The 72,089-nt window shown below is 46.1% G+C and overlaps 1 protein-coding gene across 1 annotated transcript; it reads right to left on the bottom strand.

The window, feature by feature from the left end:
* Nucleotides 1–38,588: 38,588 nt before the first annotated feature.
* Nucleotides 38,589–57,250, bottom strand: LOC135881226 (cytochrome P450 2H2-like). Its single transcript, XM_065407796.1, has 9 exons — nucleotides 57,071–57,250; nucleotides 55,290–55,452; nucleotides 50,204–50,353; nucleotides 44,491–44,663; nucleotides 43,431–43,607; nucleotides 42,917–43,058; nucleotides 41,530–41,717; nucleotides 39,394–39,535; nucleotides 38,589–38,767 (listed from the first exon to the last, which is right to left on the bottom strand). Exons 1-9 carry the CDS (start codon nucleotides 57,248–57,250, stop codon nucleotides 38,589–38,591), a joined length of 1,494 nt encoding a protein of 497 aa, XP_065263868.1.
* Nucleotides 57,251–72,089: the final 14,839 nt, after the last annotated feature.

Below are 72,089 nucleotides of genomic sequence, written 5' to 3'. Positions count from 1 at the left end.
GGAGAACAAACACCGGAGGGGGGGTAGGGAAGGGGGAAGCAGGTCAACCACTCCTCCCCGCTTGGCTGCAGGCAGGGGAGGAGGGTGCCAAAAAAGGGTGTGGGCTGGATGGGGGCGCTATCAAGGGCTAGGGGTCAGTCACTGATTCGGAGAGGGTTTCCGGCTCCTCTAGTCGCACCAAGGAAGGGGGGATATAACAGCATAGGGGGGTGCAGTGAAACAGGGTCAAACTAAAATGGGGAGGGGCACAAGCGCATGGGAGGGGACATGGGCACACGAGGGGAGGGGCTAATCAGGGCAAGGGGACGCAGGGAGAAGGGAACAACCAGGTTGGGAATGGGACAGGGGAACCACGGGGCTAGCTTCAGAGGCTGGGGCGGGTCAAACAAAGAAAGGCTGCAGAGGGAAAGGGCGGGGCAGGCAAACAAACTGGAGCTAGTGAGGGGCTGGGGCAAGGTAGAGGGGCAAAAGGCTGCAAGGGGAAAATGGGTAGGTAGCAGGGGTAAAGCTGGGGGCTTGCTACAGGGAGGAGAGGGTCAGTCCAAAGGAGGGGGGGCACGTGCACCCACGTGCGCTTGTAACAAAAAGGAAAGGCAGGTTAGGCTGGCTGCTGTATCAGGCCCAATGGTGGCAACAGGGCATGGCAAGCCTAGGTGAGCAGCTGAGTCCCAGAGGCAGGAGCTCGAGGCAGATGGTGAGTAGCCGGTGGGGGTGGTGGAGGGGGCAACGATGATGGTGGTGGTGGGGATCGGGGGGGGGGGGGACACAGATGGACCAGGGGGCAGGCTCCACGCCACACCCCCTGTGTTCCCACAAACACAGTCTAGATCTCCACCACAAGAGCACAGTTCAAAAGTTACTCAGTCCGGGAGGGCCCCCTCCACGGTGGTCTGTAGAATTCCTACGCGCTCCCCCACTGGCAGATGGTCCTCTTCTTCTCCTCAGGGCTCCAGCAGCTCCCCAGCAGCAAACGCAGCAGCTCCAGGTGGCAGTCTGGTGGCCAGCAGGAAGGACCCTTCTCAGGTGGAGGTGGTGGTGGCATCCCCAGCAGCAGGAGCAATGGCTGGGGTCTCTCCCTCCCCTCCTCTGGGGAGGGAGAGACCCCAAGGGGCTGTAGCTGGAGCAACCCCAAGGGGCTGTAGCTGGAGCAGCAGCAACCAAGGGTGTGGGTGGGTCTAGCAGCCAGCCAGCAAGCAGGTAGCAGAGAAAGAGGAGGAGCAGCCCCCTACCTCCCTCTCTCCCTCCAGGCCAGAGGGCTACAGGAGAGTGATCTATTAGTCCCAGGTCAGACAGGGTTTCTGTTCCCTGAGTGACCAGAGCAGGGGCTGCACTAGAGTAATCAAGAACCTGCTAGAACCAGTTAAGGCAGGCAGGCAAATTAGGACACCTGGAGCCAATTAAGAAGAAGCTTCTGGAATCAATTAAGGCAGGCTAATCAGGGCACCTGGGTTTTAAAAAGGAGCTCACTTCAGTTTGTGGTGCGAGTGTGAGGAGCTGGGAGCAAGAGGTGCAAGGAGCTGAGAGTGAGAGGGTGTGCTGCTGGAGGACTGAGGAGCACAAGCGTTATCAGATACCAGGAGAAAGGTCCTGTGGTGAGAATAAGGAAGGTGTTTGGAGGAGGCCATGGGGAAGTAGCCCAGGGAGTTGTAGCTGTCATGTAGCTGTTACAGGAGGCACTATAGACAGCTGCAGTCCACAGGGCCCTGGGCTGGAACCCGGAGTAGAGGGCGGGCCCAGGTTCCCCCCAAACCTCCCAATTGACCTGGACTGTGGGTTCTCCCAGAGGGGAAGGTCTCTGGGCTGTTCCCCAACCCACATGGTGAATCTCTGAGGCAAGAAAATCCGCCAATAAGCGCAGGACCCACCAAGATAGAGGAGGAACTTTGTCACAGTATGTAAAACAGCTAAATCAGTTAATCTTTGTGCTGTGCCAAGATGCTAGTGTGATGGATGCTTGTCCTGGACCCACAGGGTCTGTGCTCTGCCCTGGCTTTTAAACAGTCCTTGGGAGATATCACTTCAGTGTATCAGACCCCTAAGGGGTCTCACTCTTCCACAAGGGTAGGCAACCTGGCCTCAATGCCTCCAAGACTGAGGTGCCTCCTGTCACCCCCCCCCCCATTGTCTTCCTCCCGAGTTCACGTGTGCTCCATCCAGCCAACCTGGGAGCCTCCCATTGACAAGTGGCTATTGTTCAAACATTGGGGTTTCCATTGTCTCTGGACAGCAACAAGACCTTGCTTAATCACTAAATCTGAGATCTTTACAGATTAGGGGTTCTTGGTGTTGGTTGTTCACTGTTAGCTCTCTTCATTTAGGTCAAGTTTGCAAAATGCAATCTCTGAATCTAAAATCCTACCTCTCAGTGCAGTTTTTATCTAATGCTCTGGAACAAACCATTAATGTTCAGCTCATGGTATCGATGGGTCCAAACCAAACTCCCAATTCTGAATAGCCACTGATCCAGATTCAGCTCTGAACCTTGCAGCTCATACCCATCAATCATGGACTGATTCATGTATTCCACAGCCAAAAGGGACCATTGTGTAAGCAGAGTCTGAATGAGCTCTCCCATGACATGTGGAAAAAAGACTTCAGGAGCTGATCTCGTTTGCATGGACACACCCACCCCGCCTAGATGCTCAGCATGATGGGATTGCTTGCCCAAATGATCGCTTGTGGCTGGTGTTGGATCCCCAGTCTCCTTGTTATTGTGGCAGGAGTAATAAAGGGTTGTTATCCTTGTTGTGTGAACCGAGGGCAGCAGAACTGTAGCAGGTATACCACCCTCAAAAGAACAGCACTTGCTAGGCAGGGGACATGGGTTCAAAGCCCAATATGTTGAGAGAGGGTGGGGGAGAGATATTTGTATTGGGGGGGGTACCTTGTTTAAGGGTGCTAGAGACTGAGATTTTCTTCTCTCTCTGTTTTTCTGGTATAATAAAAGAGCTGCTTTGAACTCAATTGAGAGTCTTGTTACATGGTGTAGAGAAATCACTGAGATCTAAGTATTAGACCTTCTTTGGGACAGTGTCTCTATTGCAAGAGGCTGCTCAGTATGCACCAGCAGTGAGGTTCCCCCACTAACAGCTGAAATCATTGAGAGCTGTGTTAAGTGGGGGCTCTGAAGACATCTTGGCAAGGGGGCAGCTGGTGGAGAGGCACAGCAAGTGGCCAGCAGGGTGGCTGGTGGGAAGGTGCGGCTGGCAGAGAAGGCCAGAGCAGAGCCCTGCAGAGAGGTGCCGCAATCAGCCCTTGGGGCGACGAGCGAGTGCCTGAGAAGGAGAGTGTGTAAGGTACCTCCTTACCCCCTCTTCCACACAGGCTGGGAGGTGAACTCTGTGGATGAACCTCTGAACTCTGGGGCTGCACTAGCCAAGAACAGCAACTGTGAGTGGGGTGCAGAGAAGGAACAGGCACATGAAAGGGACTTTTGCGTTGCTGAACTTAAGAACTGGAAGGGGAAAGGACACTGCCCAACTTACTTGGGGTGGGTCTTTTGCTCATGGTTTATGTTTATGAACTCTAGTTATGGTGTTTTCCCAAGTTAATGCCGGGTTACTTCCCTTCTTTTATTAAAAGTTTTTGCTACACTCAGACTCTGTGCTTGCGAGAGGGGAAGTATTGCCTCTTAGAGGTGCCCAGGTGTGGTGTGCAATTGTCCCAGGTCACTGAGTGGGGGCTCGAGCTGGTTTTCTGTGGTATTGTTGAAAAGGAACCCCTAGATATGAACCTGGCCCTTGTTGCTGCTGGCTCCACCTGGCAGAAGGGTTACAATTGTGATAATCTAGTCTGACCTCCTATTGAGCACAGGCCAGAGAACTTTCCCCAGAATAATTCCTGTTTGAACTAGAGCAAATCTTGAGGAAAAACTTCCAATCTTGAGAGGGTTTTTATTTACCTAGATCTCTCTTGGTCCTGGGGGTGATAGAGTGAAACTTCTAGATACAGCCCACTCCGCACTGATAACCACCCATGGCTCCAGTAGCACATGTGAGAGAGCACTGGACATTACCAGTACAAAACCACCGAGCCATTCTGTTTTGCAGTGATTTCTTTTATGGGCGGCTGGTGAACCAGCTGTTGTGGGAGGCTAGCTCCCGTCCCCTCCCCTTCTGACCGAAACCCTGCCCCTCCCTCTTACCTTCTGTCCCCCCTGCCCCACAGGAGCCCAGAGCACCCCCCCACACTGTGGCCACCAGCCCCCCCACCCCAGCCCTGGGCTGCCCGAGCTCTCCCGGCCCAGGAGTGTCAGGCAGCCGGGCAGCACGGTCGCAGAGCCCCCAGCCCTGGGCAGCGCAGTCCCAGCCCCCCCCGCCCCGGAGCACCAGGTGGGTGATGAGGCCCCAGCCCCAGTCCCAGTCTGGGCCACAGAAGAGCAGGAACTGCAGGAGGAGGTCTAGGGGTGGAGTGGGGGCGGTGCCATGCCAGGCTATTTGGGGAGGCTGAGCCTTCCCTGGCCTATGATACCCACTGCCCATAATTTCCTTTCCCTGGCCTGGTGCAGCATCATTCCTTGAAGGAGTGAGTCCTCCCCCCTGCCCCCCAACTCTCACCAGTAACAGAGATTATAAAGTCTACAAGATTAAACAAACTGCCCCTAGTGTTTCCTGCAGTTCAAAACACTCTGCACAAGAAGGTGCATTCCTTTCTCAGCCATGGAACAAACTACCACAGGGAGCTGTGGAAGAGCCATTCCTGGGATTGGGTCAGGCTAGTCAAAAGCTGTGTCTACACTTACAGCAATGTGTAGAGCACAGGCACTACACATGCACGTAGCTACACACTGCAGTGCAAAGCAGGCCGTGACCACACTTGTCACTGTGGCGTGTAGCTACATGCAGAAGTTAGAGAATCTGGTAGGGGGGAAGCAGTGGGACACTAGACTGCTTAAAATATTAGTGTACATGTGAGAGGTACTGCTTGGGTGTGTAGAGAGCAGTGCTAAAAACCATGGATGGAGGGTTTGGGGGATCTGGAGATGGTTTACCCCAGATATGTGGGAAGTGTTCTTCCTTGCACATTTCACCCAACATGTGTTAAGATTGGATGATCAAAACAGAACATGCTCTGGAAACCACTTTAGTAAATCTCTGCATCTTTAACTGAAAACTAGGATAAGGTGCCATGCACAGAGACTATCCCCAAAAAATGCAGCTTCTTTCTTGCTAACAACATGCTCTGATTGCACCTGGTGCAAAAAATGCTATACAAGCTGCTTCTGATGATACTTTTTTCTGCTTTACATTATCTTAAATCATTACTTCCTCAGTTGTCATTGCACACAGTACTTGAACGGGAAAATATCTTCCTCTTCCTGAGCCCAGTTCTGGTCTCATTGACATCAGTCAGAAATCTGCCACTGACTTCAATGGGACCAGGAATTAGCCTCGCTATGTTCACAGTGGTCAGTGTTAGTTTTTGAGCGACACACATGGAAATACAGTGTGTCCTGCTGGCCGTCAGACCCACCTGTAATGACTCTTCCTTCCCCCTCCCCCCCCCATTCATATATGTGGAGAAAGGTGTTGGTAAGTTTGTCCAGAGGCAGCAGCAGTAATGGGATTTGCTTGTCTGTCTGTCTTTGCTCCAAAGTGTGCATGGAATGTTGGAACAGTGACTTGTCTACAGCAGAACACCCACTTAGGGACCATTACAGACTGCCCTATAATAGATATTCTAGAGATCTTGGAGTGGGCTCTTTGGTGGGCATAGGTTCATATTACAGTGGGCCACAGCAACATGCATAGTACCCATTGATGGGATATAGACTGGTTGCCATAAAAAGACAACATTTAACACAGTGGCATCAGAGAGACCCACTTATTTCCAGTTCCATGTATAGAGAAATAGAGTGCTGTTACCATAGCCACTCTACAGAAACAGTTGCTAAATGTTGACTTATTTATGGAAACCACTCTCGGGTGTGTGTGTGTGTGTGTGTGTTCCAAAAATGTACATACATCTGTAATTCAGTATATCCCCTTAACCAAAGCATATCAACACAGTTTCTTTCAGAACCACAGAAACAGGGCAATAATAAATGGACATATCTGCATGTCCGCTATCTTTCTCCATAGGGATGAAGAATGCACCTCTTCCTTCTGTTTCAAACACAGATGTGTCTGAATCAGTGTACTTCAGCAGCAAAACACAAGAGATGGATGCACACAGCCATATTTACAACAGTCTTAGAGCCCAATCCTGACCCAACTAAAGTCAATGGCAGTTCTCCAATTTATGACCACATATGCAGAATTAAACCTTTAGAAAGGAACAACTAATTTCATTTCTCCAAGAAAGAAGAGGGGAGAGGTAATTTATGAATTTGAGACAGGAAGAGGAATAGGTAAGAGCCCAGCCTCTTGTTAGAACCCCAAGGAAGCCAACATATAAATTGATACTAGTGTAAGCAGAGTCAGAACGAGCTCTACCCTGACATCTGCTGGTGAGCTGTGGAAAAGGACTTCAGGGGCTTATCTCGTTTGCCTGGGCAAATCCACCCTGCCTAGCATGATGGGACTGCTTGCCCAAATGGTCACTTTGGCTGCTGTGGGATCCCCAGTCTCTTCGTTATTGGGGCAGGAGTAATAAAGGGTTGTTATCCTGGGTATGTGAATCAAGGATAGTAGAACTGTACTTGGCATTTTATGACGGAGGGACCCTTCTGCCCGTCAGAGTTGGCAGCAACAAGGGCTGGGTTCAGAGCTCAAATCACTGATACCTAGGTCTAAGCATTAGACCTACTTTGGGCTAGTGGCTCTGAGTGCACCAGCACTAAGGCTCCCCTACTAACAGTTGAAATCACTGAGAGCTGTGTTAAGTGGGGGGGGAAGGGGCTGAAGACATATTGGTGAGCGGCCAGCAGGGCGGCTGGTGGAGAGGCGCGGCCAGCAGGACAGCTGGCAGAGAGGCACGGCTGGTGGTGAAGACTGCAGCAGAACCGCACGGAGAGGCTTGGCAATCGGCCATCAACCCGAGCAGCAGAACATGTAAGGTGCTCCCCCCTTCCACCCAGGCTGGGAGGTGGACTCTGCAGATGAACTTCTAAACTTTGGGGGGCTGTGCTGACCAAGTACAAAAACCGTGGAAGGGGAGACTGTTGGGTTGCTGGGCTCAAGAACCACTCTGGGGCTGTACTGACCAAGGACAGAAACGGTGGGTGGGGTGACTGTTGGGTTGCTGGACTTAAGACCCTGAGGGGAAAAGGACACTGCCAAACTTACTTGGGGGTGGGTCTTTTGTTCATGGACTGTGTTATGAATCTTGTTTGTGGTGTTTCCCCAACATAATGCCGCATTGTTTCCCTCCTTTATTAAAAGGACACTCAGACTCTGTGCTTGCGAGAGGGGAAGTATTGCCTCTTAAAGGCGCCCAGGAGGGTGGTATATAATTGTCCCAGGTCACTGGGTGGGGGCTTGAGGCGGTGTTGTATTGTGTTATTGAAAAGGAACCCCTAGATACTGAACCCAGCTCTTGTTGCTGCCAACTCTGACGGGCAGAAGGGTTACACTAGTCTTAACTGGCATAAAAAAAGAGGAAGAGTAGAATGCAGGGCCGGCTCCAGGCACCAGCGAAGGAAGCAGGTGCCTGGGGCGGCAGTCTGTCTGTTGTTGGGGATGCACGTCCGGGTCGGTGGCGGCAATTCGGCGGCAGGTCCTCCACTCCCTCTCTTCCTCTTCGGCGGCACTTTGGCGGCAGCTCAACCGTGTTTGTTTGTTTTTTTCCCCTTCCTTCGCCACTTGGGGCGGCAAAAAAGCTGGAGCCGGCCTTGGTAGGATGTTATAATTCTATACTGCGTTGTTGGCTTCTGGTTGCAAGAAGTCCTAGCACTGGCAGGACTAGGCAGCAGGGGGCATCGTGTTTAATATGTTTGTGGCTTATGAACGTTCACTAGCCAGACCAAGCAATAGAGGGCACCATCTATCCAGAACATTTTTAAATACACTTGTGTCCCAGCAAACCTTATTCACTAGCAGGGAATAGCATCAGAGGGTGCCAACCACCCATAACATTTAGTATACTAGTCTCCCATCAAATAATAGTCACTAGCTGGACCAAGCATCACCCTCTCATAATTTAATATAGCCGGGTGTCAAACTTTGTTCATGTATGAGCCTCTAAATCTCCAAGGTCTCAAATTCCTTTCATTTGACCTTGTCCACTAAGCTGTTGGAAGGGACAGTATGCCATAAAATGAAAACAAGCCAAAGAAGTTTTTAAAAGACACCTTCTTTAGACCTTTCAAAGGATTGTTTAACACCAGCATTATTTTAAAACCTGTAAGAGGCTGGGAATTCATCGGTTGTGTACAATAACCCAGAAATCTCCAAAACACATCATTGGCCGGGAGTAATGTAGGGATGCTCCTCCATTGGCCTATTGTAAATGAATCAACCAAAGACCTCTACTGCTGAATGTTAAGGGTTTATTTATGACACACCATTTATGATTAGAGCTGGGTGACATTTTTAAACTGAAGTTATTATGGGTAAAATGGCCTTTCAAAATCCAGTTTGGGGATAAAACCAGAGACAAAAACTAACATTTTTGGTTTCTTATTTTTCCTCCCCCATATCCATGGCAAAATAGAAAGTGGGTGAAAAGACGAGGAAAGGAAACAAGATTAAAATTTTTTAAAATTAAAAAAAATTGATAAAAATGTTTGCAAAACATTTCATATACAAGAAAACATGTTCTCTTGGAAACCTCTGAAATGAGCATGACTCTGAAATTTAAAAAATTGTTCAGGATGTTTCTTCATTTATTTTCCAGCTCTACTAAAGATTAAATAAACAAGGCAAAGTTTCAAACGTGGGTGCCTCAAGCTGAGCACCTAAATAAAAGTGAGACAATTTTCTCCCCAGAGTTACTAGGCACTGACAAGTCTGGTCTGGCTGATGTCAGCGAAAACTGGCTGTTCAGTCCCTCTGAAGCATCTGGCAGTGGGCACTATCAGAGACAGGCTACTGAGCTAGCTGGACCACTGGATTTGACCCAGTATGGCCGTTCTTATGACGTTTGCTGCACTAGAGGACCATTGTCAGCATAGATTAAGACCAAAATCTAGAAGCCTAAGAGCAGACACGGCTGAGGGGGAGAGCTGCAAAGGAGCCATTATTTTTCCTTTGATGATGGGGCCAGCTGGGGCTGATTTCCATCCTGGTGTACTTTACAGCAGCCTCAAGGCTTCATTAAGCTACGCCTGGTTGGCTACGATCAACAAGAGACCATCCAGTAGCTGGGGGTTGCTGGAACATGGTGAGCTCCATCCAGACTTCTGGATGACCCCTGAAGAGGAGGCAATGAAATGATTGATCTTTTAAAAGCAGTGGTGCAAGTAGGGCGGTCCGGTCCGGTAAGCCATACCAGTAAGCTATTTATAGCCGGTACAGCATAACAGTTAGCTATTTATAGCTGGTATGGCGTAACAGTAAGCTATTTATAGCCAGTATGCCATACTGGAAAGACACAGGAGGAGCAGAACATAGGGCCACTGGGTGGCCCCTCGCCAGCAGCTCCTCCTGCACGGCTGTACCACTCCCAGCCTTTCCATGCAGTTGCGTGCCTACGTCTCCTGTCCGGGGTCTGTACAGCAGCCCTACCAGAGGACAGGGCTGGGGGCGATACAGCCACGCCGGAGGAGCAGCCAGTGCCCCCATGTTCTGCTCCTTTCGCTAATATGGTTCCCGGGAGAGCCCTGAACCGCAGGGCTCTCCCGGGAACCGCAGCGGCGAAAGGAGCAGAACATGCAGCTCCTCCGGCGTGGCTGTACTGCCCCCAGCCCTTCCACGCAGCTGCATGTCTGTGTCCCCTGTCCGGGATCTGTACAGCAGCGCCTCCGGAGGACAGGGCTGGGGTGGGGCTGCCACGCCGGAGGAGATGCTGGTGTGAAGCTGCCTGGCGGTCCCATGTTCTGCTCCTTTTGCTGCTGCGATCCCCAGGAGAGCCCAGCAGTTCAGGGCTCTCCTGGGAACCACAACACAAAAGGAGCAGAACCCCACACCGGCAGCTCCTCTGGCGCGGCTGTACCGCCCCTATCCTCGGCCCCCCCCAGCCCTGTCCTCTGGCGGGGCTGTTGTACAGACCGTGGACAGGACGCAGGAGATGCAGCTGCGTGGAAGGGCTGGGGCAGTACAGCAGCGCCAGAGGAGCTGCCGGCGTGGGGCTTGGCTGCCAGCGTGTCTGAAAAAAATATTCTCTGCTGTCAGAGGGAGCTGGCTTGAAGCTCTTCTGCTGGCAATTCCCAAACAGGTGTGAATGTGAACTGACCATTGTTCCAGAGAGCAAGCCCCCCTCTTCTCTTAGCAGCCCACACAGAAGCTGTGCCGTGTCTACCCACCGGGAGTGCTCTCCCACCCCAGGTAACGTGGGAGGGATCATGGAGAGGGGAGGGGGAGAGTGCGGGGTCCCGGGGTGGGGGCAGGGTCATGTGGGGGGGTCCTGTGCCCCCCTTTAGCTTGTGCAGCGTACCGGTAAGAAATGAATTCTACTTGCACCACTGTTTAAAAAATAAACAAATACTCCAAGTGGGAGGAATGAGACCTGGAAGGGGAGATTTTCAGTGGAGAGAATCAACAAGGGGTGGAAGAGTGGAGGAGAAACAGAAGGGCAGAAACATTAATTAGAAGAGAAACAAGCACAGACATACAGAGATAGAAGAGAAGAAAAAACGTGGACAACTAATAAAGTGCAGAATTAAAGACAGTACATTACAATTTATAACATATAAAAACTATGTTTAAAACATTATATAGGTTGCAGAGTCAAGCACACACAAACTGATTACATAGAAGACAGCTACATTAAATGAACATTATCTGGAAATGCCAGATTTAGTTGCCTGTGCAACCTTAATTCAGCCCCCTAGTGCATATGCATTATGATAGTCTTTATTTACATGATCACGTACTATTTCTTCCACCAGACGCTTGGCTCCATCAGCACAAAGGATGGACTCACAAGGAGGCCAAATTAAATTGCATGGGCAGCTGTAAATTAGCATTTCCTAACTGTAGAGGCTTGACTTTCCCCAACCTAAATGGTCTTTTAGTGAAGCTTTTTTGTATGGAACCATTTGTGTGTCACTCCTTTGAGCTCATGTTACACATGGTGCCCCATGGCTGGACATTGGCAGACTGAGGGTATGTCTACACAACAGCTAGAAACCCGCAGCTGGCCTGTGCCAGCCGACTCAGGCGATCGGGGCTCGGGCTGCAGGGCTGTTTCATTGCTGTTTAGACTTTCGGACTCGGGCTGGAGCCCAGGCTCTTGGACCCTCCCACCTCACAGTGTCCTAGAGCCAGGGCTCCAGCCCAAGCCTAGACATCTACCCAGCAATGAAACAGCCCCGCAGCCCGCGCACTGGCCAGCCATGGGTTTTTCTTTGTTGTGCAGACATAACCTGAGAGGTAAGTGTGAGTATGCGCAGTGCCCTGAGGTTCCGGTGCACTTAGCAATTTAATGGAACAAAATTTGGCCCAGTGGCAAGTAGTTCAGATACAGACACACACTGGGGTGGTATATTTGACTTATATATTTTTTCAAAAGTCTTAATTTTCTAAAATGCAGGAAATTTGAAGTATCTTTTCCAAAATTTCCCAAAAGAAGTCCCTTAAAGCCAAACACTTTTTATATTTTTGGCCTCCCCACAGTTTCCTCCAGCCTCCCCTGGTTTAGCTGTCTGACTGTGGGCTGGGAAGATATACTACTAAGCAGCTACGGTGGCTGACAAGGAAACACAAGGCAAGAGGGCAGGGGTGAAAGTAACTTAAAGGACTTACCGGTACGCCGGAGTCCTGAGCAGGGGCGTGGCCTCAAGTGGAAGAGGCTTGGCCTCAAGTGGAAGAGGCGGGGCCTTTAAATCAAGATTTAAAGGCCCCGGGGCTCTGGCTGCGGCTGGGAGCCCCGGGGCCTTTAAATCACCCCTGGAGCTACCAGCTGCAGAGGTAGCTGGGAGCCCCGGGGCTCAGGGGTGATTTAAAGGGCCCAGGGCTCTGGCCGCCACTACCGCAGCAGAGCTCCGGGCCCTTTAAATTGCTGACAGAGCCCTGTCACTGCTACCCTGGGGCTCCGGCGGTGATTTAAAGGACCAAGGGCTCCGGCCACTACGGGGGGGCCCTGGGGCCTTTAAAGCGCCACCCGAGTCCCACTGCCAGAGCCCCGGGGTAGTGGTGGCAGGGCTCTGGTGGTGATTTAAAGGGCCTGGGGCTCCCCTCAGCGGCTGGAGCCCCGGACCCTTTAAATCACTGCCGGAGCCCTGCTGCCGCTACCCCAGGGCTCCGGCAGCGGGGCTCGGGAGGCGATTTAAAGGGCCCTGGGCTCCGGCTGCTGCAAGGAGCCCTGGGCCCTTTAAATTGCCAGCCTGGGGTAGCCGGTCCAGTCCGGTACACTGTACCGTACCGTACCGGCTTACTTTCACCTCTGCAAGAGGGTGGCTGGCAAGCTGTGGGAGGTAACAGTGGGCCCTCCTAGGGCAGCTAGAGCTGGGGAGACCACAGGTGAGGATGACCAGGATCTGCACTAGAAGGCTTGAATCATATTCAGTTCCATGCAAGAGAAGAGGCAAAGAACTGTGATGGGCACTGATTTTCAGTTCAGGGGCCAGATTCCCCATTTCTCCGGAGCCGTGTTTGTTGCAGAAAAGGCGGGGGGGTGAAGGGTGGCCCTAGGCCAACTCTCACAGCTACCAGGCCCATGGGGTACGGGACATAAGCAAGCGCACTGCACTCTGGCCATTCTCAGCTAGTGGCTAGTCCATAGGGGGCTGTTGCAGCTGAGTGTAAGTTAGAGCAACCCTGAGGCTGCTCTCCCTTATACCAGAGGTGGTGTAGAGCTGTGTTGCTGCTCTACATTCCTGCCCCCCACCCCAGGAAACACACTTATGCAGGAAGAGTTCCTGGGAGGCCATTTCTGCTGGGGGTAGAGCACTTTTAGGTGGCTGCAGCTGTGTAAAGGTGCCTCGATGGATCAGAGACTCTGGCCAGAGTGGGGCAGAATGAGTGCAGCCAAAGCCCTCTGGGGATAACCATCGGTGTAGCAGGGGGAAAAGCCAGCAGCTGAGCCTGGTATAAAATCTTCATAAGACAGGAAGATTTAACACAAAGAGCTGAGAGCATGAAGGCATTTGTTAACCTCTGTATATTACTGGCAGTGGCTGACTGTCACATCTGCCCTGTAAACTCTGTGTTAATCGGCCTGAGTCCAAGTCCACATAAGATTCATGATTAGTGATTAGTAATTCATGATTTCCTCATCACTGAGAGCAAGTAGATGATACCTGGGGGAAAGAACCCTCCTGGGGCCTACATTTCATACTGCCAATAAAGCTTTGACCTGGTCATTGTCCATTGCTGGGTCATTGTCCACTATTGCGGCCAGAAACTTTGTGCGGTTCACTTCCCTCATTCCACCCCAGCAGTTGCCTCTTTAATCATTAAACTCAAACACTTCGGGCAAAGTCGTGGGTGTGACGGGTTGGATCACAGAAAACCTCTTGGGAGCTGCCACCCGATGTGCCCAGACTACGTCTACCCCTGCTTTCCCTGCCAGCTCAGGACTCCAGCACCCTGTCTTGCTGAGCCAGACACACCCGTCTGCTCCAACAAAGACCCAGGGTCTGAATTACTTGCCCCAAAGCTACAGGTTTACCTGAAAGCAGCAAACAGAAATGTGCTTGTCTTTAACGCTCAGATGCCCAACTCCCAATGGGGTCTTAACCCAAATAAATCCGTTTTACCCTGTATAAAGCGTATACAGGGTAAACTCATAAATTGTTCGCCCTCTATAACACTGATAGAGAGATATGCACAGTTGTTTGCTCCCCCAGGTATTAATACATACTCTGAGTTAATTAATAAATAAAAAGTGATTTTATTCAATACAGAAAGTAGGATTTAAGTGGTTCCAAGTAGTAACAGACAGAACAAAGTAAGTCACCAAGCAAAATAAAATAAAATGCGCAAATCTATGTCTAATCAAATTGAATACAGATAAGATCCTCACCAGTTCCAGAATGCTCCCTTTTACAGACTAATCTCCTTTTAGCTTGGGTCCAGCAATCACTCACACCTCTTGCATACTGTCCTTTGTTCCAGTTTCTTTCAAGTGTCCTGGGGGGTAGAGAGGCTCTCTCTTTAGCCAGCTGAAGACAAAATGGAGGGGTCTCCCAGGGGTTTAAATAGACTTTCTCTTGTGGGTGGAGACCCCCTCCTCATTCCTATGCAAAGTCCAGCTCCAAGATGGAGTTTTGGAGTCACCTGGGCAAGTCACATGTCCATGCATGACTCACAGTTTTTACAGGTAGCATCCATTGTTTATATGCTACCTTAAAGTCCTCAAGTAGACTTCTTATGTGGATTGGAGCATTCCAAGATCCATTGTCCTTTAAGTGTTTCTTGATTAGGTACTTGATTTCAACATTCCTTTCTCCAGGAACTGACCAAATGCTCTACTAAGGTTATTTAGAAATCAAGCCAGTACACAGCCAACATTCATAACATTCATAACTTCGAATACAAAAATGATACATGCATACAAATAGGATTAATACATTCAGTAGATCATAACCTTTACGGAGATATGTTACATGGCATATGTAGCATAAAACACATTCTAAGCATATTTCCATAAAGCCTTATGGGAGGTACCGTCACAGCGGGTTAGTATCTGAATTGGGTTTTGTTTTTTAAACTTTTTGTTCTTAGTCACAGTCGTGCACACAGAGGAATCTAAGCCACAGGAAATAAAGATAAAGAAAACGTTTGGAAAGAAGCATTGCTGTTATCCCTCTCAAGTGACAGAAAATAAAATGGAATCCTTCCAAGCCTAATTATAACCTAACTTGGGTGCTTGAAATGTTTTAAAAATGGATCCCTGTCCCCTAAGGCTAGTTTAAAGGTCATTGTCCGCCAAGATGCTTACAAAACACTTGACAGTCGTTAGGCAACGAGTGCGCCGAATCTGCTGCCTATCACGCTGACCAGTGTTGCCTCATTGTTGCCTTGTGCTCACTTGTGCTCACTTGGTTGTCTTCTGTCTTATACTGAGACTGTAACCTCTTTGGGGCAGGGACTGTCTTTTTGTTCTGTGTTTGTACAATGCCTAGGGTAATGGAGTTCTGGTCCATGACTGGGGCTCCTAAGTGCTACCATAATACAAAGTAATAGATAATTTAAGCTTTCTGGTCCAAGGGGCCTATATTGCCTGTTTGCTTTGGGAGCCATCACGGCAGAGGTGTCAGAGCCATTGATCCATCCTTCCTCCATTAAACCTCTTGTGTTTGTGTCCTGCGCAAGTGGCCTGGGTCCTGGGACAAAGGATGAAAGACCTCAGCCACCTGGCAGTCCTTGGGAAGGGGAAAGAATATTTGAGACAGAAGAAAACATGGTAGCTTCGGTGTCACGGTGTCTGGAGTGGCTCACAACTGAGCGTGCCAATCTCAGGTCAGACTATCAGAAAACAGGGCACACACCCCAGACTGGTGGTATGTTCTAGTGTTATATTTCACCAAGCCAGTAACAAATGTGTGCTTCTGGACTACTATATTAGTCTCACTATGGATCCACAGACAGTCACCTTAGACACCCCAGCCAAGCTCACCACCCAGACAAACTGGACTTAATGATATTGGTCACAGAAATCAAATATCACATTGTACCAGCCAGTCACTTATCCCAGGTCAAGGTATATTTCAGATCTCACCAAAAACAACGCTTCAGTCAATCCTTTAGTAAACTAAACTAAAGATTTATTAGATAAGAAAAGAAATGAGAGTTATTGAAGCACGTAAAATACATTACAGATGAATCAGAGTTTGTAAATCCAATATAATGGCAAAGATGTAGTAATCTATTAGTTTTCCATAAGTCTCTCAGGGCTTCCCAAAATGGCTCTGGGGACCTCTGTCTTGTGTTTGGTACGCCCCCTGACCACATCCAGATAGATCAGAGATGCAGAACTTCTTCCAAGGTTCCTTCTTATAGTTGAAAATAGTCTGGCAAGTGTTTTTGGCACAGCAAGGCTCCGTAGACTTCGCAATGTTGATCACTCGATGACCTTTGCTTTGAAGTTAACATTCTACTTCCTATTCATACACAAGAAATTCAGTTACAGTGATTTACATAATGCAATTGCCGGCCATTCAGACGATTGTATATATTAAACAAATTCTCATCCAAATGCTAGCACAGCTTTTGATCTAGGGTTATCTAATCACAGGGCTTCTCCTACAGCCTCTTACCAGTTTTCTTCTCCCATTTCTTACCTGCCATGGCAGGTCTGCTTCAGATGAGGGGAGACAGTGGGACTCCTATCTCCCCCCGGCACTGGGGATGCGGAAGGTCTGTTGTCCCCATCTGCTGATTCCAGGGTGCTGATAGCCAGACACGCTCTTTGCCCTCTTCTGACAGCTATTCCACTCTGGGGACAATGCCTGCAGGTGACTGGGCACCTAGCCAAAGCCTCTTCTGCAAGAGCCCCCTGCTCTGCTTCCTTCATACGTAACAGGCAACTGCTCCTCTGGACTGAGGACACCACCATGAACTCCTTGCTCCCCATTCATGCCACCACTTTGTCTTGTACAAACCTGATCCTACGTGAGCAGTGGGGCCCAGAAATTTGGCAGCATTGGTACCTGTGGCAAGTGCCCCCAATCCTTGTCCTAGAGGTGGTTGAAATATGGGGTGTGGGCTTTGGGCAGGAGCGGGAATTTCATGCAAACTGTTGATTTTTTTCTCATTTTTGAGAGAAAGTTTGAAATTTTGATAAATTTTCATTAAAAAAAAAAAAAGAATCAAGATTTGAAAAATGTCATCCAGTTCTACCTTGGGTGCAGAGACTCTGCCACCTAAAGCCTCACGGGTATTCAGCACCGTCCTTCAGGAGGGACCCTACTCACTCACATATAGGAAGACAACAATGAACAAACCCTTTCCCCAGCTTCCAGCAGTGCTCAGGTACAAGGTAATGCAGTTCAATAGAAGTTTCAGCATTCAATACTTCAGATAACGCTATCGTCAGCAAGAAACAGAGAGGCTTAGTGACAGGAGACTAATACAAACACATTGCAAGGCCAACAGATTGGCAAGATAGAAACTCCATTTGCCAGTGCCAGTGACTTGGTGGAATTTAATTAAATGGATACAGATGACCCAGAAAACAACTTGGATGACCCAGAATAGGGGCTGCAAAAAAACAAACAAAAAAACCCACGCAACCTTTACTCATCGTGCATTAGCAAGATCTATAAATCGTGAACTTCCATGACCTCCAAATGGGGGAGTGGAGCAGTAAATACCAGGATCCCCGTATATGAAGTACATTGGGAATCTATGGAATAAAAAGCATTATAATTGTAAGATAATCATTTGTACTGCAGTAGGCCCTAAAGGCCCCAATTGAGACATGCTAGGCACTGTACATACACATAGTAAGAGACTAAGCTCTTTGGGGCAGGCACGCTCTAACAAACAAGACAGACAAGGAAATATGTTTCACAGAATGGGAACAGAGGCACAGAGAGATTAAGTGGCATTCCAAGACATGCAGGTTGCTTTGTGGCAGAACCAATAATTGTACGCAGATCTTCCAAGGCCCAGGCCAATGATTCACCACAGCTAATGATAAATGGATAATTTTATTTTGCTTTTTATTGCTACTGTCAAACAAGTTGGACAGACCTTCACCAAAAACCATGGTGGCCATTTAAAAAAATTAATCCAACGAACATGAATTGTATGTTCCTTGTCAGGTTTTATGACTTCAATGAATCATAGGTAGCGTGCCCCTGGAGAGAGAACAGGTTAAGAGCTTTAGGCAGGATTTAGACAGCTCTAAGCAATATAGCATGTGACATCAGTCTCCTGATTCCTGCCAGGAACATGGGAAGCTCTTGGGATGTGACCCAGGCTTGCCTGGGTCAGCTGATTTGGGCTTGCGAGGCTCAGACTACATGGCTATCAAACTGCAGTGTAAACGTTCAGGCCCAAGCCCAAGCCCGGGCCCATGGTGTTTTATTGCAGTGTAGACATAACTTTATACTGCACACTAACACTATGGAAACAATTTGGAGCCATTTAATTTCTCTGAACAGTAATCTAAATTTATTGTCAATAAGAAAAAAACCCTATCAAGAAATATAAAAAAGAAAGGGGAGAAATAAATAAATGTCTAATTCTAAAGCAGTTTATATGGGCCCTATTACTGAGCATCTCCCAGCCTTTAACATATGTGTTCTCACACCACCCCTGTGATATAGGGATTATCCTCATTTTACAGAAGGAAAACTGAGGCACAGAGCGAGCCCAAGTGATTTCCTGATGGTCACAGAAGTCTGTGGCAGAACAGAACTGAACCTAAGCTAGACTAGTACCCCAACCACTGGCCCAGCTTTCCTGGAAAGTCACAAGAATCCCAGTATCTCAGGTCAGTACAAGTTGTCTTCAAGCTCTGAAGTATTGTCTTCAGTCTTTGGGGAGGGCGTGGGTTGTGACCCAAAAACCTTTTAACCGCATAAGTTTTCTCCCACTCACCCCCAAGGCAGTAAGTGGGCAGTTATATACCTATCACATTTCCCAAATCTAGATGGTTACTTTGTATTCAATTAAAATATATATTTACATGATCTAAGACACAGATAAAACTGTAAAAAGCAGCAACATTTGGAAGGAAGAGGAAGCTGCAGAAAGGTAACAGTGAGCCCCAAGATAGAGCAAGAGGTTTGTGTGGGCAGTGTAGTATGGGGTGACGGGGCAGAGATGCCTATAAGTGGCCTTTCTGTTTAGGAAAAGGAGATTTTGCAATGATTAATGAGGCGTGTCTGAGGCCTATTCAGCAGCTATGAGAGTAATGTAACTATTAGCCAGAGCCATCTGAACTGCTAAACAGCTTTCAGTGCCTGAACTAGCTTGACCTGTGGCGAACCAGCATGAACTGATAAACACCAGAAGGGAGACATCAACTAAAGGTTTGCAGGAAACAAATACAGACTGATTAAAAAGAGATAATGACTGAAAATAGAGAACAGACTTTAGTGAACTAAACACAATGGTCACATGATTAATAAGCAGCAAAGAGTCCTGTGGCACCTTATAGACTAACAGACGTATTGGAGCATGAGCTTTCGTGGGTGAAAGCTCGTGGGCGTGCATGCATCCAACGAAGTGGGTATTCACCCACAAAAGCTCATGCTCCAATACGTCTGTTAGTCTATAAGGTGCCACAGGACTCTTTGCTGCTTTTACAGATCCAGACTAACACGGCTACCCCTTTGATACATGATTAATAAGAGCTGTCTGAATACGTCACCTAATTATAAAGTTATACAAATTAAGCTGAGTGGACTGAGACAGTTTTCTGTTTTATACCTATAGTGATTTATAAAGGCAGTCAGTCGCTCTGCAGGGGCCCATCCTCCACTCTGGATGCTCTTACATCTGTTGTCCCAATCTAATATAAATGTAAATAAATAAATAGCTTATCACCCCATGATGTTCCCAATAGAACTCTGAAAAAATTATACAAATTACTCTTTTCCACCATCCCCAAACCGTCTTCTCCTCAAATTCCTGTTAGAAAAACTGGGCCTTGCAGCATGTCTTGAAATTTAAAGAAAGGCTCGGGGCGGGGGGAGGAGGGGGGGGGCAAATCACAGGGCTAATGGGGCCTCAGAGATGCCAGCCACACTGTCCCATTTATACCATAGAATCACAGAAATGCAGGGCTGGAAGGGCCGTGGATGGGTCATCAAGTCCAGCCCCGTGCACTGTGGCAGGCCAGGTGACCTGTCAGGGATGGTGTAGGTGTTTGTCTAACCCATTCTTAAAATACTCCAATGATGGGGATTCCACAACCTCCCTCAGAAGCCAATTCCAGAGCTTAACTATCCTTATAGTTAGAAAGATTTTCCTAATACCTAAGCTAAATCTCCCTTGCTGCATATTTAGCCCATTACTTGCCCTACCTTCAGTGCACGTAGAGAACAATTGGTGCCTGTCCTCTTTATAACAGCCCTTAACATATTTGAAGACAGTTGTCAGATCCCCAGTTAGTCTCCAAAGCTATATATGCCCAGTTTTCCTAACCTTTCCTCACAGGTCAGGTTTCAAAACCATTTTTGCAGCTCTTCTCTGGACTCTCTCATTCGTGCAGAGTACTGGGTCCAGTGCTGGGTGTCACAATTTAAGAAGGATGTGGACAAATCAGAAAGTTTTTCAGCTTAAGAGCCTCCATTGATCTCAACTGGGAAGCATGGCTCCCAGATAACTAGGCCTCAAATCATCCAGGGCTTTGACAAGCAAAACCAGCACCTTGATTTCCATTTAGCCCATATTCTGAAGCACTGATGTAATACCCTTTTGATATACATGTGTGGGGCCGGTTTGGAAAGGGAATACATAAAGGAATAAAGACAGGAAAGGCAAACACAGTAAATATACAAATAAAGGTTCATAGAAGTTCATTCCTAGCTTGATAATGTCAGGTAACCTTTGCTACTCAGGAGTTAATCTTGTTTATCTCGATGAACTGAGAACTGCTATTTGCCAATTGCCTGTACCCCTTATTTGCACTGTATTCTGGATTCTGAAATACAAAATAAATTCTGTGCTAGAACCCAGAATATAACCTCTGGGAACAACAACTGTTTTCCTGGTGGTTTGTCTCTCTGCCTTCTTTTCAGCATGGAGAAAGATGTTTGGAAATGGGAAGCTGCCACCAGGCCCTGTCACTCTTCCCATCCTAGGGAACCTGCTGCACCTGACTACTAAGAACTTGCCCCCAAAGTATAGAGAAGATAAGCAGCAAGAGTCCTTCTTAGTTATTTTGTTGTAGGTGGACATAAAATTGAGTCTGATGCAAGTAGAACTGAGACATATCCAGTGTTCACACAGTGGCAATCCCAGATAGTTCAACTCATCATATTTCAGGCTTTTTAAAAAAATGGTTTTCACAAACATCCTTCATCTTGAATAAATAAACTGTTAATGGTAATATAATATTTGTGGCACCTTAAAGACTAACAGATTTATTTGGGCATAAGCTTTCATGGGTAAAAAACCCACTTCTTTAGATGCATGGAGTGAAAATTACAGATACAGGCATAAATATACCGGCACATGAAGAGAAGGGAGTTATTAACATGGCTACTCCTCTGATATTTGTATTACAGTGGATTTTATTCACAGTTAACCCAGAATACACCCTCTCAGCTTTGCTCCAGAGTCTAAGACCTTATCTACACACAAAGTTGCACTGATTTAACTAGAAGTGGGCTTTTATTTTGAAACTGATTTAAGCTGGTGCAAAACCTGGAAGCTAGAGCGCTATGGAGGGCCTGGGCCCAATTTCCAGTTGCATTCAAGCTGCTTTACACCCCTGGGGTAGCATCAAGGGGCCATAAAGGCAGCATGAACCCTTTGCATTGCCACAAGGCTGTGAAGCACCCTTAGTAGTGAGTCAGGCACCTAATGTCTGTGTGCACCCAGCAGCCCTCAGTAAAGGATCCCTTTTGTGTTTATTAGCCATCAACAAGTTTAGGCTTGAAATTAGAAGAAAGTTTCTAGCCATCAGAGGAGTGAAGTTCTGGAACAGCCTCCCAAGGGGAGCAGTGGGGGCAAAAAAAACCCTAACTTGCTTCAAGACTGAGCTTGATAAGTTTATGGAGGGGATGGTATGATTGGACTGCTACAATGGCATGTAGCCAATCTGTGACTGCTACCAGCAAATATCTCCAATGGGGAGGGCTCTGAGTTATTACAGAGAATTCTTTCCCAGGCGACCGGCTGGTGGGTCTTGCCTACATGCTTAGGGTTTAACTGATCATCATATCTGGGGTCAGGAAGGAATTTCCCCCCTGGTGAGATGGCAGAGACCATGGGGGTTTTTCGCCTCCGTCTGCAGTGTGGGGCACGGGTCACTTGCAGGTTTAAACTAGTGTAAATGGTGGATTCTCTGTAACTTGAAGTTTTTAAACCATGATTTGAGGCCTTCAGTAACTCAGCCAGAGGCTAGGGGTCTATTACAGCAGTGGGTGGGTGAGGTTCTGTGGTCTGCGATGTGCAGGAGGTCAAACTAGATGATCATGATGGTCCCTTCTGGCCTTAAAGTCTATGAGTCTTATTACACTTGAGCCTTGTCTTTTCTTCACAGCAAGGAACACTGCACTTCCTAGCTCCTACATCAATAACAATAGTAACGATTCTGCCATCCCTATTAGGTCCTCAGCAACACCTGTGCGAATTCCTTCTTCTTCTAGTTGTGCCTTGTGCAACCCCAGTGCTGTCCATGGATAAGCACAAGTTACTCCGTGTAGCTCAGTAGACAAATCTTGCTCATAATGTTATTTGGAACAGACTGTCACTTAGGGTACATCTACACTACAGGCTCTACAACTGCAGCTAAGTCGCTGTAGCAGAGACCCTGGGTATGTCTAAATTGCTTTGTAAAGCTGGGTCTGTGGGACCCAGGCATGTGGACCTGGTGTTTCTACACCTGCATTTGAGCGTCCACATTGAATGTAAACCTGGGCTTCCACCAGTAGACTCAGGTCTCTCAGCCATGCTAACGTGTCCATACTGCGCTCCGCAGACCTTCCAACTCAGGACTTATGGCTTGACCTGTGTCAGCAACTCCAGTCAGCGTAACTGAGAGCCTTCTGGTGTTCAGTCCTTTTGCAAATCAGGTCTCTTATTTATGTGCCTGAATAGGGCTTTAGGAACTTAACTTTCCTTTTGTTACTGGCTGGATTAAACCTTGTTGAAACTGGGGAGCATAATCACTGCCCTTCATTTAGGATCATTGTAAGAAGCCAATAAACTCCTTTATGGAACTACATAGTTGAAATAATAGGGGCTCCCAGACAAAGGGACACATGAGGCCACTCAGGAATTTGAACTCTGTGGGCAGACGGGCTTGGCTGGGCATTGTTTTAGTTGGGGGGGAAGGGGAAGACAGGCAGCAAGAAAACACCACAGAACAGAGACAGAAAAGGAGCTGAAAGCTAAGGATACAACCTGAACAAGCACATTGAGAGCATGGCCTTGAGAAAAGCCTAGAGAACTTTTGGGGCGGATTGCTGTCTGAAAGAGGCTTGGAACTGTGAGCAAAGAAGCTCTCCTGTTTGATTCCTCCTGCATTCAGGAAAAAAGGACTTCATACATGCTTAGTAAATAAATAGGGTTGCTCCAAAGCTACCTGGCTCCATCATCAATTTCTCCTTTTCACATAAACAACCCACGGGACCCTAAAGTTTGGCTAACCACTTGGGACCCACTGTCCTTGAAAATCTTAGTCTCTGGAAATACAAAGTCCCAACAAGGATGCCATCCATTCCTTAACTAGGCCAATGGCTCACGACGCATGGCTCTTAACGTCTCACTGTAAGAGTTGCTAAGCCAGTGTAAGATCCAGGATAGCAGGGCTGGAGAGACAAAGAAGGCCAGAGCAGTGACCATTGATAACTAGGGGCAAATGGAGATAAGCCCCACCTATTAAATCCCCTCCTCCGTTCCTTTAAAGAAACAAAAAGTCTTTGTAGCAGCTGATTGCTTTTTCTCTCTTGCCTCCAGCTGCACAAAGCAGAGACCAGCCTGGAGCAGAAGAGCTGCCGACTTCCAGACCATTCAACGCACTTCCAGAGTGCAGTCTGGACAGGGGAGGGCTGCCAGCACCTATCACCTTCAGCCCAGCAGCACTCTAGACTGCAAACTACGGAGGGAGAGGCTGCCAGCTTCAAGCCCCCTAAGGGAGCTCTTCTCTCCATTGCATGGACAGAGAGAGGAGCTTTTCTGGGGTGCAGAACCACTTCAAACTGGCTGGTTGGTTGATTTTGTTTGGGAGATCTGAAATGGTTTTGGGTGCACGTCAGAAATATTTTTTGGAGGGCCACTGGAGATATGTTTCTGGATTCTGTATATATCTAATTGCCAGCCCCAGCCCCACCACTTATTCTAAGTATATGCTGCCGAAAATACCCACATTTCCCTCTCATGGTCCTCACTAGACTAAGGAGAACCCACAATGAACAAAGGGTTATTTTTAATATTATTTCTCTTGAGGCCCTCAGGTTCTTAAATGGGGGAAAGCCGACTGCTGCAGAGGAGCATGTGGATCGGACAGAGACTTCTCTTAGGGGAGAGTCTAATGATAGAGAATCTCCAGGTTCTAGTCAGGAGCAGAGGATGGAGGAGGATAATGTAAGGGCCAGACCAGATGATAAACATTCACATAAAAAAGAATCTAACACATCAGAAAAGGGCAGACAAATAAACAGTGACAAGTTTTTAAAGTGCTTGTACACAAATGCTAGAAGTCTAAATAATAAGATGGGTGAACTAGAGTGCCTTGTGATAAAGGAGGATATTGATATAATAGGCATCACAGAAACCTGGTGGACTGAGAGCAATCAATAGGACACAATCATTCTGGGGTACAAAATATATCGGAAGGACAGAACAGGTCGTGCGAGGGCGGGGGGAGTGGCACTATATGTGAAAGAAAATGTAGAATCAAATGTAGTAAAAATCTTAAGTGAATCCACATGTTCCATAGAATCTCTATGGATAGTAATTCCATGCTCTAATAAGAATATAACATTAGGGATCTATTACAGACCACCTGACCAGGACAGTGACAGTGATGATGAAATGCTAAGGGAAATTAGAGAGGCTATCAAAATTAAGAACACAATAATAGTGGGGGATTTCAATTATCCCCATATTGACTGGGAACATTTCACTTCAGGACGAAATGCAGAGATAAAATTTCTCGATACTTTAAATGACTGCTTCATGGAGCAGCTGGTACGGGAACCCACAAGGGGAGAGGCAACTCTAGATTTAGTCCTGAGTGGAGCACAGGAGCTGGTCCAAGAGGTAACTATAACAGGACCGCTTGGAAATAGTGACCATAATACAATAGCATTCAACATCCCTGTGGTGGGAAGAACATCTCAATAGCCCAACACTGTGGCATTTAATTTCAAAAGGGGGAACTATGCAAAAATAAGGGGGTTAGTTAAACAGAAGTTAAAAAGTACAGTGACTAAAGTGAAATCCCTGCAAGCTGCATGGGGGCTTTTTAAAGACACCATAATAGAGGCCCAACTTCAATGTATACCCCAAATTAAGAAACACAGTAAAAGAACTAAAAAAGAGCCACCATGGCTTAACAACCATGTAAAAGAAGCATTGAGAGATAAAAAGACTTCCTTTAAAAAGTGGAAGTCAAATCCTAGTGAGGCAAATAGAAAGGAGCATAAATGCTGCCAAATTAAGTGCAAGAATGTAATAAGAAAAGCCAAAGAGGAGTTTGAAGAACGGCTAGCCAAAAACTCCAAAGGTAATAACAAAATGTTTTTTAAGTACATCAGAAGCAGGAAGCCTGCTAAACAACCAGTGGGGCCCCTTGATGATCAAGATACAAAAGGAGCGCTTAAAGACGATAAAGTCATTGCGGAGAAACTAAATGGATTCTTTGCTTCAGTCTTCACGGCTGAGGATGTTAGGGAGATTCCCAAACCTGAGCCGGCTTTTGTAGGTGACAAATCTGAGGAACTGTCACAGATTGAAGTGTCACTAGAGGAGGTTTTGGAATTAATTGATAAACTTAACATTAACAAGTCACCGGGACCAGATGGCATTCACCCAAGAGTTCTGAAAGAACTCAAATGTGAGTTGCGGAACTATTAACTAAGGTTTGTAACCTCTCCTTTAAATCGGCTTCTGTACCCAATGACTGGAAGTTAGCTAATGTAACGCCAATATTTAAAAAGGGCTCTAGAGGTGATCCCGGCAATTATAGACCGGTAAGTCTAACGTCGGTACCGGGCAAATTAGTCGAAACAATAGTTAAGAATAAAATTGTCAGACACATAGAAAAACATAAACTGTTGAGCAATAGTCAACATGGTTTCTGTAAAGGGAAATCGTGTCTTACTAATCTATTAGAGTTCTTTAAGGGGGTCAACAAACATGTGGACAAGGGGGATCCAGTGGACATAGTGTACTTAGATTTCCAGAAAGCCTTTGACAAGGTCCCTCACCAAAGGCTCTTACGTAAATTAAGCTGTCATGGGATAAAAGGGAAGGTCCTTTCATGGATTGAGAACTGGTTAAAAGACAGGGAACAAAGGGTAGGAATTAATGGTAAATTCTCAGAATGGAGAGGGGTAACTAGTGGTGTTCCACAAGGGTCAGTCCTCGGACCAATCCTATTCAACTTATTTATAAATGATCTGGAGAAAGGGGTAAACAGTGAGGTGGCAAAGTTTGCAGATGATACTAAACTGCTCAAGATAGTTAAGACCAAAGCAGACTGTGACGAACTTCAAAAAGATCTCACAGAACTAAGTGATTGGGCAACAAAATGGCAAATGAAATTTAATGTGGATAAATGTAAAGTAATGCACATTGGAAAAAATAACCCCAACTATACATATAATATGATGGGGACTAATTTAGCTACAACAAGTCAGGAAAAAGATCTTGGAGTCATCGTAGATAGTTCTCGGAAGATGTCCACGCAGTGTGCAGAGGTGGTCAAAAAAGCAAACAGGATGTTAGGGATGATTAAAAAGGGGATAGAGAATAAGACTGAGAATATATTATTGCCCTTATATAAATCGATGGTACGCCCACATCTCGAATACTGTGTACAGATGTGGTCTCCTCATCTCAAAAAAGATATACTGGCACTAGAAAAGGTTCAGAAAAGGGCAACTAAAATGATTAGGGGTTTGGAACGGGTCCCATATGAGGAGAGATTAAAGAGGCTAGGACTCTTCAGCTTGGAAAAGAGGAGACTAAGGGTGGATATGATAGAGGTATATAAAATCATGTGTGGTGTGGAGAAAGTGGATAAGGAAAAGTTATTTACTTATTCCCATAATACAAGAACTAGGGGTCACCAAATGAAATTAATAGGCAGCAGGTTTAAAACAAATACAAGGAAGTTCTTCTTCACGCAGCGCACAGTCAACTTGTGGAACTCCTTACCTGAGGAGGTTGTGAAGGCTAGGACTATAACAGCGTTTAAAAGAGAACTGGATAAATTCATGGTGGTTAAGTCCATTAATGGCTATTAGCCAGGATGGGTAAGGAATGGTGTCCCTAGCCTCTGTTTGTCAGAGGATGGAGAAGGATGGCAGGAGAGAGATCACTTGATCATTGCCTGTTGGTCCACACCCTCTGGGGCACCTGGCATTGGCCACTGTCTCTAGACAGGATACTGGGCTAGATGGACCTTTGGTCTGACCCGGTACGGCTGTTCTTATGTTCTTATGTTATGTTCTTATGTACAAACACCTTGGGAATGGAGGTTGTTTGTAACTCTGAAACGTTCATAACTCTGAACAGAACTTTATGGTTGTTCTTTCAAAAGTTTACAACTGAACATTGGCTTAATACAGCTTTGAAACTTTACTATACAAAAGAAAAATGCTGCTTTCCCTTTTATTTGGCAGTTTACATTTAACACAGTACTGTACTGTAGTTGCTTCGTCTTTTTTCTTTTTTGGTCTCTGCTGCTGCCTGATTACATACTTCCGGTTCCAAATGAGGTGTGTGGTCAGTTCATAACACTGGTGTTCGAAACTCTGAGGTTCTACTCTATGGGAACATGATGTCCTTTTCATAGAGTCATTTATCTGACCAAGGTGTTTCCCCGCCGACTGTTTATAAAAATAAAATACTCAGATCATCTTAAATGCAAAACTCAAATGCAATAGGTCCCAGCAGGAGACTGACCACTGTACCTTCCACAGTTTGCCACCAGATGGCATTGCTATCATCTACTTTAATGAGATCATGTCCCAGGCAGGAGCCAGCAGATACCTTCCCACATCTTAATCCTTCTCAGTAACTTGACATCATCCCACACTATCTGTGTTAGCAGTGTTGTTGTCGCTGTGTTGGTCCCAGGATATTAGACACACAAGGTGGGTGAGGTAAATAAATAGAAGTAAAAGATAATGAGACAATAAATGATATTACCTCGCCTATCTTGTCTCTACTTTTTTGTGTGTCACAGGTTGGGCTCTGTAACTAATAGAACAAAACTGAAGTTATTTTTTTCATGTATGATTTATACATTTTTTTCAGGATGATTTATACTGCTCCACAAAACACTTAGCTCGGAGTTAGTTTAATCAGAGGCATTCTTTATCAATGCAACTGGTAAAAATCAAGGAATTCATCAGTTGCAACATTAACATCCACACCCAGAGAAATTCAAATGCTTTAACTGCCAAGAAACAGAACAACAGAATAGGATCACGCAACAGGATGCAGTATTGTATATAAAACCAAAAGGAAGACACTGTTTTCACCCCAAGGAATTTACAATATAATGGCCAGGCCCCTTGGCCTCATTCGTGTGAACAGTGACAGTAAAGTCAATGGCTCTACTCCAGTGAATAAGCTGCACAGACCATAGCTCTAAAAGGACAGACCAAACAAACAGGCATCAAAAATTGCGGCCTGTGCCCACACCCACAGGTCGAACAATGACCAGCTTCTTAAAGGGAAGCCCAGCCTGCTAATTCCCTGCAATATTTTGAAGCAACAACTTCAGCAAAATATGTAAACTAACCTGGTTACAGTCATGCTCCAATTCTCGCCTGTTTAAAAAAAAAAAAAAAAAAGATGGCGACACTGAGCAGTGCTCCAAAGCCCTGCAAAAATGCTCGTGTAACCGCCAGATTTAAGTGGGTTTGAACAAGTTGCCATGTCATGGCACCCCTGAGTGAACACAGGGCAGCCCTGCAACCCAGTTCCATTTCCCCCTTCAAGAGGCTCCTGAGATAAACTCCACACAGGCTTTTCCCCGCTGTTAATGCCCATCTCCCAGGGTCTAATTTACTGGCAGAAAACAAAAAACTCAGTTGCAGGGCTTCTCATCTCCCCCCAGTCTGCTCTCTGCAGGAATTCCCTGCAGTCTCAGCCCCAGGACCCTCTGCTGGAGCCTACTCACTATTAGTAGCCTCTGATCTCCCTCAACAACCACCCACCCCTTCCTGCTGCTCTTTGTAGGGGACTCAGGGGACCCCTGTTCAGGTGTGCTTCCTTAATAATCAGGGTTGGCTGACCCCAGGCCTCTAGCCCGCAAAGGGCAAGCCACCCCGTCACAGAGGGCTACATATTGCTGAGAAAATAAGACTTTTTTTTTGCTCATGGGGCTAAATTCCTGTAGGTTTAAACAGGGCCGGCTCTAGGCACCAGCGGCCCAAGCATGTGCTTGGGGTGGCACAGCATTCCGGCCCTTTGGGGCGGCACCTTTGCTTCCGTGGCGGCGGCACTCCATTTTTTTTTTTTTTTTGCTTGGGGCGGCAAAAAACCAAGTGCCGGCCTTGGGTTTAAAGCCAACAAGCACAAGGCTGTCCCATGGATTTCCACAGAACAACCAGCTGGTGTTTCATGTCGATGACGTGGTGAGAAGCACATTAGGCTTACTTCTCATGGGAACGGGGACAACCAGCCCCACCCTGAAATATGGACTCCTGATCCTCCTGAAATACCCAGGGACTGAAGGTTAACACACACACGCACTCTGGCACACACACCTAATTGTAAGTGTTGTGGAGATGCGGGTATTGCATGGCACAAGGGATCATCTCCAGAGCAGTGTTCAGGGGGAAGGGATGTGTGTGTTTGTGCAAGAGAAGCCTGCACTGGCACTACCTGAGCTGTTCCTGTTCTGTAGATAACAGGTACCTTCACATTGTAGGGCTGGCAGACGGGCACCTTCACCTCAAATAAAGGCAAAGTCCTTTCATCTTTGGATTTAATCAGCTTTTAGGTGTCAGGATCATGAAAGGGTCTGAATCAAAGCTCTGCCGATGCTGGAGGCTATTCAAATTGCAGCAAATTCCCACCTCATGGGCTTCCTTCACGCTCACATTGATGTTTGGCTTTGAGAAAGGTGCTTTACGACTGTCTTGCTTTACAGTTTATGTGCACGGGCAATGACATCACATTGTGCTCTATTCTGTAATATAACCAGGCATGAGTCATATCACTGCCCCATAATTGCATTGTTGGCACTTTGTTCTAGGTATCATAGATAGTAGCTTCTAGAACATAAAATTAGCCAGGTTTGTACTATTGCCTGTCTGCATCTGCCTAAGCAGATATTTTGCAGACAAAGTGGCAAAAATTTGGGCAATTTGCTTGGAAGCACGTTCTTTACAAATTGTCTTAAATGTCATTCATTTAATGACAAAGAAAATTCATTAAGAGGTTGACCGTGTGATTGGCCAAACGCAAATTCCTTGCATAGCAAATCAAAGCCACATACACTGCATGGACACCATGGTACATGAGATTGAGGTTCATCTCTGTCGTCCCCCTGAACGTTCCACGTGCTGCAGTGAGAAACACCCAATTCAGACAATACATTATCCCCAAGGTCAGTTCTTCTTATTCTGGTAGTAGCTAGGCACCTGTCATGGGTCAGGGCCCCATTGTGCTAGGTGCTGCACAATCATATAACAAAGAGAAGCACCTGGCTGAGAAGAATTTACAATCTGAATGTCTACACTACAGAGCCAATGTGGGCATAGCTATACTAGCAGAGTTCCTGATGAAGCCACAGCGTATACTGACCGAAGGAATTCTTCTGGCACCAGAATTGTATCTACACTGCACGAGATTAGATAAACCAGCATAGTTGCATCTGCACTGGAAGTTTTGCCGGCATCACTGTGCCAACTAGGGCATGTGATTTTTTTCACATGTCTGGCCAACATAGCTATGCCAGCAAAATTAATTTTGTAGTGTAGACAAGTCTCAATCTCACTGGGCAGCAAGGGGACACCCCCCTCCCCACAGCAGCCCAGCCATGGCAGGCAGCGTGGGAGGGCAGGGGGACCCCCCCTCAGCAGCCCAGCCATGGTGGGTGGCAGGAGCCCCCCACCAACAGCCCAGCCATGGCAGGTGGTGGGGGAGGGCAGGGGGATCCCCCCCGCAGTAACCCAGCCACAGCTAGTGACCCCGCCCAGCAGCCCAGCTATGGCAGGCGGCAGGGGGACCCCCTGCAGCAGCCCTGTCACAGTGGGTGGAGGGGGAGGGCAGGGGGACCCCACAGCAGCCTAGCCGCTGTGGGTGCTGGACCCTCCTCCCTCCCCGTTTTGTCAAGGATATTTTTAGTAAAAATCATGGACTTCTGTGAATTTTTGTTTATTGCCCATGACCTGTCCATGATTTTTATTAAAAATATCCGTGACAAAATCTGAGCCTTAGTTATCAGTGGTTCACATTCAAGCTGGAAGGGCATATCCAGTGTGGTCCTGCAGGGATCAGTTCAGGGTCCAGTTCTGTTCAATATCTTCATCAGTGATTTAGATAATGGCATAGAGAGTACACTTAAAAAGTTTGCGGGCACCACATTTCAGGAAAGTAGTGGACAAATTGAAGAAAGTCCAGAGATGGTCCAGAGAAGAGTGTTGCCAGCCCAGAGGGCCCGAGGGGGCAACAGGGGGTTCATTGCCCAGTGTGCGTCGCACCAATAGACACACCAGGGTGGAGAAGCAAACCAAGTTTATTCGAGATCTCGAAAAGGCACTCAGGAGACCAGCATGTCTCAAATCAGAAGCGCAACAAATACAAGCAAGTTTCTCATTTTATATTCCAAGCTGTTTGTGTAAGCCTTTTGTTTTGTTTCCCCTCCACCCCTCCCTTCCCGACAGCAGTTACAGTAGGCACTACATTGTGGCGTGTTAGAAAAGTTCTCGTCCGCATATTTATCTTTGGCCTTGCAGGCTTAGAGACATGGAGACTTCCCCCTCCCTCTCTCCCCCTTCCTTATCACTACTGCTTTTGCTAGTTTGAGCGAAACTGCAGCTGTCTGCTAAAAAAGTTGACTGTTACATATTCTGCTTCTAGGCTGTTAGCATTTAGGCTGGTTAAAGTTCACAAGATGGGGTTGCTTTGGCTCACTTAGACCCAGAGCAGGGGGGTTTCATCGACACTTATGGCCTTCCACCCTCCCGAGTTACCTGGTAGCTATGTCTAGTGACACCAACAAGAGCAACAAAAATTATTAAAGGTCTAGAAAACATGACTTATGAGGGAAGACTGAAAAAATTGGGTTTGTTTAGTCTGGAGAAGAGAAGACTAAGGGGGGGACATGATAATAGTTTTCAAGTACATAAAAGGTTGTTACAAGGAGGAAGGAGAAAAATTGTTCTCTTTAACCTCTGAGGATAGGACAAGAAGCAATGGGGTCCCCGCAAAGGTAAGTTGCTCAGGTTTTGGCTTCAGCCCCAGATGGCAGGACTTCAGATTTCTGCCCTGGGCCCCAGCGAGTCTAACACTGGCCCTGCTTTGCGGCCCCCTGAAACCTGGTCATGGTCCCCTAGAGGGCCACGGACCTCTGTTTGAGAACCACTAACCTATCAGATAAAAGCCTGTGCATACACAGATAGATAGAGAGATGTTTTTTATTTAGAGGGTTATATTTAGTTAAGTATAGTTAGTAGTAAGTTATAGTGTGTGTGTTCGAATCTTTTTTTTTTTTTTTTTAGTATATATATTCTTCATATATTTAATGTGTAAGCAGGGTCTGAATGAATTCTTCCCTGACAGCGAGCTGGAAGGGGGAGAGACTTCAAGAACAAACTGTATTTACATGAACACATCTACTCTGCTTACATATCCAGTAGATAAAGCGGTGTTGCTCAAAGTAATCAACTTTGGCTGGCGTTGGGTTACAAATTACTTTGGTACTGAATGCAAAGGTAGTGAAATGCTGTTACAAATGTTGTTGTCATTATTGTATGAATAAAGGGGAGCAGAATTGTGCTTAACCTGTCCCAAATGAGTGGGTCACCCTCAGCTGAAAGGACCTCGTTAAGCCAGGGGCTCAAGTAAACGGGGTGGGGATAGGTGCCCCAGCCAGGGAATGTGGACTCTCCCCAAGGGTCCTTAGTCTGGATTAATCTTTTCCTCCCCACTGTTCAAAGAGAGAGCTAAATAGGCTTCATTAGGAGCCTCTTTGTTATTTTAAATGCTCAATCAGAGCTGAAATCAGTTGTGGTGGGACTATGTTTCTGCCCAGTCTACTAAGAGCTAAAAATCATGAACAGACTTTTTAGTATATATATATATAAAAAGAAGAAAAAAAAGGAGTTGGCAGATGTGATTGCAGAGCCATTGGCCATTATCTTTGAAAACTCATAGCGATTGGGGGAGATCCCGGATGACTGGAAAAAGGCTAATGTAGTCCCCATCTTTAAAAAAGGGAAGAAGGAGGATCCGGGGAACTACAGGCCAGTCAGCCTCACCTCAGGCCCTGGAAAAATCATGGAGCAGGTCCTCAAGAAATCAATTCTGAAGCACTTAGAGGAGAGGAAAGTTATCAGGAACAGTCAGCATGGATTCACGAAGGGCAAGTCATGTCTGACTAACCTAATTGCCTTCTATGAGGAGATAACTGGGTCTGTAGATGACGGGAACGCAGTGGATGTGTTATTCCTTGACTGTAGCAAAACTTTTGATACCGTCTCCCACAGTATTCTTGCCAGCAAGTTAAAGAAGTATGGGCTGGATGAATGGACTATAAGGTGGATAGAAAGCTGACTAGATCGTTGGGCTCAACGGGTAGTGATCAATGGCTCCATGTCTAGTTGGCAGCCGGTATCAAGCGGAATGCCCCAAGGCTCGGTCCTGGGGCCGGTTTTGTTCAATATCTTCATTAATGATCTGGAGGATGGCGTGGACTGCACTCTCAGCAAGTTTTCAGATGACACTAAACTGGGAGGAGTGGTAGATACACTGGAGGGTAGGGATAGGATACAGAGGGACCTAGACAAATTAGAGGATTGGGCCAAAAGAAACCTGATGAGGTTCAACAAGGACAAGTGCAGAGTCCTGCACTTAGGACGGAAGAATCCCATTCACTGTTACAGACAAGGGACCAAATGGCTAGGCAGCAGTTCTGCAGAAAAGGACCTAGGGGTTACAGTGGACGAGAAGCTGGATATGAGTCAACAGTGTGCCCTTGTTGCAAAGAAGGCTAATGGCATTTTGGGCTGTATAAGTAGGGGCATTGCTAGCAGATTGAGGGACGTGATCGTTACCCTCTATTCGACATTGGTGAGGCCTCATCTGGAGTACTGTGTCCAGTTTTGGGCCCCACACTACAAGAAGGATGTGGAAAAATTGGAAAGAGTCCAACGGAAGGCAACAAAAATGATTAGGGGGCTGGAGCACATGACTTATGAGAAGAGGCTGAGGAAACTGGGATTGTTTAGTCTGCAGAAGAGAAGAATGAGGGGGGATTTGATAGCTGCTTTCAACTACCTGAAAGGGGGTTCCAAAGAGGATGGATCTAGACTGTTCTCAGTGGTACCAGATGACAGAACAAGGAGTAATGGTCTCAAGTTGCAGTGGGGGAGGTTTAGGTTGGATATTAGGAAAAACATTTTCACTAGGAGGGTGGTGAAGCACTGGAATGGGTGACCTAGGGCGGTGGTGGAATCTCCTTCCTTAGAGGTTTTTAAGGTCAGGCTTGACAAAGCCCTGGCTGGGATGATTTAGTTGGGAATTGGTCCTGCTTTGAGCAGGGAGGTGGACTAGATGACCTCCTGAGGTCCCTTCCAACCTGATATTCTATGATTCTATGACTGACCTGCAAAGGTCACAGCAGAGAAGAAGGTGACTGACAGGTCAGTGGGAGCAGCAGGCGGCCATCAGGAGCAGCCAGTGGAAGCAGTGAGCCGGCAGCAGCGGCCGGTGGGACCCTGGCCGGTGTAGCGACGAGCCGGCAGCCGGCATGAGCGGCCAGCCGGGGCAAACACGCAGATGGTGGAGCAAGCAAGGTGCCTTCTTCCCTGGGTGGGAGGTGAACTCACAGAGATGTACCTCTGAACCCTGGGTCCTCACTGACCAAGGACAACCCACTGAGAGTGGGGTCTGGTGAGGGAGCAGAAATGGTTACAGTAAAGGAACTTTTGGTTGTAGGATTCAAGAACATGAGGCGGAAGGCACTGCCCCACACACTCTGGGGTGAGTGTCCTGCTCACAGTTTTATGTTTATGAATCCTGCTTGTGGCACTTTCCCTAATTAATGTTGGGTGATTTCTCTCCTTTCATTAAAAGTTTCTTTTCTACACTCAGACTCTGTGCTTACGCGTGGGGATGTATTGCCTCTCAGAGGCACTCAGGGGTGGCGTGTAATTTTCCCAAGTTACTGGGCGGGGGCTCGAACCAGTTCTCTGTTGTATTGTTGAAAAGGAACCTCTAGATATTGAACTTGGCCCTGGTTGCTGCTGGCTCCACCTGGCAGAAGGGTTAAAATGTTATTCTAGGTAGGTGGAATCCAGGTCTCTTTGTACCAGTTTAAATAGAATCCCTGTTATATTATTCTTTTTTACAGCCAGTTCTGCTATCTTGCCTACCATTAAACAACCTTTTATCACAGTGTAACTCCCGCCCCTCCCAGTTCTCACCTGCTGAGTAAATTATACCACCGCTGTGATGGACCATTGCTAAATCCTGGTCAGTGGTTTGGGGATAGGGTGCCCTTTGGATGTATTTCAAACTATAACAAGAAACCTACTCAGAGGTCAGTTTACACAAGGCGGGGGTGTCGGTGTCAGCGCCCCCTGTACTGGGAGGAGCAGGCACAAGCTAAGGGGGATGAGCTGTTGAGTGGGGGCAGCAGGGGCTCTTGGGGAGAGAATGAGGGGCTAATGGGGGCAGCAGGAGCTCTTGGGAAAGCAGAAGTTGAAATGTTGGGTTAGGCTTGGGCCAGGGACTGAACTTGGAGGGTTGAGGTGCTGGAGGGGGCAGGCCCAGGCTATAGGGGTTGATTGGGGGTGGCTAATGGGAAGCAGAACAATGAGGGAGACTCCACCAAACCCCACTCACCTCCAGGCTTCCCTGGGCCAGTTTTAGGGCAGGTGAACAAAGTGGTTGCTCTGGGCACCAATTTCTGGGGGTGGCGGCACCATACCTCTGTGCTGCTAAGCTGTTGTTTTTTTCCCCTCACCACAGCTGCTCTGAGTAGGGTGACCAGACATCCTGATTTCATCGGGACTGTCCCGATATTAGGGGCTTTGTCTTCTATAGGACCCTATTACGTCCCACACCTATGCTATCTGGTCACCCCAGCTCCGAGGGGAGCGCTGAAAACCTTTTCTGCCTTGATTGGCAAAACACCCAGTCCCAGTCCCGAGCAACCTCCCAGCATTCCTCTGAGCCCATAGCCATGCCCACCCCAAACACCACAGGGGTCCAATAATCCTCAGGCCCCCTCCTGCCCAGACACCACATCTGCAGTTACATCTCGCTCCCCACAAGACTCCCCTCCCCCACCCACACCCTTCTGAGGGAAACAAGGAGTCAGGTCCTGCCTCCCACTGTTTGAAGGGATCCTGTGAGAGAAATATGTGCCACGCATGGAGCTGCATAAATCCTGGCAGCTGTGCAAGGGTGGGGGATGACTGATGAGGAAAAGCAAAGAGAAGGGATTCCTCAAAGGAAGGGGCAACAATAAGAGATTGGAAGGGGGAGAGAGAGGGCACTTGATGAACAAAGGTGCAGGGAATGTTCCTCCAGGGACAAAGTAGAAGGCATGAAGCCGACAGTTGTGGAAGGAGGAGTGATGGGAGAGGCCAGAGAAGCTAGTAGGAAGGGAGGTTCTAACCTATCTCCTAAGGGTGATGTATGTACGAGGCCCCATGGTGTAAGAGTCTTTAAACACAGGGTAACGCATCACGCTCATCATCCACCTTTCCATCTTCCCATACCCTCTGTGTGTAATGTAAGTGAGGTTTTTTCCTTGCATTAATCCTGTCAGAAGGGGTCCACTTTATGAGTCATCTCCCTCCAAAGTGCTCTGTTCAGTGCCATATCCTCTGTCACACCACATGCTAACATGCCTTCCTTTAGGACATCCCATGACTTCTTGGGTCAGCTTCCTCTCTTTTCCCTTCAATCTTGATCTCTTGGACTCTCTTACCCATGTAGTTGTCGGACCGACCCATCTGAGCCTGAACTCCCTCATTTTTTCATTCATGGATGTTACTTTGAGCATGTCTCTAACATACACATTCCTCGGGTGGTCTTTCTCACTTAGACCACTCATCCAGCTCAACATTTACATTTCTGGGGAATGGATCATTTGCTCATGTTTCTTCTTTGTTGCCCAGCACTCACTGCCGTACAGTAAACGTCGATGAACCAGTTTTATAGACCTTCTCTTTTAATCTTACTGGTATCTTCCAATTGCTTACTATGCTACTTATCTCTCTCCATTTGAGCGCCATTTGAGTTCTAAATGTCGTAAAACTGGGTTAAATAAGGACACTAAATAAATACTAGCAGTTGAAAGCCTGTGCTGTCGCACAGGAATAATTCCTAATGTCTAAGCCAAAAATGTCTGAGAACTTAAAAACTGCACTGTAACAGGCAGCACATCCAAATGATGACTGAAAGTAGAGATACTCTAAACATCAAGAGCTCTCAGCCATGCTTGTAGCTGTTTCCTTCACTTCACACTGACTCTATAGACATCCTCGGCTTGGATGTGATGTTTGGGGTTATTGTGTATGCTGGTTGTGTTGCTGTGTTGATTTGTGTGTGGTTGTGTTGTGCTGGGAGAGCTATGTGGATTTGCACAGGGGGCATCTGGGCCTATGGGTGTGTCAGCTAGTCCAAGTAATCCACCCTCTATGCAGTCTTCCTCATACAACCAATGAATTTGTTGCATGCAAGTTAGCTGTAGAATAAAGGTGGTGACTGGTTGAGTTTCCCTGGATATCACAATGGTCTAGGACTCTAGGACTCTTGGCAGGGCCTAAATACATGCCTTACTGAACTCATGGGAGTAATTCATAAATTCAAAATGGCTGAGAACTTAAAAACTGGATGGTAACAAACCACAAAACCTGATTATTCCACCAGGTGATATTCTGAACAAAAGGAGCTCAACCATGCTTGTTGTCACTTCCCTCCCTTCCCACTGACTCAGCAGACATTTTAGGTTTCAGAGTGACACACAGAATGACATTCTTGGAATCTTATTTTATAGATTTAAGACTCCAGAGGTGAGTTACAAAAATTATAGAAAGAATCTTTATGAAGAGTAAAAGATTAATCCTACTGAATTTATCTGAACCTGCCTGGGTAAAGTGGGGAATGTGAATGCTAGTTCAGTCCCCTGCCACAGAATCTCTCCCCACCGAAGCAGAACGTCATCGTCATAATTCACTAGCATTGGCTGAACAGACCCAAAATGCTGGACATTGTTACTAGCTCCTTGTGAACAGAGCAGCCTTTACAGCTGTCAAAGAAGCTTTCATGGTTGTCAACTACACCACAAATGAACTAAAAACAGCTTATGTTGAGAATAGATTCACACCTGAGCCCATTTGAGAACACTGCAGGATTATTGTACATGCCATTAGAGTCAATTATGTAGTTATTTTATGGTATAACGCTTAATTTTGTTAAATCCTAGTTACTTAAAAAGTTGACTAATTTGTCTGTGCATTTCATGGCAATTAGTTAATTTCTGTCACTGTATTAAGGAGTTCAAGATCACAGACAATCAAATTAATCACCTCAGGAAATGGAGGTGACTTTTCAAGTTATTTACCGAGGAATAACAATGAGCTGGTAGGACATTGGGGCATTTGAGGTTAATGTCATTGGAGTTATATCAATATCTTTGGGGTCAATGAGAGGCTTCAAGGTAAAGTTCTGCAAAATCGTTGTCAGTAGCAAAAATAGCTGCATCCGAGCCAGAGCCTCTCCCACGCAACTCCGTTTCCCTGCAATGAAAAAAGAATATTGAAGAGATGCTGGAGATCTTTCTTTGCAGCATTTTACATGCTGTTTCTATGGATGGAGGATAATGGAAGTCACTCCAAGTTCAGGATGGTAGGAAAGCATTTGGGGCTTAAGAAGCCATTCAAAGATTGTTTTAAGGTTTGAGTTCCATATATAAAGTGGTCTTTTTAAATCCAGTTTGGGGAGAGGGTTGGGAAGATGTGGGATTTGAGGAATAGCTTATGCACTTCCCAAGTTGGCTAATAAGTGTTAAGGGGGAAGTAATGTGGTGGTTATTGAGTAACAAGTAAGGAGGTGCGGGCAGGATCATGAGTAGGTGGATGAAGGAATAATTGATCATGGATTCATTTACACCAGACAGACACCAGAAAAGCATGAAGTTGCCAAGCAGAGCAAAGAGAGGAGTATGTGTAGTGCTTCCGAAAAGTCACTTCAGACAGCTAGCAGGAAGTAACACGGCTTAAAGACAGATAGATGTTTTACTAGTGTGAGAGACTCTGCTTCATGGACCACCTGAAAACCCTCTGCAGACAGTGTGAGCCAGTAGAGTCATCAAGGCAAAGCTAGAAGACAGTCTGGGATCTGAAATAAACATGGATAACTTTACCTATAGAAAAAGGCATGAAGAAGTCACTGTTCTTGAAGGCACCATTTTCATCCAAGAAATGCCCTGGGTTAAATTGCTCTGGCTTTGGAAATTCCTTGCTGTCATATAGGACTGACTGCAGTACAGGGAATATAGTGGTGCCCTAAATTAGTAAACATATAAACAGAGTTAAAGTGGATACTATCCAAACAGAGAAACCTTCAAAATTCAGAGCTGGACAGTGGGACCCATCTTGATTTTTCTTTATTTCCTTGCAGCTCCTGAACTTCATGTTTTCAACCAGAAGTGAAATATTAAAATTCCATGAGAAGAGCTAATCCCACTGAAGTCCCATCCACAGGCAAATCCTTAAATCTCTTCAGAGAGATTGTTCCTATCTGATCACTATCCTGAATTCAACATCAAAAAGTTTGGGGAGAGTTTGGCTAAGATCCAGAAGTTTCACTTGGACCTCTGAGCTGATGCTCTAAAGCATTTGAGGTTTCCTGGTCAAGATACCGTATTCATCACACCAACAGTTTCCCCATAATTCATAAGCTAAAAGCCCCATGCAATTTTACAGTGAAACTCAGTCAGCAACCCCGCCCCTGAGTATGGTGAGTTCTGGTGCATTTTAACACCTCAACTGGTGCAGAGTTTGGTGGAGATTAGAACTGGGTAAAATTTATCCACCAGAAATGCAGTTTCAGATGATCCAAAACTATTTTCAAATTTGACCCAATTAGTTTTATCTGGGAAAAAGTTATTCGCTTCAGAAAACACATATGAGTCGGGGTGTGTGTCTCCCTATAACTTTTAGGCCAGAGGCTAAGGTACTTGGGATGTGAGAGATGCAAGTTTGAATCCCCAATTTGGAGCAGCAATTTGAACTCAGATCTTCCCCCCATCCAAAATGAGGATTTTAACCTCCAAGCTCTCAGATATTCCAGGATAGGCTCCTTTCAATCTGTCCTTATGAAGCTGTTCCACTTTTTATTAACATTTAAATATCCACTGAGCCAGCGAGAATGACTCTATAGCCTGGTGAGAAAGGCACTCCCCTGGGAGGCAGGATATGTGGATTCAAATCCCTCCTCTGAATGAAGCAGAGGGAAGATTTCAATCCATATTTCTTACCTCCCAGGTTTTTGGCCTAATGGGGCGGGGGAGAGGGGGAAGACCTGCGCTTCAGTATCTGGTAGGGGGAAGACCTGCGCTTGAGTCCCTGCTTCACTGAATATTTAAGTATTGATACAAAACAGAATAGCTTCAGCAAGAGAGATTGAGGACTCACCCCAGCATAGTCTATAGCCTGGTGTTTAGGATACTCACTGGGGAAATCTGAGTTCAAGTCCCGGCTCCAGAGTGGAGGTACAAATCTAGGTCTCCCACATCCCAGGAAAGTGCCCTATCCACTGGGCTAAAGCGTTAAAGAAGGGGGATAAAACCCACACCAAGATTTCTGAAGTAGACCAGATTTTTCCAACTTGCTGACAAATTGCAAAGATTTTCAGAAGTTAAATGAATATTTTTTCTGATTTTTTTTGGTTTGCTGGCTGACCTGAGTTCAGTAATTGGCATCATCTGACTAACAGTAAGAGCCCGACTCAATTTTACAGAAACCTCAGCCTTGAAGCGTGGTTTGTTTTGTGGTGTGTATTTATCTGTACTGGTTTGCATTCAATTCCAGAAATGGGCAATGGTGTGGGGAGCTCTGATACTTTTTAAACTTATTCATTCATTACTCATTTGCATGTGCTATTTTGTTTTGATTTGACCGAACAGTGTCAAGAAGTTTCCCCAGAAACACCCCCCTTTGGCCTCAAAAAAAGGGCAATGATTGCACGCATTGGTGTGATACCGAAATCTTAGCTGCACATCATTGCTAAAATTATTCTCTATTCCATATCTTACTGCTTCGCAACTAGGCTCTCAAACCCTCTTCTGGATGGAAACCCTAACCTGCAGACTATGAAAGTCTGTTCAGCTGCATACAGGGGCTTGGAAAGTTTCAATATAATTGGTACATTCCTGGTAATTATTTAAAACTCCCATCACACAAAAACTGGCCAAACTATTTCTATTGTGAACAACTCAAAATTAAAAAGAGAAAAAGGCAGAAGAACTGGCCCTTTCACAGAAACACAGAGAACTGACCTTGGGGATAATGTATTGTCTGAAATGAGTGTCTCTAGTCACAGCACGTGGGATACCAAGAGGGGCAAGAGAGATGAATCTCTGGGTCTCATGGACCACAGCATCTGTGTAGGGCATCTGGCTTCGGTCCGCCATGCAGGGGCTTCGGCTTCGGCCGATCACACGGTCAATCTCTTCGTGAACCTTCTCTGTCATCAAATTAATGAGGTTTAACACGAAGACTAAACAACAGGATTCCCATAGATTTGCCCAACAGTCTGTCTCTCTGCCCGCAAAACACAAGTCTCAACAAATGGACATTGGGAATATAACAAAACAGGTGAAATTTTGTGTTACAGAAACTACTGTACTTCGCAGCTATGACAAAGGGCCAACAATGTAATTACAGGGCAGTGATATTGTTCATACCTGGTTCTGTTACTAACTAGAGCACAATGTAAAATGATCACCAGTGCATCTAAATATCTACTAAGCAAGAGAGTCCCAAAGCATCTTCCCCAACCCCCGCCCCCGGCCATTTGCTAATATGAAGTTGGAATTAGCACTGGATACAGCTGTTTTTTTTAGCACTGGCAGAGCTTTGATTTAAGCCCTTACATGATCCTGTCCTCTCCAAGCCCATTAAATCCAAAGGCAAAACAACTTTGCCTTCATTCAAGGGGAAGGGGCCCGTTTGACAGCCCTGGAATGTGAAAGCATCTGTTACCCACAGAACAGACACAGCCTGGTCAGTGGCAGTGCAGGCTTCTCTTTTACAAACACTGCAATTAAACACCCGTGGCTGGCCATGTCAGCTGACTCAGGCTCGCAGGACTCAGGCTACGGGGCTGTTTAGACGTTAGGGCTCAGGCTGGAGCCAAGGCTCAGGGACCCCAGGAAGAGGGAGGATCCCCAAGCCAAAACATCTACACCGCAGTTAAACAGCCCCGTAGCCCAAGCCCTGTGAGCCAGACCCAGCTGACCCAGGCCAGCCACAGATGTTTAATTGTAGTGTAGACATACACATACACTTCCCTTATCAGAGAACCTGAACGCTGATCTGGATTTGAGAGAGGAATTCAGTCACAACAGCCCATTCAGCCTTTGGATCCTCTCCTCAGATGGCCAATATAGGGACAAGTAATGCCCATTGTACTGGTGCTTTTTGGATGAGAACTTCTGCCTGCAGGGGACTGGGGTAAGAAAGTCCCCCAACACATCTTCAACTCACTTCACATGAACCAAAGAACATCCACCACATGGCAGTCACGCAGGTCACTGCCAACCCAGGCCAGATGGTATCTGGTGATTTAATGGGGGAGGCTCTGCCTACATTTACTGATCTATAGAGCCAGGCACTCCTCACATCTCCCCAAGACTTAACATTTTGTGTGTGTGTCACTGTTACCTTCTATTTCTGGGTATTTCATAAGAAGCTTGAGTCCATGTTTCAGGGTGTCACTGGTTGTCCCTGTTCCAGCAAAGAATAAGTCTAATGTTCTTCTTAACAAGGTCTCAGTGGTAAATTCCGACTGGCTGTTCTGTTGCTCCTGCAGAAAGATTTGGTAGAGATGGTTGATAATTGCTTGTAAAAGCATCGGATCTATTGTCATAAGCCAAAGAAGTCTCATTTTCTACCCAAAATGTGACCCACCTGGCATCGTTATACAAATCCTACAGAAATGGGCCATAGTACTGGAGATTACAGCAGCATTATTGCAGTGCTTTGGGCCATTTCTGTTCACTAAGGTGGTTTTACATGAATGAGGTGAATAGGGCTTCCCCCTTTATATTATAATTTCCTTGTCTCCCTTTAGGGGCTTCTGAAAAGCCACGTACTCTGTTGTTCCTTAACAAATAAATAGCACTGATATGTATAACCCACTCCCCAGTAAAGGGGAAGGGCTGCGGCTATCACCTACCTGTTTTATTTTGATGAGGAAAGCATCGGTGAAGTCTCGAGGGCAGCTGGGCTCCAGGGACTCTCTGTGCATCTCCACTCTCTCCAAAACAAACTTTCTCAACTCCTCAAAGTGTTTAAAGATTCTCTGGTGAGGCCCAGGGATGTAATGCATGAGAGTCGGGAAAAAATTGTACAGCTGTAAAGATTGAAAGAAAAACACATCTTGGTTTTCCTGGGCAGAGAAGCTTCCTTCATAGTATTTACTCAAATGACTTAACTACAGCTGCAGACTCTTCTAAATGGATTCTAAAGAACTTTGAAAACTTTACCAACTCACATTACCCAATGCATATATATTCCACACACAAAGTTCAGTGACATTCAGTTACATTAGCTAAAAGACTCTCCATTATTTTCAAAATAAAACCATCTTCAATAGACACATCTTGTTCTTGAAAAATCACACTGAAGTGCACTATCTTAACTCTGAACACAAATTTTCTTAGCAAGTAGTAGCACATTATAGATTTTCAAAGGGAAATTTACTTTAGTCGTGCTGAGGTCGAATTTAAGAGACCCACATTCTCTGCCAATGTAACTCCATTGATTTCGAATGAGTTATGCCAGCAGACAGTTTGGCCCTTCATTTGGTACATTTAGTGAGGTTTTCAGGAAGGGGGCATGGAGGTAAGTGGCTGTGAGCTGGAAGTGAAAAGGAGTTTATTTTGGAGGTGAGAAATGTGATCACATTCACTATCATGTTGCTTATGTGATAAGGCATGTGACATGTGATTGGTGTGGATGTTAACATTTTAACTGGCAACTTCCTTGATTTTTACCGATAATGTTGATAGTGAATATCCTTAAGCAAATTTAATTCTGAGCTAATGATGTGTTTTGTGTGGGAATTTAAACATTACTTAGAAACAAGTTTGAAGCTGGGTTTGGTAGTAGCTGCAGCCTAACGAGAAGGAAACCATTATGGGAATCTGAAATAACACTTGTTTATGGAAAATTAATAGTTAAAGAAATAAATTTCTGTCCCCTTCCCCAATACAAAGGAGAAGAATAGAATAAACCCCTGAACATACCTCTGTCCAGGGAGAGCGCTGGATCTTTCTACTTTCCATTAAGAGATTTATTAAAGTCACAAATTTCTTATCTTCATAGTCAAACCGGTCCCCAAAGACGATGGAGCAGATGACATTGGAGACGGCGTGGGTGAGGAAGAGGGTGGGGTCAAAGGGCTGCCCTGGAGTAAAACAAAACTAGTAAGAGTCAGTTTTAATTCAGTGTCTTGACCCTCAGCCTCAGAGTCATGGGCAGCACGGGGACGTTGTGGATCTCCAACCACAGGGCAAGACTCAAGGTGGGGCTGACAGCAATATTCCCTGGGGAGGGTGGGTTAGGGCTGCCCCAACCCCCACTCTTACCTCTCACACGCTAAATTAAACACTTGCAACTTTTTTTCTTGGCAATCAGTTTAACTCTGTCTGCTCTGCTGCTCTCTGCCTGACACACTCTGGTCTGACCAGGGGCCATCAGTGCCTCTCTGAGTGACACCTGCCTGTCTGACTTGGGGCCCATTTCACAGAAAGGATCCCAACCCTTTCACAACAGGATCCTGCTCAGAGGGCTCTGCCTGAGCCATTTCATGTGTTGTTATAGTATCATCACTAACTCCCAGAGCGCAGCAATCTCCCCTTGGCACTGACAGCCCCGGCCGTGCATCGTAAATACACTGTTGTTATGCTAGGGAAGGAATAAAGGTTCCCAGCACAACAGCAGGGGGGATGGGTCTGCTTTCCGCCTTCAGAGTGCGCTAAGCAGGCCCCACCGCTCAGCTAACGCAGCTGGAGAGGCTGAATTTCCCACTGGCTCACCAGTGCCATCTTAGCTTCCGTTTCAGGTTCTCCCTTCCTCATAAGCACAAGGAACACATGGGGCTGGTCACTAAGAGCTAACCTGGGGCTGCAGTGTCAGAGGGACCAGCACAACATTCCTGGAAATTATCGGCAAGAGTTCACCCCTCTGACCTGAGTCCACAGTGCTCATGGGGAACATCCAGAAGCAGCATTTTCTTCATGCACCAGACCCCTGCCTGTGTCCCTCACCCGTCGATTCTCTTTGACTCATTCCGAACAGCAATAGCTGCCCCTTGGCTCAGAGTGCACAAGTAGCAGCAGCAGCAGCACTAATGTAGTACCAATGGTGGGGAAGGGTCTCCGTGCATTCTCCTCTCCCACTCACAATTCACCAGATGGGCAGAGCCAACTTCAGTTTAGCCCTTAGTGTTGCATTAAATATTGCGAGAGGCAGGATGGTCTGTACGAGCCCCTGTACTTTTGCTGCAACTTAGCACTCAAACTCCTTTTCCTTCTGTGGACCCAAACCAGTTCACCCTCCTGGTATAGCTGGGAAGTCCCCCTTAAATCTTAGGGCTCCTTCTCTCTCTAGGTGGCCCTGGTGAGGCTTTATTGCTTGGACAGCAGTGCTGAGGATGCCTGTCAAGTGCTAGGTACTCTGTGGGATTAGTAACTCATCTGTCATGGCTACCCCATCCAGCAATTCTGCTAGGAGGGTGGTCACATGCCCAAACATTACATTATATGGTGTGTACCCCTGGGACGACTGCACATTAGTCCTGTAGGCCATCATGACCTAGGGAAGAAAACTGTCCCACTTCTGTTGACTGGCATCTACAACATAGCTGTGAATGTACAGTTCAGACGCTCCACCTGGCAGAGACCTGGGTGTGGCTGGTCATGCCTACTGCTCAGAGCAGGAGTTGGTAGCCAGGATTAGGAGAGTAGGAGCCCAGGGTCAGACCCAGAGGTCAGGTGCCAGAGCCAAAGTCAAAAGTCAAGAATTGGAGCCAAAGATCAGAGCCAGGTTACTTGGAATGAGGCAAGGCAGGAGCAGGAGCTATCACAACCATGGGCAAATGCTTTGATCAGCCGCCAAACTGTTGCTGCAGCTGGGCTTAAGAGCGGGTCTGCTGTCTCTTCCCACCAGTCAGGTGGTGTAGCTAATCAGGTAGCCTATCACAGGCCAGCTGCCCTCGTTAGGTTGCCCAGAGACCGACTGTGCTGCAGCCCCTGATTCCTGACACCAACAGCCCGTCTGACCGTCAGGGCCGGCTCTAGGCCCCAAGCAAAAAAAATTTTGGCGGCCCCCCATCCCAGCCCTGGGCTCCTCGCCGCACACCCCTGCTGTCTCAGCCCTGGGCTCTCCCCCCCGAACACGCCCCCTGCCACCCCAGCCCTGGGCTCTCTCCCACCCCCACCTGCACCCTCCTTCCACTGCAGCCCTGGGTCACTGGTAACTCGCTCCCACGGCAAGTCATTCAGCAGGAATTTTAGATGTGCACAGAACACAGACAGGATTGGTTCCCGCATGGTTACAGAACTGCAGTAAAGTGGTACAATTTTCAGCTTGTGTGATTGGAGGATATCTGGATGCATATTATAAGACTGTCCTACATAAATGAGGAAAAGTTGAGGTGCTTTTATTATTCTTTTATTCCACTCTTTCTTTCTATGGGGAATTGGCCAATGCAATATCACTGTCTTCCTTTTAAACAAACAAACAAACAAACAAAAAAGGCAATGGCTGTTAAAAATAGCAATTCCACTCCTAATAACCACTGGGAAGCATTTCTTGCTCAATTTTATCCTACTTTTTCTACAGCAAGTTACAGTGGATCAGTATATTTGATTTGGGAGAAATGAAGTAACAACTGCCCAAACTGAGCTTGAGCACTCCTGAATTTTGAGGTGTTCAAATCTGGAAGGCAGGTGCTGGGGGGGACTGTGGCTCCGCGGGGGAGCACGGCAGCATGTATGCAGCAGTGTGTCTGGCACTGCGCGGAGCCAGACACGCTGGTCTGAGTGGCATGGTAAGGGGGCTGGGGGGTTGGATGGGGCGGAGGTTCGGGGGGGCAGTCGGGCAGGCAGGGGCAGGGAGAAGGGGGGGTTAGATGGGTCAGGGGTTGTGGGGGCAGTCAGGGGACAGGCAGTGGTTGGCTAGGCATGGGAGTCCCGGGGGTTTGTCAGGGGACAGGTAGGGGGTGGGGTCCTAGGGCAGAAGTTGGGGGGGTCTCAGGAGGAGGCAGTTGGGGACAAGGAGAAGGGAGGCTTAGATAGGGGGTGGGGTCCCGGGAGGGGGCAATCAGGGGACAAGGAGCAGCGGTGCTTAGATAGGGGGTTGGGTCCTGGGGGGGCCGTTATGGGCAGGGGTGATCAGGGGACAGGAAGCTGGGTGGGTTGGATGGGTTGGGGTTTCTGTGGGGGGGCAGTCGGAGGGAGTGGATGGGGGCAGGGTGGGGCTACCCTCCCTCCCCGTGAAGTGTCCTATTTTTTGAATGTTAAAATATGGTATCCCTACTCACAGCGCAGCTCTCCATTCACAGCAGGCTGCAGCGTGAGGTCTCAGCTACCTCACTCCCTCCCTCTCTTTCCTGTTGGTAGTGGCCAAGGGAATGCTGGGAAATGTAGTTCTTTCCCTGCTTCAGGGCTGGCTCTATAGGCACGGAGCTAACCAAGGAACTACAGCTCCCAGGGCCCCCTGTTGGTTCTCAGCTCCCATGCTGGATCCTGCCGCCCCTGCAAATGGGCTGCCCCAAGCACGTGCTTGCTTTGCTGGTGCCTAGAGCCGCCCCTGCTGACCGTGGTGGTAAGGTGTAGTACAGGTCTTATTTATCTGAAGGACGTCACACACCCCTTAGAATAAGCATGATTCAAAATTTTCGCCATTGATCAGTATGCAAGGAGTGAGGTTAGCAACCATTTGTGCTTCTCGATCAGGCCGTGGATGAGCCTCTGCCCACTCAGAGAAGTAGCCTGCTCTCACAAGGGTGTACTGACTGACTCTCCCAGAATAACCATAGCTACCATTTCCAGAGGGTGGCTTGTCTGGGTGGTAACCATGGGTGCTCTGGGTGTAGGATGATCTGTCTTATGGGCCCCACAGGTATAACAAGACGTCCATGGTCCCTAAGCGACCTGCACCATCCAGGCCAGTAGCATCAACTTCAAACCCTTTGGCTAAGCTTCTCCATCCCCAAATGTCCCTGTAACGGGGTCAGCACCCACCTCTCACGAGTGCCCCCTTTTCTCTGGCCAATATGCCTGTGATCACAATCTTTTTTCGGGGCAGCACCTTCCTCTTGCAGGCGGCCCCCTTTGGTTGGTTGGTTGGTTTGTTGAGTGTGAGCTTGCTTTTGGCTTTTGTTCTTATCTCAAGCTGGCACCTGCCTCTCACAACCGCCCTCCTTGCAAGCACTGTCCAGGCTCAGTCTCCTGGACAGAGCATCAACATTCGTGTACTGTTACCCTGGATGGTGTCTTATCTGGTACTGGAACTGAGCCAGCTGTTCCAGCCACCAGTGCAATTGTCCTTGGGCATCATGGAAATTATGAAGCTCCCTGAGGGAACCATGATCTGTTCTTCACAGGAATCCTTTCCACAGCAGGAAGTGGCAAACATATTTTGTGAAGGTCACCACTGCCAGCAACTCTGCATTAGCCACGGAGTAGGTCTGCTCTGCTTTGTTCAGCATCCTGCTGACATATGCAATTACTCTTTCCTTGTCTCCATATGGTTGAGTCAAGACAGCACCAATACCAGCTTCACTGGCATCTGTATCTAGAATGGATGGTGCTGGGGATCTCAGTAGGCCCGTATTGTTACAGACATGAGCCTCCACTTTAGTTCCAGAAAGGCTTCTTGGCAGGGCTAGTCCACTCAAACATCCACCTCGTCTCTGCCAGCTTGAGCAGTGGCTGTGCAATTGTGGCAAAACAAATAATGACTCTCCAGTAGTATGAAACCAGACCAATGAAACGCTGCTCCTCAGTGACAGCCCTCGGCACTGACCAGGACTGGATGGCTTCACCATCAACATCCCTTGAGATCATATGCCCCAGCTAATTTACTTTGTCACAGAAAAAAATTGCATTTTGCTGAATTCACTTTTAAGTTGGCTTGGCGTAGCATCTCCAGCACAGCTCCCAACTTCTGCGGGTGCTTCTCAAATGACCTCCCAGTGATGATGCCATCAAAATACACCAGGCAAGATGTTTCCTGCATGTCTGCCAGGATGGCATCCATATAGTCCCCTGCTTAGCAGATCCATCACACTTCCTTCCTCCACTTTTTATTTTTCATGTCTATTTCAAATGTATGCTGCTTGCAGTACAGAATAGTCCTTCCTATCTGTTTGTATAGCATACACACAATAAAGCCCCAATCTTGGGATCTGTGTTCACTACTGGAGTATAAATAGTAATAATTAGTGGGTCACTTATAAAGCACTGTCCATTTACACAGTGGTTTCCAATCATTCCTGTGGGAGCCCATCATTATAGAATGTAGGTGCCAAATTTGTATCAGATGTGTAGCAGAGATGAAAATGAGAATAAGCAACTCTAGGCCTGGGTGTCTCATTAACGCAGCAGACTGAAGATAAATGGATCCACTCTTACCTGGTTCACTGTTTTAGCTTCTGCCAACTCTAGACAAACATTTTCCATTTGCTCACTGGCCATAGATCAGTGGGTAGAAAACATGGGGAACAATGTCCAGAAAAGGTCATCTTTAGACCTTTGCCCACATACTTTTGTATTATATTAACACAGTTAGTTATATGTGCAGCTAAAGGCTTTAGTTAGAAGATGTTTGAACCAATATCAATATCCGAATCATTGCTCAATATTTAATATCATGAAAAGCAGAAAGACTTTAACTGACTCTTCAATTCTAATTTCCAACAGACATAAAGTTGATCCTCACCGTGAGTGTTTTTGAGCCTTTCCACCAGGAAATGGGCTTCCTCCAGGATTCGCTCTTCAGAGCTCTTCTTCCCCATCCCCAAATTCCTCAAAGTGGTGAGGGTAAATCGGCGTAGCTCCTTCCATGGCCCCATACTGTTCATAGGAATACCTGAAAAAGGAAGAGAATGGGAAAGAAAGGAGGGAAGGGCCAGACTTTCAAACCCACCCAAACACTGTTTATTCAAAGTTTCATAGGAACATAAGATTGGAAGGGACCTTCCGGGTCACTGAGTCCAGTCCCCCGCTATAGCAGTCAACCCTGTCATATAATCCTGTTCATAAACTTTTGAGTTTATGACCTTGAACTCAAATTTTATTTATATCTGTGTTCTGCTTGGGAGACTGTGTTACACGGTCATCACACCCGTACTTTATCTGTTTGATATGTTTATTTACCACAATATCCTACACATTAAACTCATTGCAGTTTCAGAGCAATTATGAGGAAGAAAAATAATTCAGTTCATTACTGTAACAAGGTGCAGCTGGGCCCCTCTACAGGAGCGCTGTCAGCTTTTCTGCCGCCCTAGGCGGTGGAAGGTCCCGCCATCGAAATACCGCTGCGGTCGCCACCCCCCAAATTGTAGCGCCCTAGGCGACCCCCTAGGTCGCCTAATGGGTTACGCCGGCCCTGCCCCTCTAGCTTCTGCTCCTGTTGCACCCACAAACCAGCCAGAGACCTCTGCGTAATCACGGGTGCTCTTTATTTACAGTTTACTTTCCCACCACCTTGTAGCTACAAACAGCTTCAGTCTTGCAGCCAGCAGCGATGAGTTCCCACTCCCTCTATTCTCTGGCTCCTCCCTTTCCTTCTCCCCTTTGCTTCCTTCCTGCCAGCCTTTATGTCGCCCCTAGCGAACGAGGCCGGCAGCTGTTCCCCGTTTGCCACTCAGGCCTGGGCTTACTCAGCCCGTTCCAATTCCCCTTTCTTGATTGGAGCAGGTACGACAGAGGCCTGGCTCAGAGTTTCTTAGCCAGCACCCTGTCACAATTAACATGTCCAATACCTGTAGTTTGTTCTCTAACAGAGCGTGGCCCATCACAGTAATGAGAATTCTTCCAGTCACAGTAATTAGAGCAAAGTATATGTACTGCTGGCACAAACTAAAAATTAGAAGTAAACTGGGAAACACATTAGTTTGCCAAATTTTAACCATTTGGGCTAAAAATTTTCTGTCTGTGTGCCTCAGGTTGAACGTTTTTTGAATATTTCAGCCAAAGTGTTCAGTCATTTCCATGAACAAGGTTAGGGGAAAATATATTGTTCTACCCATGTTAAAAAATGCTGGGACCTTTTCTTTGAGAAACTCTAGCACTCCCATTTGGGAGCTGGAATTTGAAATTTGGCTAGGGGCTGACCTTTGTGTCAATGTGTGACTTTGCCATTCCCATGAAAATCTACCCAAATGTCACTAAATTATAAGCCCTTGAAAAATTGCATTTCACACATTGTCAGTAGAGACTTAAGGTATGTCTACACTAGGAAATTAGGTCGAATTTATAGAAGACAATTTTTAGGAAGCGATTTTATACAGTTGATTGTGTGTGTCCCCACTTAAGACAATTAAGACCATTAAGTTGGCGGAGTGCGTCCACAGTACCGTGGCTAGCGTCGACTTTTGGAGTTGTGCACTGTGGGTAGCTATCCCACAGTTCCCGCAGTCCCCGCTGCCCATTGGAATTCTGGGTTGAGCTCCCAGTGCCTGATGGGGCCAAAAATTTGTTGTGGGTGGTTTTGGGTAAATGTCGTCAGTCAACCCTCCCTCCCTCTGTGAAAACAATGGCAGCCAATCCTTTCGCAGCTTTTTTCCTGGGTTAACCGCGCAGACGCCATAGCACTGCAAGCGGGAGCCCGCTCAGCTCTCCGTCATCACTGCTGTTGCAGGCAAGTCTAAAGGGTAGTGACTCTGGGACATGTGCGGGCCTGTTTAGATTTTAGGCGCATCATATTCCTCTCTTTTGTCGCTGGAGAAAAAGTCTTGCAGCCGTTCTCATCAGTAGGACTTGTAGCCATTGGAACAGCAATGGTGTTTTGCTCGCTCCGCCACTTCCGCTGCAACTCTGCCATCCCGAGCTCCTGCAATCCAGCAGCAGATTGTGCAGTATGACTGAAAGCCATTGTCATATGTATGACTTTTAGCGGTCCTCGGAGCAGCAATGCAATGTTGTTTTGCTCGCTCTGCCACTTCCGCTGCAACTCTACCATCCTGATCTCCAGCGACCTGGCTGCTCTCCCAGCCAGCAGCACTGCGCGGTCGCACCTACCCCAGCCTACCCTGTGCTCCCATAGCTCATGAACCCTGGACAGTAGTAAGGAGCAGTTGAACTATAGTCTTAGCAAGTGCAGAATGGTGGTGCAATGTGCCTTAGTACGTTTACAAGCTCGCTGCTGCCGTTGATCAGATCTCAGCGCAACTAGCATTTGCATTGTTATTGCTGCTTGCTGTGCGCTACATAATATCTGTGAGAGTAACGGGGAGACGTTTATGGCGAGGTGGGAGGTTGATGCAAATCGCCTGGTGTCCGATTTTGAGCGGATAGACACCAGGGTGATTAGAAGAGCACAGCAAGGCACACTGTGCATCACAGAGACCTTGAAAACCAGTTTCTCCTTGATGCAAACCCACCCCCTTTGTTGATTTTAATTCCCTGTAAGCCAACCATCCTCCCCCCTTCGAAATAAAGCAACTATTGTTTTGAAACCATGCATTCTTTCTTTATTAATTAAAAATAAATGAGATAACGGAAAAGGTAGCCGCGGGTAGTTTGGGGTACATGTCGTCAGTCGCCTCCCTTTTCCCCCCCTCCCGCCATGAAAGCAACGGCAGACAATCCTTTCGCGCCCTTTTTCCTGGATTGCCCATGCATACGCCATAGTTCTGCAAGCGGGAGTCTGCTCAGATCACCGCTGCAGTTGTGAGCATTGTAAATAAACACCTCACATTTGCCCTTGGAGATTTTAGCATATATATTGGCATTGCGTCTTTTGGAACAGAGTTCTGATAGCAATGATTCATCTCCCCATACAGCGATCAGATGAGCTCGCCACACTGGTCAAACAGGAAATGAAATTAAAAAGTTCCCGGGGCTTTTCCTGTGTACCAGACTAGTGCATCTGAGTTGAAAGTGCTGTCTTGAGCGGTCACAATGGTGCACTCTGGGATAGCTCCCGGAGGCCAATACTGTCGAATTGCATCCACACTACCCTGAATTCGACACGGCGATGTCGATTTCAGCATTAATCCCCTCGTCGGGGAGGAGTACAGAAATTGATTTTAAGAGCCCTTTAAGTCGAAAAAAAGGACTTAGTCGTGTGGACGAGTGCAGGGTTAAATCGATCTAACGCTGCTAAATTCGACCTAAATTCATAGTGTAGACCAGGGCTTAGTGTTTAGCGGCTAAAGTCTCCAAAGATACTGTCATCACTGGACATACACCAGCACCACTCAGCTCCTAGTGCTGGTCCACAAATAAAGATGACAACCTACTACTGTTAATGGTTACTCCATTAGCTCAAGTGGCAGAGGTCTGTGCAGTGGAGCTAAAGTTTCCAGCGGCATCAGCGTAACATATTATAAAAGTGGCATCCCAGCCTAGAGGCAGTAGGAGAGAGAGATGTAGCCCTTGGGAGGTGCCAGAATGATGGTCACTGGTGATGATGAGGGAGGTGATGGTGATGAGAAAGATGATGGCTAACATTTCAGGTTATTCTGCAAGGGATGGTGTGAGTATATGGATGTGCAGATGTACATTCCGTAGTATCTCTATCTACCTTACTGAGTTGGGATGTTTGTGACAGGACTAAATGTATTAATAAACAATATTTGTAAATATAAAAGAGTTCCTATAGTGTGAGTGTTGCAACTGTGCACATCAGGGTTCCCAACTGTATAATAATTTTTATAATTCTGGGCCTGATCTTGGGGGCAAGAACCTGGCAACCCTCAAAGTGATAACTGGGAATTCTTAAGTAATCTATATGATTAATACATAATCTAAAGCTCAGGCAACAAAGTGAAACAATAATAAAAATAATCCTCCACCCCTCCTGGGACATACCTAGTCTAGTGAGGACAGGCAGTGGCATGGCTACAATGGCACAAGTGGTGCAGTTGCCAATGCCCAGAAGTTTATGGGGGCTCAACCAGATGGAGCAGTGCTCCAGCACGTCACCTGGAGCATGGGGTCGGATGGAGGAGCAGCCGGGCCAGCTCTGAGTGGCATTGCGACTGGGCACTCAGGTTTGGACTGGCTGCCCTTTGTCATGACAGAGGAGTAGCCAGCGGAAACCTGAGTGGTGATGCAACCCTGTGCGCCAAGTCACAACCCCACTCATCACTCCAGTTGGACTCAGGCCACGTGAGTGTGGGGTAGGAGATGGGCACCACTGGGCAGCCAGGATTGGGAGGAGCAGCCCTAGCCTGGGATGGCAGTGGAGCGCTGAACTGCGGGGGCACCAGTGAGTGGCCAGGAAGGTCTCAGGGGCAGTAGGTGAAGGGATGGAGGGCCAGTTGTTGAGGTGTTATAGGATGAGTGGGAAGCATCAGTGATCTGCAGGGTGAGGGATTGAGGGCAAGTGGGGTGAGATGTGAGAGGTGTGGGGGGAAATAGTGGATTTTGGGGGTGATGAGGTGAGTTGTAGGCTGGGATGTTGTGGGGGAGGGAGGAAGGTTGGGGGCTATAGCCTGTGATTGGAAAAAGGGGCCACCTAATCTATTCTTGGACCAGGGCCCTCTGGGGCCTTGTTACACCACTGAGCAGGGAGGAGCTAGGAATTCATGACCTTCTTGGCCTCTCCAGCTCTGGTCTCCTGGCTGTATTCTGGCCCTTCTATTATGCGATGGCCTAGTCACTGCCTCTCACTCACCTGTAGTGAGATGTTACCACCCATTCATGTCAGGGAGCTAGTGGAGTAACAGGGAATGGAACCAATCTTTGCTACTGTTCTAAATGAAACTCCAGCTGCTTCCCCTTGTGTCTTCTCAGTTGTGTTCTCCACATACAGAAAACATCAGCTCTATATGCTGATGTTACTGGAAATTTACCTTTTTTGTCGGGCAACCTTTCAAATACTGGCATACGTCCTCTGTCACTGAACTCGTCCCCTTGATCAATCAGTGCTTCCTTCACAACTTCATGTCCATACAGCACCACAACCCGCTCTGAGCCCAAATATATTGTGAAAATCGGGCCGTACTTAGCACTGAGCTGTCAAAGTTAACACACAAAACCAGCATGTTCTAACATAAATCCACTTAATTAAGAATAAGAATGTGATCAGATCAAATTACAAATTAATGAAAGAGCTCATATGCGGCTAAGATAATACTAGTCAGAGTTTACTATTCTGACTTGGAAATTGCCTGACATTTGCTTCAGTTTCTAATCTTGATGTTCTGTTAACACTGTGTTTTTCCTAGAGAGATAGAGGGAGAGAGTGAGTGTGAAAGAAGGATCATTCTATCTGTGTTATATAATTATCTCATCCTGCTAGCAGTTGGAATTAATGCAGGTCCTTTCATTTGTGAGCTCTAGCAATTTGCACTATTTAACTAATGACAATTCAGTTCTACTCTGAAAAATGACTGTGTACAAATGACACTTCTAACGCCACAGAACTCCTGCCTCCATTTCTTCATAGCAACATCCGCTGACTTTATAATGACAAGACAGTTTTTCCTTATTACTGTCAGCCCTGCAGAGCCAGAGAGAGAGTGGAGTGAGATTCTGTTTCCCCTTTTACATTACAAATAGACTTACTGCCTATTTTCCAATCCATTACACCTGTGCAAATCAACCACAATGGGGTTACATTTCTGTAACTCTTTATGGTAGGATTCTATGAGAATGAGGTTGAACAGATGTAACTGGGGGCAGAGTTTCTCCTGTTTAACTTTTATTATTTGCGATGGTGAGCAAGAAGGAAAGAAACCAACTTGGCTGTCAGATCCCAGGCTGTGGATTGCCATTCGCATGTGAGATGATGGTATTTGAGATGATAATTATAGTGAAACAATAGCATGGGCAGAACAAAGCCATTTTTTCAAAGCTGATCTGCAGTTGGCACCTTACCATCCCCTTGTGAAGCAGGCAAATATCATTACAGCAATTTTACAGATGGGGAAATTGAGCGCTTAGGTGACTTACTTGGATGCACCCATGGGCTACATCTGCACTTGGGGCTACGGGTTTGATTCCCAACTCGAGCAGACCTACTCATGCCAGCTCTCATTGAGCTAGCCCAGTAAGAACAGTGGCATAGCCACAGTAGCAGAGAGAGTGGCATGGGCTAGCTGCCCCGAGTACATACCCAAGGGATACAAGTAGGTTTATGCTTAGAGTGGCTAGCCCATGCTTCCGCAGCTATTACTATTTTTAGCACACTAGTTTGATGGCATAAGTCTGTCCATGTGAGCTGGGAATCAGACCTCAAGCTCCAAGTGTAGATGGAGCCAGAGTCTGTTGCAGAGGTAGGAATAAAAACCAGGTCTGACTGCTGTTTCTCCACAGACCCCACTAGACCACTCCCCCCACAGTGTGATTGTCTATACAGCTTGCAGTGAAGCTGGGTATATTCTGGATTACCTGTGAATAAGACACCTATAATAAAAGGCATACGTTAACATGAACAGTTTATATCTAGCATTCAAGATTGATTATTTTTGTGGGGGGGAAATTAAGACTGAACTATGAGGAGTTGAGTGACATGGGATTGCCACTGTGTAAACATCTGTGTAAACAGACATTTCACAGAGTTCTGCTTGAGCTAGGCTCTGCTTAACCTCCAACTACAACCAAACAATAGATGAGAAACAAATACTTTTACCTCACGCACTGATTGGGGCAAGTTCTTCGTATTCAGCTGCAGTGCATTTCCTATGATGGGAAAAGCAACAGGGCCAGGCGGCAGCTTCCCACTTCCAGACATCTTTTTCCATGCTGAAAGGAAAAGAAGGCAAGAGATGCACACTGCTAGGAAAATAGTTGTTGCTCCCAGAGGCTCCATTACAGAGTGTAGCAATTATTCTGGGTTCTAGCAGGGAGTTTACTGGTATTTCAGAATCCACACTTTATATATTGTGCGGTGGAACAGAGCATGCAAGCCAATAGTCTCTCTCAGTTCCGCTTGGTAAACTAGATTAGTCATTGTCTAGCAAAAGAGACCTGATATCAAACTAGGAATGATCTCCTTTGAACCTTTATTTGTATATCATGTGTGTTTGCCCCTCCAGCCTTTGTTCGTATTTGTCCAGAGAGGGCAAATGTTAATCATAAAGTGAATCTTTCTAAAGCGGTCCAGACTTCCATGGACTTCTCCAGTTTTGATACATATTGCATGGAGGCATGCTGTTAGCTGAAATATTACATACTTACACTGACAAAAAACTTGGTTAACACATAGTTAAGGGTGTCCCAAAGTATATTGTTGTAGGATATGTAATATGTAGCATGTATATTTTAGATGTCGGAACATGTGAAAAGATACCAACTTGTCTGGCAAGTAAAGAGAACAGCCAGGTGAAAAGCTGAGCTAGCAACCTGATCAGGTGACCACCTACATCAGCAGTTTGGTCAGGAAAAAAACGGAGTTAGCAAACTAATCATAGTGTTAGGCAGAAAAGTGGTTAAACAATATATAATGAATAGCTTTGTAACAATGTATGTTAGGCACGCACCTGAAAATGGGGGTGCACTTGCATTTAACCCTACGCTATGCCCTATTTCATGGACTGATCACTCACTGAAGCAGCAAATAAATTACATACTTTCTTCGGCTCAAGAGTCGGTCTGGGAACCTGTGCGGGCTGGATAGTGGGGAAAAGAACCAGTGAACAATTGTGCCCTTCTAGAACACTGAGTTCAGCGAAACTTAAACTTTTCAAAAACCAGGCACTGAAGAGTTAAGGTATTTTAAATGCAAACTTGTGAAAACCAGGCAATTTAGAGTTAAGGTATCACCCACACAATGGTAACTGCCTCCTTGGGGCTGGGAATCATCTGTATTCACTCCAGCTGCATTCACTGAGATGGGGCTAACTGTGTGGAATGGTGGAAGAGTTAGTTGGAGCACCTGGCCAGAGCTGTGATTGTGATATGAAGTGAATTTAGGGGGGCGTGCAAGCCCCACATGGGTGTGATCAAAGCAAAGCAGTGCATGTGTACCTTGAGAGAGGCAGTATGCCTCATGTTAGCACTGCCTTGTGTAGATTGTGGCCATGTCTCCACTACAAAGTTTTGCCAATGTGAGTTACATTGGTGTACAGTTGCGGGAGTTAGTACATTGATTATGCGTGTGCGTACTTGGCTTCCTGTGTCAGCACTGTGCGTACTAGCCAAGAGTGCTTGTGCCAATGCATAGGGTGATGAGCTATAGGTAGGTCTCCCACTAAGCAACCTGCCACTGTTCAGCACACTGTTGTTTGGGTAGTTTTGGCAATGCATGGTGGGGCATAAACAAGAGATAAGGCTGCCATCCCTAGAAAAGTACCTCCAGGGAAGTGTCATCAAGATCTCTCATGAAGATTCAAGGGACATCCCTGTGTACGTAAAGAAACTGCTCCACATGGCCCCCCCTCCCACCTCCGCATAGGGGAATGAAACACAGATAACTCTACTGCTATTTGTTGTTTGTCTACCTCTGCTAGTATGAATGAATTAATGAAAATTTGATAGCTGTGTCCTGATAAGTTGGGAGAGTCATAACTGCCATGGGAAATTTATTTACACACTTACCCAAGGTTCCTTCCCCTGCTTTGGGCTTGTCCGTGCTCGACTGCTGGGACTGGCTGGACTACGGTGGAGTCAAAACCAGATCCTGGCTCGCAGCACAGCTGGACTCCCCTCCCCAGTTGCCTGTCCCCATTCTCCTCCTCCTCCTCCACCTCTCGGTTCACGGCAGGGTCCTGTGACCTGGGCTCCTCTGAGGTATCCACGGTGGTGTGAAGGGTCAGGCTGGTTCGGAGCTGTGCCTGCCCAGCCTCTTCTCCCCACAGGCCCAGTATCTCCTCACTACTCCAGGTGTGTAGCCAGCATGGTTAGCTGGGAAGTCGCACACAACACTGGAGAGCTGCTAGGGGTGCTCACTCAGTTGGACAATCAGGAAAAGGCATTTAAAAAAAATCATGGACGTTTTAAGTGTGGGGAGAGGGTAGCTTCCAGTCTACATGACCACTGGGCAGTGGAGTTCACAATTGTGACAAGAGCGGCCAGCGTCGGGCATTGTGGGACAGTTGCTGGAGGACTGTTAGGGTCAACTCGTGCTGAATTGACATATGTACATGAACCATGGCTCAATGCCAGTCGGGGAGGTGGCATTACTATGTCAGCGTAACGGTGCACATACATCAGTGGGAGACAACTTGAAGGGGAGACCTATGCACAACTACGTCAATGCACAGCAGCTTTGGCACCTGGGAAAGAATTTCCTGTTGTAACTCAGAGCCCTCCCCTTCTAGCGTCCCATCACTGGCCGTTGAAGATATTTGCTGCTAGCAGTCGCAAATCAGCTACATGCCATTGTAGCAGTCCCATCATACCGTCCCCTCCATAAATGTATCAAGCTCGGTCTTGAAGCCAGTTAGATTTTTTGCCCCCACTGCTCCCCTTGGAAGGCTGTTTCAGAATTTTACTCCTCTGATGGTTAGAAACCTTTGTTTAATTTCAAGCCTAAACTTGTTGACGGCCAGTTTATACCTATTTGTTCTTGTGTCCACAGTGGTACTTAACTTAAATACCTCCTCTCCCTGGTATTTATCCCTCTGATGTATTTATTGACAGCAGTTATATCCCCCCTCAGCCTTCTTTTGGTTAGGCTAAACAAGCCAAGCTCTTTGAGTCTCCTCTCATAAGGTAGGTTTTCCATTCCTCTGATTGTCCTTGTAGCCATTCTCTGCACCTGTTCTAGTTTGAATTCATCTTTCTTAAACATGGCAATCCAGAAGTGCACACAGTATTCCAGGTGAGGTCTCACCAGTGCCTTGTATAATGATACTAACACTTCCCTGTCTCTACTGGCAATACCTTGCCTGATGCGTCCTAGGACTGCATTAGCCTTTTTCACAGCCACATCACATTGATGGCTCATAGTCATTCTGTGATCAACCAATACAGCCAGGTCTTTCTCCCCTGTCACTTCCAACTGATAAATACCAAATTATAACAAAAATTCTTGTTGTTAGTCCCTAAGTGCATGACCTAGCATTTTGCACTATTAAATTTCATCCCGTTTCTATTACTTCAGTTTTCAAAGTCATCCAGATCTTCTTGTATGATATTCCAGTTGTGGAAGTAGAGCAAGAACTGACAGGGATTTGAAGGGGATTTCAATGCAAACAGTCTCTTCTGTGAGCAAGAGTCAGGCTAGCTCTTACCCTAATAACGCGAGACTTGTAGACGTGAGGATTGTGTGAGGCGAGTGGGAAAGAACTGTGTGAGAAGTTGGGGTGTCGGAGGAGGACTGTCCGTGGGGCTGTCTGTCCCTGTTGGGCTTAGCCATCCGAACTTATTGTCTGTGCAGCAAGATCAGATGCAGAGCGGTACTGGGGAACTGTTTTGCCGCCCCCAATAAGGTTAGTTTGAAGTGGTACTGAGGACTTAGTTTGCCACGCTCAATAAGGTAGTTGTATGCGGTACTGGGGACTATAGTTTGGCCGCCCCCAATAAGGTTAATGCATAAGGGAAATGCATTAGGTTAATGCACCGGTGCAGAGGGGTTGTGGTAATGCCCTCAGAGAAGAACACAGGTGTGTTCAGTCTGGACAGAGGGGTTGTGGTGACGCCCTCAGGTTAAAATAAAAAAAAAAGATAAAAAGAGGAGAAAACCGATGCATCGTGGTATTTAGAAACAGAGGCCTTAGTGAATGTGTGTGTACACCAGTGTGAATGAGAGTCGCCGGAAGACACCCAGAGTATTCTGCTAAGCTGTTGACTCGTGACCAGAAATATTCTAAAGCAAGCCCGGTGACTCTCCACCTAGAGGATCGGTAAAAGATCCAACCCACGGTGGGCTGCCTCTGCCTGGCATTGTCCAGCAAGGGAGCTACCTGGGTCTAGGAGTGTGTGAACCCATCTTCCCTCCCCTTTCATCTCCATGTGAGTCACTGACTGATCTGACCATCTCACTGGAGGCAATGAGAGTAAGCGGCGCCATCTCTCTGAGACTAGCCGACACTCTTTGCTGAAGGGAGATGTAGGAGGGTCGTGGCCATCCTCGTTAACCTCTCCTGTGTGAGTGCCCTGTAGGGTGAGATCCTTAGTTTCTGAGCTGATAGCGGACAGGGCGTTCTCCCTGTGTGTGATTGGAAAATGGGTGGGGGACAGTCTAAGCATTCCCTCTCACCCCCTAAGGGTACCCCAGCATATTACATGTACGTACATTATGGTCCTAAAACCTGCAGATATTTAGAAAATTGGAATCTTTACATGTGTGAAAATCCATCTAAACAATGCCCACTAGAAGGTACCTTCAATCTAGATAAGATCATACATCTCAGAGGAGCTTTTAATCACCAAAAAGCCTCTGACACACAGTGGGAGCAATTTGTCTATTGAGGAAAGGAATGGGTAATTTTGAAATTCAGCTTGGCCCAGAGATAAAGAGAAAGTTGCTTTGCGTTCAAAGTCAAGAATCAACGCAGACCATGCTAAGTACAAAGATAAACTGCTTTCGGCCCCAGCTGGCTGTGAAAAAATATAGACAGAGGCAAACCAAAGGCAATACAAGTTACAGGACTGAGATTACATTTGCAAAGCTTAACTGTCCAGTGAGATTCAACAGTCTGCCTTTGCGACCCTGGAGCCGGCGTGGTTTGGGGACTCTGAAGAAGCCACAGGCAGCCAGCTTGGACTGGAATCTCTGAAAAAGATGCCCAGGAGACCCCAGGGTGTAAAAGAACAGCCCTCTCAAGAGCGGAATCATGTTGGAAATTCTGGACAAGCTGTATACAGGATAATCTCCCGTCCACCTCTTCCCCTTCTCTGAATGTTATACACAGACGTGGCCAGTCTGGACGAACGTGTGTGAGTATGAAAGTGGCTTAGGGCTTGGGGCATTAATGTTTTTCTTCCCCTGAGTGATGTGGGAACGTTCCCAACACTCTCTGTTGTTGTTTTATTATTTTATTAATGAAGCTTTAAAATTCAGTCATATGGTGTGTTTTTTTTATCTTCCCCCAATGATCCTGCGGTGTCAGCCTGATCACCTGACACGAGGGATAGATTGGTAACAGAAATCTGTCACAGTTTGGTGGGCAATTGACAAAAGGGGGGAGCCCTGCAGAACGCACACCATCTATTTGTTTTGCCCTTGTTATTTTATGTTTGCTTTGCTTGGTATTGTTGGTATTATATGTTAAGAATTGCATGATTAAAAGTGTGTTCTCTCTCAGCTGCAGTAGGTCTGGGAACCGGAGAGGGGTTTTGCAGTCCTTTCTCCACCCTGGTTGATGGGGAAGGGTGGCAGGTGGATCTACCCCCAGTCGTAGCAGGACTGGGCAATAGAGGAGTTGGGGAATAAGGGAAGAGATGTGTACCTGACAGCTAGAGAGAAAATTGAACAGTTAAATGCCAAATGGCTGTGTGTTCTGTCCAGGTGGAAAGCCTCATGGGGGAGGACTCGGGTAGCCTTGTGAGTAAGAATGTTTAAGGGAAGAGACCAGGAAGGGTGGGGGCTAGTTGAGAAGCCCACCCTTCTAGCTAAATTGGTAGTGGAACAAAGCCGGTGCCCATGGAAGGGACAGTTCAGCGAGGAAAGCAGGATTGGGCCCAAGTGGGCAAGCAACAGATAGAGAGACTGGAAAACAGGTTGGAAAGTTTGAGGGCATAGTGGAAGGAAGGAGTAAGTAAGTATAAGCATGGGGATTTCAAATCCCCAGGACAATACTTGAAATGGTGATTTGAGTTGATAAAAAGTGGCCGTTGGGAGACAAGCAAGTGATTTAAGGAAAGAGTGAGAAGTTATCTCTGTAGTTGCTGGAGGGAACAGCAGTTGAACTTTGTAAAAATGCTAAAGAGGAAAGTTCTTGCTGTCTTTGAAATGTTTGTAAATAAATCCATGCAAAGAAATTATTTGATTGCAATCATTTGGCTATGAACAATTTAGTCAAATTAGCTAAAGAAATGTATACAGTGCTATTTAATTAAAATCCTATTAGGCTCTAGGGGGCTACAATAAGTAGTGTTTTCTTTCAGATCACTGTGTGTTTGAAAGCAGGAGTTAGAAGTAAAAGGCAATCAAAATTCTGGTAAAGTTAATTGTGTCCCTTTTTAAGTAAGAATCTTTAAGCTGTGGATAGCTTTGGATCCAGAAGCAAGCCAGAAAGCATCTGTATTAATGCAAATTATCTAACTGATAAGGTAGAAGCCACTGAAACCTGGGCTGCCTATGAAACAAATACAAGAAAATATGGGGTAATTCATCTGTTTTGCCTGAAATCAACAAGGGTATTTGTATATTTTAAGCAATGACTGACTGCCCAGAAGGGGTAGACCTCTGTTTTTTTGTCTTTCAGATAATGAGAGAAATCTGATGCCAGCTGAAAAGCAATCAACATACCATGCATTTACTGGCATAATAGCAATTCTGTTCTGTGTTCTATGTCCTGTCTTGTGGTGTTTGTCTCATGGCCAGAATTGTTGTGTTTAATATTTTCATAGGATAGTCTAGTTTAAAATCAAACAGAAGGGTTAAATTAAAATGCAGATACTTGTTTTATTCAACTTGAAATACAAAGTGTTTGGATAAATCAGGAAAATGTGATATAATAAAGTCTAACACATTTGCTTAAGTAAGAAAAAGAAACTTCATTGGCCAGATCTTTTAATTGAAAAAATTGTTGTTAAACTTTGCACACCGACAGTCTTTGGAAGCAAGGACATGAAAGGTTAACCCACTCCCCATATTGCACATGGGATCCTTCTGGCTACCTCAGATTTCTAGCCAGAGGGCTAGGGAGGGAGGGAAGCTATTGGACACCAGAGGTTGTACTGAGGGACTCCTCAAAAGTGGGTGTGCTCGTCCTGGCTTGTTGCTCCAAAGCTCTGTAATAAAGTTATTTTACTGGAAGGGTGTATGTGGCATACATTGAATAATAAGACTAAAGTACTGTATAATGGCAATATGTATGTGTTCATTGCGGGAAAAAGGTGTGTGAGTGGAGAGTGGAAGTTTCCTTTGTAGGTTAAAGAAGCCAAGAAGGGGAGAAGGAAAAAGAACAGAACAGTCCAGAAGATAAGACGCTGGCCCTGTTCAGGGACACTGCTCATGGCTGGGACTTGGCTCGAGCCAACAAAAGGGGGGGGGGGGGGCACTTGAATGTGCCCAAGCAGCTGTAAAATCTGCAAACACTGCCAGGCATTAATGAAATGTGTCAGGTTTCTTTTCTCACAGGTAAAAGAAGCATTATCTAAAGACCCTAGCAGCCCTGCTATTTATTGAAACCAGGAGACTGAGTCTACGTAAGGTCCATCAACGAAAGACTGCTCTGGCTCCACACTGGAAAGGCCCTTACCATGTCCTGCTACCTACCAACACCACTGTAAAGTGTCAAGGACTGACTGCCTGGACCCATGCTTCTCACTGCAAGAAAGCCCCTCCGCCTCGAGATAATTCCACTCGATCAGCCTGTCTCTTCTTTTGGTATTTCTTTTCCTCCTTCTGGACAGCAGGAGAAAAGGACAAGGTGATGTGCTGGTAACCTCTCCCTTGTCCACTGATAGAGCTAACCTGCATTCAGTATTTGCTACAGAAACCAAAGCATTACAGGGTGATGTGCTAGTAACCTCTCCCCTGTATGATGCTGAGCCACGATTGCTTCAGGAAAGAAGAAGGAAATACTTGTTCCGCTGAAATTGCCAAAGTCCAGGAATTTCTGACTACAAAAGATATTAAGAACTGACCCTGGTGAAGAAACAAAGAATTATACACTGGCAGGAAAAAAACTTGTGGGACCCATGCTTGGGAATGTGGTATTGATTCGATTTTGGGGTTTATTCTACAGGCTGCGCCCTGTATTTTTGGATGAGTACCTTCAGCATACACTGCCCTCCCTAATTGGCTTCCAGATGATGAATATCAAAAGCGCCTTGCTACCTCAAAAAATTACCCCCACCAGCCCCTCGACCCTTGCCACCACCACTGTAATTTACCCAGATACAGACAATACCGTAAATTCTAATGAAACTCATTGGCCAAGGCCTTCACATCTTAGTGATTTATTGAAATTTTGTTCAGAAAGATTATTCTTTAAAGTTCAGAATAGGTCATATGAGCGAACAACTGAGTGGAAAACAAATGGATCGGTGGAGATAGAGTTATAGGATATCACTACAAATGAACCCCAAGAATCTGTAATTGAAATTGATGGGTTCTATAGTGAAGTAGATATGATGGCTATTCCTGGAATTTGCAACGTGTTAAATGAAAGAGGCCCTTATTGTTATTTGGTCCCTGTGGTGGGAAGAACACCTCAACTGCCCAACACTGTGGCCTTTAATTTCAAAAGGGGGAACTATACAAAAATGAGGGGGTTAGTTAGACAAAAGTTAAAAGGTTCAGTGACTAAAGTGAAATCCCTGCAAGTTGCGTGGGCCCTTTTTAAAGACACCATAATAGAGGCTCAACTTCAATGTATACCCCAAATTAAGAAAAACAGTAAAAGAACTAAAAAAGAGCCACCGTGGCTTAACAACCATGTAAAAGAAGCAGTGAGAGATAAAAAGACTTCCTTTAAAAAGTGGAAGTCAAATCCTAGTGAGGCAAATAGAAAGGAGCACAAACACTGCCAACTTAAGTGCAAGAGTGTAATAAGAAAAGCCAAAGAGGAGTTTGAAGAACGGCTAGCCAAAAACTCCAAAGGTAATAACAAAATGTTTTTTAAGTACATCAGAAGCAGGAAGCCTGCTAAACAACCAGTGGGGCCCCTTGACGATGAAAATACAAAAGGAGCGCTTAAAGATGATAAAGTCATTGCGGAGAAACTAAATGGATTCTTTGCTTCAGTCTTCACGGCCGAGGATGTTAGGGAGATTCCCAAACCTGAGCTGGCTTTTGTAGGTGACAAATCTGAGGAACTGTCACAGATTGAAGTATCACTAGAGGAGGTTTTGGAATTAATTGATAAACTCAACATTAACAAGTCACCGGGACCAGATGGCATTCACCCAAGAGTTCTGAAAGAACTCAAATGTGAAGTTGCGGAACTATTAACTAAGGTTTGTAACCTGTCCTTTAAATCGGCTTCGGTACCCAATGACTGGAAGTTAGCTAATGTAACGCCAATATTTAAAAAGGGCTCTAGGGGTGATCCCGGCAATTACAGACCGGTAAGTCTAACGTCGGTACCGGGCAAATTAGTTGAAACAATAGTAAAGAACAAAATTGTCAGACACATAGAAAAACATAAACTCTTGAGCAATAGTCAACATGGTTTCTGTAAAGGGAAATCGTGTCTTACTAATCTATTAGAGTTCTTTGAAGGGGTCAACAAACATGTGGACAAGGGGGATCCGGTGGACATAGTGTACTTAGATTTCCAGAAAGCCTTTGACAAGGTCCCTCACCAAAGGCTCTTACGTAAATTAAGCTGTCATGGGATAAAAGGGAAGGTCCTTTCATGGATTGAGAACTGGTTAAAGGACAGGGAACAAAGGGTAGGAATTAATGGTAAATTCTCAGAATGGAGAGGGGTAACTAGTGGTGTTCCCCAAGGGTCAGTCCTAGGACCTATCCTATTCAATTTATTCATAAATGATCTGGAGAAAGGGGTAAACAGTGAGGTGGCAAAGTTTGCAGATGATACTAAACTACTCAAGATAGTTAAGACCAAAGCAGATTGTGAAGAACTTCAAAAAGATCTCACAAAACTAAGTGATTGGGCAACAAAATGGCAAATGAAATTTAATGTGGATAAATGTAAAGTAATGCACATTGGAAAAAATAACCCCAACTATACATACAACATGATGGGGGCTAATTTAGCTACAACGAGTCAGGAAAAAGATCTTGGCGTCATCGTGGATAGTTCTCTAAAGATGTCCACGCAGTGTGCAGAGGCGGTCAAAAAAGCAAACAGGATGTTAGGAATCATTAAAAAGGGGATAGAGAATAAGACTGAGAATATATTATTGCCCTTATATAAATCCATGGTTCGCCCACATCTCGAATACTGTGTACAGATGTGGTCTCCTCACCTCAAAAAAGATATTCTAGCACTAGAAAAGGTTCAGAAAAGAGCAACTAAAATGATGAAGGGTTTAGAGAGGGTCCCATATGAGGAAAGATTAAAGAGGCTAGGACTCTTCAGTTTGGAAAAGAGAAGACTAAGGGGGGACATGATAGAGGTATATAAAATCATGAGTGATGTTGAGAAAGTGGATAAGGAAAAGTTATTTACTTATTCCCATAATACAAGAACTAGGGGTCACCAAAAGAAATTAATAGGCAGCAGGTTTAAAACAAATAAAAGGAAGTTCTTCTTCACGCAGCGCACAGTCAACTTGTGGAACTCCTTACCTGAGGAGGTTGTGAAGGCTAGGACTATAACAATGTTTAAAAGGGGACTGGATAAATTCATGGTGGCTAAGTCCATAAATGGCTATTAGCCAGGATGGGTAAGAATGGTGTCCCTAGCCTCTGTTCGTCAGAGGATGGAGATGGATGGCAGGAGAGAGATCACTTGATCATTGCCTGTTAGGTTCACTCCCTCTGGGGCACCTGGCATTGGCCACTGTCGGTAGACAGATACTGGGCTAGATGGACCTTTGGTCTGACCCAGTACGGCCTTTCTTATGTTCTTATGTTCTTATGGTCACCCAATTAGTGAATAATCAAACGAATACCCGAAGAGTTTGTTCTGCCCCTGGAAATTTTACCTGTATAGAAATTATTCTAGTAATGAATAGTATAACCTGTACCTTATTGCAACCCCCCCACTTCCCTCGTGTCTTCCCGGACGAGCCCACAAATTGTCGGAGAAAAACAGAGTTCTCACTCTCTGGTTGGGTGCAGCAAAGTCAGATACTTTATTATTTCTAGCAATTGTGTGGAGGGAGAGGCTACAACTGAGTCTGGCTCCTTGAATCTGCAAGCTATGGTTGGAAATATTTCAACACTCAGTACTACATACAGTACAGTTCTAGCTACAATATTACAAGAACAGTCTCTGTTGCACTATTTTGTCACTGTCGGTTCTGCTGAGCCAGAAACACAAAAGCACTAAATATTTATTTTAAAAGGTTTGATTCAAATTTGGTTCTAAAAGTGGCAGATGTTTCAGGTGGTTTATCTCTTTCCTAAACTATTTCTTCCATCTTTAACATAATCTAGTAATTTATGCAGGCATATAGAGACAGATGTTCCAGTGTGGTTCTGGACTGCCAGGGGAATCCGGTCCTAAAACCGGTGTAACCAGACCTGGGAGGACCACTCCATTAAAAAGGGGGCTACTTAGAACTCCAATAGGGGCTGCAGTACCATTTTTTCTCCCTGATATCTGCACAGCAGCAGAAACAGGGTATGGCTGGGACTTCCCTGTGTCACTGCAGCCACTAACTACAGAATCTGCCCTTTGGGATGGTTGTCGCTTGGCACAGGACTATTCTGGCATTGAAGCAACATTAGATTCTGCTTTAAGCCACCTTTATAGATGTACACATGACTAGCACTCTGGGCACACGCCAGGGATCTAGCCTATGTGGCGTATAGTTGTAGCATGAGTTAGTTTGATACCCATTGTAAGAGCTTATGAGTTGTGGAAATGCAAAAGAACATTTCCACTGGAAATAACAGCCTGTAGCTTCAAGAACTTGAAGGGAGGTGCAAACTGCCTGCAGAGAGATTTCGCAATAAGAATTAAATTATCATATGTTATTAGTGCTCTGCATATGCATATACAGTATTTATTTCTCTCTCCTTTATTATGCCATAGAGTAAAGAAGGTCATTATGTCAGAAATATAACGGATATATCTTCCTGTATTTATTACAGTGATGCCTTCAAATGTAGTTGCCCATGTAAATGTATATACAATTACTATTCAGGTGCGTAGTGTTCATAGAGTTGGGTTCAATGTGAATAGAACTGATGATTCCTTTTCTGCAACTAAAGCAATATTTCAAAGACTGTTTGTATGATCAGTTTCAATCTGGAGTCAGAGTACAGTAACCCAATCTGGAACAAAATCAAGTACTATTACATAATGAACAAACATTTCATTTATAAATATGTCACCTTGACAAGTCAGGGAAAAATGGAACTTAAACTGGGTCATCAAAATCTTCATTTGGGTTCAGTCAGATGCATAAAATAAAAGCCATAAACAAGGTACAGTCCAACACTTGAACTGTAAAACAATGTTATGAGAAATGCTTTAGTACTGTATTGAATGAGTGGTTTGTGCACTGCAGGACACAAATGAAAGTAGTGAGGGTTTATTAAACTATAAGTGAGCTTCCTGCCTGATTGCCTGACAATTAGACATTCATATTTTCTGCCCCAAATGGTGAGATTCACCTATCAGTCAAATAACTGACCTTTTACCCAGGGGAGTTAAAAGTATTCCACAGTTTGGTAAGAAGAGAGTGAACTAAAAGGGCAGCAAGACAAAAATCTAGCAATGTGGTTATAAACACTAAAATCAATTTTGTGAAGTTCAGGGGTTCTCAAACTGAGGGTTGGGACCCCAAAATGGGTCGCAACCCCATTTGAATGGGGTTGCCAAGGCCGGTGTTAGACTTGCCGGGGTCTGAAGCCGAAGCCTGAGCACCGCCACCCAGGGCTGAGGCCTGAGGGATTCAGCCCTGGGCAAGGGGGCTAAGGTTACATGCCCCCTGCCCAGGGCAGCAGCCCTTGGACTTCAGCTTTGGCCCCTCTGCCCAAGGCGGCAGGGCTGGGGTGGGCTCGGGCTTTGGTCCGCCCTACTGGGGTCATGTAGTAATTTTTGTTGTCAGAAGGGGGCCACAGTGCAATGACAAGTTAGAGCAGCTACAGAACAGCTCTCACAGTCCCCTAAGGACTGTTCCACTAGATGGGGGCATGGCAGAGTGTATTGCAACCCAGCTCCATTTTCTCCAACTGTCATGTCCCCTAGTGACCCAGATATGTCCCTTGCAATTTATGCCTGCTAGGGGAATCCTCGCTTCTCCTTTAGGATAGTTTAAAGGTTACTTTGTACCACTCGGGTGATGCAGAGAGACCTTAGCAGGGCCCAGGATCTGGCTCATAACCTCTAAAGTAGCTAGTTAACAGAACATTTATAATGTTTTATTTTTATTAATGTTATTTTACTTTTTAAAAAATGACTGTTGAATAGATTATTTTCTTAAAGTGTTGGAATAGGCATCTGGGGTTATAAGAACATAAGAACATAAGAAAGGCCGTACTGGGACAGACCAAAGGTCCATCTAGCCCAGTATCTGTCTACCGACAGTGGCCAATGCCAGGTGCCCCAGAGGGAGTGAACCTAACAGGCAATGATCAAGTGATCTCTCTCCTGCCATCCATCTCCATCCTCTGACGAACAGAGGCTAGGGACACCATTCTTACCCATCCTGGCTAATAGCCATTTATGGACTTAGCCACCATGAATTTATCCAGTTCTCTTTTAAACATTGTTATAGTCCTAGCCTTCACAACCTCCTCAGGTAAGGAGTTCCACAAGTTGACTGTGCGCTGCGTGAAGAAGAACTTCCTTTTATTTGTTTTAAACCTGCTGCCTATTAATTTCTTTTGGTGACCCCTAGTTCTTGTATTATGGGAATAAGTAAATAACTTTTCCTTATCCACTTTCTCAACATCACTCATGATTTTATATACCTCTATCATGTCCCCCCTTAGTCTTCTCTTTTCCAAACTGAAGAGTCCTAGCCTCTTTAATCTTTCCTCATATGGGACCCTCTCTAAACCCTTAATCATTTTAGTTGCTCTTTTCTGAACCTTTTCTAGTGCTAGAATATCTTTTTTGAGGTGAGGAGACCACATCTGTACACAGTATTCGAGATGTGGGCGAACCATGGATTTATATAAGGGCAATAATATATTCTCAGTCTTATTCTCTATCCCCTTTTTAATGATTCCTAACATCCTGTTTGCTTTTTTGACCACCTCTGCACACTGCGTGGACATCTTTAGAGAACTATCCACGATGACGCCAAGATCTTTTTCCTGACTCGTTGTAGCTAAATTAGCCCCCATCATGTTGTATGTATAGTTGGGGTTATTTTTTCCAATGTGCATTACTTTACATTTATCCACATTAAATTTCATTTGCCATTTTGTTGCCCAATCACTTAGTTTTGTGAGATCTTTTTGAAGTTCTTCACAATCTGCTTTGGTCTTAACTATCTTGAGTAGTTTAGTATCATCTGCAAACTTTGCCACCTCACTGTTTACCCCTTTCTCCAGATCATTTATGAATAAATTGAATAGGATAGGTCCTAGGACTGACCCTTGGGGAACACCACTAGTTACCCCTCTCCATTCTGAGAATTTACCATTAATTCCTACCCTTTGTTCCCTGTCCTTTAACCAGTTCTCAATCCATGAAAGGACCTTCCCTTTTATCCCATGACAGCTTAATTTACGTAAGAGCCTTTGGTGAGGGACCTTGTCAAAGGCTTTCTGGAAATCTAAGTACACTATGTCCACCGGATCCCCCTTGTCCACATGTTTGTTGACCCCTTCAAAGAACTCTAATAGATTAGTAAGACACGATTTCCCTTTACAGAAACCATGTTGACTATTGCTCAAGAGTTTATGTTTTTCTATGTGTCTGACAATTTTGTTCTTTACTATTGTTTCAACTAATTTGCCCGGTACCGACGTTAGACTTACCGGTCTGTAATTGCCGGGA

This window comes from Emys orbicularis, chromosome 7 (genome assembly GCF_028017835.1).
Source record: "Emys orbicularis isolate rEmyOrb1 chromosome 7, rEmyOrb1.hap1, whole genome shotgun sequence".
Taxonomy (NCBI): Eukaryota; Metazoa; Chordata; order Testudines; family Emydidae; genus Emys; species Emys orbicularis.
This window is presented reverse-complemented; position numbering and strand designations above follow the sequence as displayed.

What these genes read in the sequence shown, in the direction of transcription:
- LOC135881226 (XM_065407796.1), bottom strand. Translation starts at nt 57,250, where the DNA reads ATGGAGCCTCTGGGAGCAACAACTATTTTCCTAGCAGTGTGCATCTCT. An exon ending in TGCCCCAATCAGTGCGTGAG is followed by an intron (nt 55,453 to 57,070) that starts GTAAAAGTATTT and finishes TAACTTTGACAG; the next exon opens with CTCAGTGCTAAGTACGGCCC. An exon ending in GACAATACATTATCCCCAAG is followed by an intron (nt 39,536 to 41,529) that starts GTCAGTTCTCTG and finishes TTACTAATTTAG; the next exon opens with GGCACCACTATATTCCCTGT.